At 36.7% G+C, this 72089-nt stretch overlaps 2 protein-coding genes and 2 long non-coding RNA genes across 6 annotated transcripts in view; all 4 read right to left on the reverse strand.

Annotated features, from left to right (window-relative positions):
* Nucleotides 1–718: 718 nt before the first annotated feature.
* Nucleotides 719–40684, reverse strand: LOC133248110 (NKG2-A/NKG2-B type II integral membrane protein-like). 2 transcript variants are annotated; one of them, XM_061417866.1, is made up of 6 exons: nucleotides 40457–40684; nucleotides 39973–40071; nucleotides 39427–39480; nucleotides 38737–38888; nucleotides 36576–36676; nucleotides 33436–36254 (listed from the first exon to the last, which is right to left on the reverse strand). In XM_061417866.1, exons 1-6 carry the CDS (start codon nucleotides 40641–40643, stop codon nucleotides 36137–36139), a joined length of 711 nt encoding a protein of 236 aa, XP_061273850.1. In that variant the 5' UTR covers nucleotides 40644–40684; the 3' UTR covers nucleotides 33436–36136. The 2 variants fall into 2 exon arrangements, with proteins under 2 accessions (XP_061273851.1, XP_061273850.1); XM_061417867.1 differs by lacking the exons at nucleotides 33436–36254; nucleotides 36576–36676; nucleotides 38737–38888 and adding exons at nucleotides 719–1340; nucleotides 3409–3560.
* On the reverse strand, nucleotides 4626–7547 carry LOC133248112 (uncharacterized). Its single transcript, XR_009736616.1, has 3 exons — nucleotides 7270–7547; nucleotides 5305–5415; nucleotides 4626–4743 (listed from the first exon to the last, which is right to left on the reverse strand). It is a non-coding gene; the product is annotated as an uncharacterized LOC133248112 (long non-coding RNA).
* Nucleotides 14205–26068, reverse strand: LOC133248111 (uncharacterized). 2 transcript variants are annotated; one of them, XR_009736614.1, is made up of 6 exons: nucleotides 25205–26068; nucleotides 23269–23379; nucleotides 22059–22708; nucleotides 19257–19399; nucleotides 16619–16725; nucleotides 14205–15244 (listed from the first exon to the last, which is right to left on the reverse strand). It is a non-coding gene; the product is annotated as an uncharacterized LOC133248111 (long non-coding RNA). The 2 variants fall into 2 exon arrangements; XR_009736615.1 differs by lacking the exon at nucleotides 19257–19399.
* Nucleotides 40685–69938: 29254 nt separating the features above from the next.
* LOC133248113 (NKG2-A/NKG2-B type II integral membrane protein-like) overlaps nucleotides 69939–72089 on the reverse strand; it is a 6602-nt gene continuing 4451 nt past the window's right edge. The window contains exon 6 of the mRNA XM_061417868.1: nucleotides 69939–71789. Coding sequence (XP_061273852.1) covers nucleotides 71672–71789 — 118 coding nt within the window. The 3' untranslated portion in view covers nucleotides 69939–71671. The remainder of the gene's footprint in view (nucleotides 71790–72089) is intronic.

The raw sequence follows: 72089 nt of genomic DNA on the forward strand, positions 1-72089 counted from the left end.
CCAATCAAAAAGTGGGCCAAACATTGAAATACGTATAATATCATTTACGGAACGAGTCGCCAGTCCAGGTTCGATGCAGGATACTGGATGCTTGGGGCTGGTGCACTGGGACGACCCAGAGGGATGGTGTGGGAAGGGTGGAGGGAGGAGGGTTCAGGATGGGGAACACATGTATACCTGTGGCGGATTCATTTCGATATTTGGCAAAACCAATACAATATTGTAAAGTGTAAAAATAAAATAAAATTAAAAAAAAAAGTGGGCCAAAGAAGTAAACAGACATTTCTCCAAAGAAGATATACAGAGGGCTAATAAAACACACGAAAATATATGTAGGTTTCTCATATCACAACATCACTCATTACTAGAAAATGCAAATTAAAAACACAATGAGGTATTGTCTCTGCCGGTCAGAATGGCCACCATAAAAAGGTTGACAAATAGCTGGAGAGGGTGTGCAGAAAAAGGAAACCCTCTTACACTGTTGATGGGAATGCAAACTGGTACAGCCACTATGGAGAACAGTGTGGAAATTTCTTAAAAATCTGGGAATAGAACCACTCCAGTATTCTTGAATGGAGAATTCCTTGGACAGAGAAGCCTGACAGCCTATAGTCCATGGGGTCTCAAAGAGTCAGACACAACTGAACGAATGAGCACACACAATTATATTTCAACTGTTTTTGAAAAACATTCATTATCAGAAAAAATAATATAGTTCACTTTAAAATTTATGCAATCAGAATATTATTTCCATTTCATAAAAGGTCAAGTTACCCAACAGCATCCAAACTCATATTTTAATTCTCAAGCTTGTGCTTGCAATGATATGTATTTGGAAACTGACAGTCTTCTGCTTTTATGCCCCATAAATATTGTACAGCACAGTTATGTTCATCAGGTACATTGTCTGTTATCCTGTTATGGAAAAATGCATAATTCTGTTATATTCTATGAAGACAACTCATGAAACAATAGCATTTTCCATGTAACTGTAATACAAGATATTTTGAAAATGGGTAATGAAGTCTTTAATAAAATTTCAGTTAGAGCTTGTTACTAGGAAATCGGGCTACAGAGTAGCCTGGTTTTCAACATTGGTATCAACATTTTATTAACTTTCAATATCTTCCTTCAGCTTTCTATAATTTGACTAAAACAAATGTATTCATGTTATTTTAAAAATATTTCTTTTTTGTATTTTTCCTCCTCTATATAGCATTCTTTTTACAAACTTACTGTAGATTGCAAGTGGAACCATTTAGCCACTTCCAAGGACGACCGCGGCCTTCACGAGAGACTTGAATCCACGATATAATTGATAGGGACATCAGAAATTTCTAGTCAAAATAAAGAATTTTCACTTAAATAGTCATTATGAAATGTTTTTGTTAATTTTTAAAATGCAGGCCAAAGGATGTGTTCTTTCATAGCATCTTTCATTCTTTGAAAAAATTGAGCATGTTGGATTCTAATCTAACACTAAAAAATATAGGAGTTGAAAGTTTGAGTTTTAATAGTGCCATAAATATTAACCAATATCTGTACTTTTGATTCAAAATTAACTCAACATTTATACTTATCAGTTTCACTGTGTTCTAATGTTAATAAGGAAAATTCCTTTTTTTTTGACAGCCATTTAATAAAGGGAATATTTACAAAGACATGAATTAGTTATAGAGATCCCACAAAAGAATACACCTTGCATAACAACTTGGGGAGACTTACAGATGTGAACTGCATCTAACATTAAGCCTAAGGGATAAGAAGGTGGAGTAATTGAATATGTGCAATGAGGAAAATTCTGACTCATATAATTTCATTTTTCCTCCTGTCAAAACTAACACAGCAAGGCTTTAAATAAGTCTTTAGATTCCATGACATTCATTTTTCTGGATATTGTGACAATATCAATGGATTTCTCTACTATTATATGTTTCTCAGAATTTCAGTTTTAGAGGGAAATTAAGGAAATGAAATTGAAAAAATAAGTGACATGAGAGCCGGATTTGGTTTTCTGAGCCTGACACCATTCTTTGACTAGATAAACCCCAAAGCCATCTGTTTCTGTACTGGTGGAATCAGTGGACCAGACAAGGGGTCAGAGACTCATTTCTCTCTGCTCCTCCCTGCTAAGTTCAACTGTAACATGGGAACTAATGAAAGACACGAGAAAGGAGAACTCTGAAAGGTGGAAAGAGAAGGGTGATGTGGCTTGAGACTTCCCAGCAGTCCCACTCCTCTGTAATTGCTAATCACTTCTCCGTGATGAGAGAACAAGGTGGGAGATGAGGGAGTGATAATTAGGTGCGTCTTGTATCTCCCCACCAACCAGGTGAAAGTGACCTAGGCCTCTTACTTCCCAAACACCCCATACCTAACCTAGCTGTTGGGTGTAGCACAGGTAAGCTATTCCTCCTGTGTGTTGAGAGAATCGTGTAGGCAACACCAGGTAAGCCTTACAAGGTGATCCATCAGGACACTTACTAACAAGGAGCAGTCAGAGAAATTGCCTCTGTTTCCTCCACTGAGAGATACTAGGGTCGGGTGATAGGGGTGGGGGTGGGACCAGCAAAGGGGATGTCTTGACTAAAACTACTGAAGCTAAGAAGCCTCTTGATCCCTGAGGGTGTAAGACTCCATCTCCACCCAGCGGCATTGGAAAGAATGGATCTTAACTGTTGAATTCACACAATGAGCTGTGGAAATTCACAAACTTCACACAAATGCAAAAAGTTGGAGGAACTGCAAAATATCATATGGCAGTGATGAGACAGGGACAACCTGTATGATTCCATGTGCTGGAGTAGAAAATGGAAACCCACTTCAGTATTCTTGCCTGGAAAATTCCATGGACACAGGAGCCTGACAGGCTGAAGTTAATAAGGTTGCAAAGAGTCAGACACGAATGACTAAGCACGAACATGGGATTCCATGTACATGATTCAAAAGCAATCAAAGAGATTCTATAATATCAAAAGTCAGGATAGAGAGTAAATAAGGAGGTGAGACGTGATAAGATATTACAGAGGGGTGGGGCTGCTGGGAAGTTGAAACTTCTATTCCGTGATCTGATGTGCAATTACATAATTCTATAGGCAAAATCATATGTTTATTTTCCTTGATTTATGATAAAATTAGATAGCACAGTGTATTTTAGAATTTAATAGATTTATAGAAGCTTGGTTTTCTATGAAAAGCAAGAACCAGAAATTACCACACATGCAAGAATGGTATAAAAATGTAAATAAAGTATCATAAAGTTATATTCCATTGTTTAATGGAATACTAACAGACCTTAAAATAAACAAGCTATAAATATGTACAAAAGCACAAGTAAATCCTAACAAATATAATGTTGACTAAATGAAGCCTTTAGCAAAGTGTTGGAAACATTTAATATCTTACCATTTCTTCTTCATTGTCTATATAAAGCAGAGTAGAATTCTTAGTAGCACAGGATATCAAACTTTCATTCCATGATTTTTTTTCCAAACTAGTATAATAGCAGTTGTTGGAATATGTAAGCCAGTCTTTTGGACAATGACCACAATGACATTCTGAAGAAAGATTATGAATTACTATTCAAAAACAATTTGAATTTGAAAAATAAAAAATTAACTTACACATATGCATAGATATAAACATGTATGCATACATACACATATATAAAATAACATACCTATGCATCCTCAAGGCTGCATATAAAGACATATAAAACAAGTCTCATTCATACATACATAGAGAGGGTCTGCTCTCATATCCCAATTTATGTCCCCATATAAAGCAAACACATAGAAATATCGACTAGTTACATGTCTTAAAAATCAAGAAATGAAACTATTTTAGAATAGCAAAATTATTTGTCTTTTATCATATTATATCATGAGGAAATTACAGCCAATTGCCAACAATGGATATGGTGATCATATTGTTGCATAGGGAGAAAGACTCTCCTATAATCATTATTTAGGAATATTGTTGCCTGTTTTTATAATTTATGTTTTATCCCCAGATCTGTTTCTATCTTCACTAGCCTAAGAGAGAGACAAAATACAAACCATATTTATAATAGAAGTTTGAAATCATTATGTACCTTTAGGGAGCTTTGTTACCAGAGACATCTTATTCTGTTCTGATATTTGTGTACCTAGAAAAAAATGGAAGTAATCTTTTAAAATATTAACATTGATTTAAATAGATAATAATCATTTTAGTTTTTAGTTTAAACCTGGTATTTGTAGGCTGTAGGATGATCTGGGAAATATTGCTTTAAGAATAATTAATGAGGTAATGAAGACTGGGGGGTGTATATTTCAAATATCTTAATGAAAAGACTCCACCACTCTTACAATAGTTGGTTCAAGCAATCTCAAGAATTAATTTGTTTTTCTCAATAAGGTGTTTCAGTTTCTTAAAGTATATCTTTGAGTTACGAAATCAGAAAATAGCTGTGTATATATTTAATTTTCCCGACAATCATTCTGTAATTTACACTTTGCTCAACTCATTTGCCATTCAATACTTAGGCTAAATGCACACATTAAAATAAGAGTTCTATTCCATAATAATATGATATTTTAGAGGCACTGACGATCATTAAAAATGAAAGGTTCAATCATAATCTTTCAAAACTTGACTTACGTGGAATAAAAGTTATCACTCTCACTATAGTATACATCAAGACAAAACAGACGATTCCCAGGATCACAACAATGAGCTTCTCTCGAGCTGATGGTGAATCTGCAGGGAGAGAAAAGGAAACACTGAGAAGAGTGATGGAGACAGTTATTTTAGAAGAACAAAATATCCCACATCCGTGAGAATTCAAAGACATCAACTTGGACCCCAAAACAATATCTACCATTGCAATCCTCCTCTCAGAATATACCATTCCTTTTTCAGCGAATATAAGGCTTCACGAGTTGTAGATCAAAGACTACAAATTACAGCAATGCCTGGGTAAGTAGTCCTAGAGGAGGGCATGGCAACCTTCTCCAGCATTCATGCCTGGAGAATCCCCATAGACAGAGGAGCCTGGCGGGCTACAGTCCATGGGGTGGCAAAGAGTTGGACACAACTGAGCGACTAAGCACAGCACAGCACATATGTCATATTAGAATATTGTATTTCAAACTCCAGCTCTAAGTCTCATTAATAAAAACATGTAAGCGGGTAAATGCTTTACACTTGCAGGGGTAGTTCCTGTCATTCCATTGACACAACGAAAGGCAATTTGAAAGTTTAATCCCATGTAGTTTTTCTCCTGCTCAACTGTTAAAATTGATCTTTTCAGGATCTTACCTCTCATTTGCTGTCTCCTGGTGTCCTTAACCAGACTCGGTTCCGAGTAGTTTTCCTTTTGGTTCTTCATCTCTGTGGCTGTTTAATGTCAAGGATGTTGCTCTATGGAAACTTCACATAAGTAGTTAATAAATGGTGTATAAAAGCACAAGAAGCCTTGAAAGGTTAAACTGGGTGATGTGTGAGATCAGTTAACAGCACTCATTTAGCAGCTGAGCAAATCCAAGTTTGGTTCTCATTTCAGTAGACCTTTAGACAACTGTTTCATGGTAGAGTAAGTAGTTTTAAAGATACTATTTGGTGTTTAATAACCAAGAGTGGTGGGAATGGGTGCGAGGTGAGAGGCAAACTCAAAGGAGGGGACATATGTACACCTATGGTTAATTTATGCTGATGTATGACAGAAATCAAACCAATATTGTAAACCAGTCATCAATCAGTTAAAAACAAGTAAATATTTTAAAAAATATTCTATTTGACATAATGTTACTTGTTTATTGGAACAATGAAAATTAGCAGATTACTGAAAAAGTTCATGAATAGTAATATCCTGATGAATTGAAAGTCAAAATTAACAGAAACCCTTTAAAATTGTTATAATATCTTTGTTCAAATTAAAGTGCATATTGGAAAAACATGCACCTATTATATAGGTAAGTTTAAAATCCATTAAAAGTTAAAGACAGCTTTCTATGATGAGGGAATAACAGTATTGGCATATATGGTACACTCTGCATTAAACTACTTTAATTGGGACATTCATTAATGAAAAGGGAATGAGATGCTATTAAATAATTGTATTTTGAGTGATTGTGGAGCTCAAAGAAATCATTAAAAAATTAATGAAATATTTTACATGTTAAAAATGGTACATGACATATTAAATTCTCCAAAAGTTTTTATCATATAAAGACAAAACAATGTTAAAATGACATTAAATACTTATTTTACATGAGTAATTGACAATTGACAATGGCTAAGATATGAAATCACAAATCGATAAGGAAAAGCATACATCATTTATGGAAGAACAATGTTGGTATAAACTTCCAGGAAGATCCTGAGGCTGTTAAGTCAATGAGGGAAGCTTTAGTTGTATCAGCAATTATAAGAAATCAATAATGTGGCTTAATAATTCAGTCAATGGATTCTGTAGTCAGTGCAATCTACAATTAACTCTGGCCTTGAAATTTACAATGTATGACCATTAAAAATTATTTAGTATTTAGCAAATGAGTTTACTAATCTAAAATGAGAATAAAGATATGTATGATATAAAGCAAGTAAAAAACCTAATATTAAATTTGACTTTTATTTTATTTCCTATTTTAATGCAATTGCCATTGTATTATTCATATCAGGCAATGTAATTTATTAGACAGAAATCTCTGTGTTACTGTGATTTATCTTTCTTCAATATTGCGATCAAGTTTTTTTTTTTTTTTTTATAAAGCAGTGATCATATATAATTGAGGTAATCCAGCATTTTCCTGGAGGTACCATATTCTGATTTTTACTTTAACTAGATCAGTGAAGAATTATATTGGCCATTCACAATTCTATGAATCCATTTTAACATTCTATATTTAAGGGCTGAGTTATATATTTAATACTGTATCTAATTATACGTCTATTGATGACAAAATACAATGTTAACTGTCCCTTGTCCTGATGCTACTGATACTCCGTCTTAAATTGCAATGATTAACAAAATCAGTTACACATGTATGTATTCACTTGAATAACGTCTGCAGGCAAGAATTTGAACGTTTTAAGAAATATTCCCAAATACTTCATATTTTATTCTTACTTTCTCCCAAAATTAAAATACCCAAATATCAAATACAGATACCAATATCTCTTTAATTCGTTTGCTTAGTAATCGTCCCTAAGTCAAACCACATTGGCATTTGTAATCTCCTGCTAAATGAGATGAGGAATTAGAAAGGAGAGGGAAACACATACCTTCTACAGGCCAGAGTCCTGCCTCTTCTCGTGAGTGGCCAGGTTACTGTGAAAATCAAACAATGTCTGTGGTCTTCACAGACTGCCCTGTGAAGGCCCAGAGTGAAACAATAGTGGAAAATGTACATTCTTATCACCGTGTCACTGAAACAGGAAATTCTTACGCTTGGGTATTTTGAAGACAGTTTATCTCGTCACACAACTCCAGAATATAGGAGACTTGGGATATGTAGTGTATCAGTTAGTTTGTTCTTTGGTGAGTTCCTCTGAGAATTGATTTCCCTTTCTAAAAGATATAGGGGGACAAAGGACATGATCACCCTGCTGTTAAGTTGCTTTCACTTCATTCATCAATGCTGAACATTTACGCTTTGTCAAGAGTAACTTCAATGTTTTAGTTTTACTCTTAGATAAGTTTACTAAATCTAGGCATTATTTATTTTTTCCATATAATCTCATTGTGTCATTTCTATTATAATGCAGGAAATCATAATTCCATTGACAGTTTGTATTTAAGGATACTTGTCCCTAATTCAGAAGAGTTACTACATATAAAACTTTTTTCAGTTCAGTTCAGTCACTCAGTCATGTCTGACTCTTTGTGACCCCGTGAATCGCAGCACATCAGGCCTCCCTGTCCATCACCAACTCCCGGAGTTCACTGAGACTCAACGTCCATCGAGTCAGTGATGCCATCCAGCCATCTCATCCTGTGTTGTCCACTTCTCCTCCGGCCCCCAATCCCTCCCAGCATCAGAGTCTTTTCCAACGAGTCAACTCTTCCATGAGGTGGCCAAAGTACTGGAGTTTCAGCTTTAGCATTCCTTCCAAAGAAATCCCAGGGCTGATCTCCTTCAGAAGGGACTGGTTGGATATCCTTGCAGTCCAAGGGACTCTCAAGAGTCTTCTCCAGCACCACAGTTCAAAAGCATCAATTCTTCGGTGCTCAGCTTTCTTCACAGTTCAACTATCACATCCATACATGACCACAGGAAAAGCCATAGCCTTGACTAGATGGACCTTTGTTGGCAAAGTAATATCCATGCTTTTAAATATTCTATTTAGGTTGGTCATAACTATCCTATCAAGGAGTAAGCGTCTTTTAATTTCATGGCTGCAGTCACCATCTGCAGTGATTTTGGAGCCCAGAAAAATAAAGTCTGACACTGTTTCCCTGTTTCCCCATCTATTTCCCATGAAGTGGTAGGACTGGATGCCATGATTTTCATTTTCTGAATGTTGAGTTTTAAGCCAACTTTTTCACTCTCCACTTTGACTTTCATCAAGAAGCCTTTGTGTTCCTCTTCACTTTCTGCCATGAGGGTGATGTCATCTGCGTATCTGAGGTTATTGATATTTCTCCCGGCAATCTTGATTCCAGTTTGTTTTTCTTCCAGTACAGCGTTTCTCATGATGTACTCTGCATATAAATTAAATAAACAGGGTGACAATATACAGCCTTGATGAACTCCTTTTCCTATTTGGAACCAGTCTGTTGTTCCATGTCCAGTTATAACTGTTGCTTCCTCACCTGCATACAAATTTCTCAAGAGGCCGGTCAGGTGGTCTGGTATTCCCATCTCTTTAAGAATTTTCCAGTTTATTGTGACCCACACAGTCAAAGGCTTTGGCATAGTCAATAAAGCAGAAATAGATGCTTTTCTGGAACTCTCTTGCTTTTTCTATGATCCAGCAGATGTTGGCAATTTGATCTCTGGTTCCTCTGCCATTTCTAAAACCAGCTTGAACATCAGGAAGTTCATGGTTCACATATTGCTGAAGCCTGGCTTGGAGAATTTTGAGCATTACTTTACTAGCATGTGAGATGAGTGCAATTGTGCGGTAGTTTGAGCACTCTTTGGCATTGCCTTTCTTTGGGATTGAAATGAAAACTGACCTTTTGCAGTCCTGTGGCCACTGCTGAGTTTTCCAAATTTGCTGGCATATTGAGGGCAGCACTTTCACAGCATCATCTTTCAGGATTTGGAATAGCTCAACTGGAATTCCATCACCTCCACTAGCTTTGTTTGTAGTGATGCTTTCTAAGGCCCACTTGACTTCACATTCCAGGATGTCTGGCTCTAGGTGAGTGATCACACCATCCTGATTATCTTGGTCGTGAAGTTCTTTTTTGTACAGTTCTTCTGTGTATTCTTGCCACCTCTTCTTAATATCTTCTGCTTCTGTTAGGGCCATACCATTTCTGTGTTTTATCGAGCTGATCTTTGCATGAAATGTTCCCTTGGTATCTCTAATTTTTTGAAGATATCCCTAGTCTTTCCCATTTTGTTGTTTTCCTCTATTTCTTTGCATTGATCACTGAGGAAGGCTTTCTTAACTCTGCTTGCTATTATTTGGAACTCTGCATTCAGATGCTTGTATCTTTCCTTTTCTCCTTTGCTTTTCACGTCTCTTCTTTTCACAGCTATTTGTAAGGCCTCCCCAGACAGCCATTTTGCTTTTTTGCATTTCTTTAAGAGGAGAGTGAAAAAGTTGGCTTAAAGCTCAACATTCAGAAAACAAAGATCATGGCATCCAGTCCCGTCACTTCATGAGAAAAAGATGGGGAAACAGTGCAAACAGTGTCAGACTTTATTTTTGGACTCCAAAATCACTGCAGATGGTGATTGCAGCCATGAAATTAAAAGACCATTACTCCTTGAAAGGAAAGTTATGACTAACCTAGATAGCATATTCAAAAGCAGAGACATAACTTTGCCAACAAAGGTCCATCTAGTCAAGGCTATGGTTTTTCCAGTGGTCATGTATGGATGTGAGAGTTGGACTGTGAAGAAAGCTGAGCACCGAAGAATTGATGCTTTTGATCTGTGATGTTGGCGAAGACTCTTGAGAGTCCCATGGATTGCAAGGAGATCCAACCAGTCTATTCTAAAGGAGATCAGTCCTGGTTGTTCTTTGGAAGTAATATGCTAAAGCTGAAATTCCAATACTTTGACCACCTCACACGAAGAGTTGACTCATTGGAAAAGACTCTGATGCTGGGAAGGATTAGGGGCAGGAGGAGAAGGGGATGACAGAGGATGAGATGGCTGGATGGCATCACCGACTCAATGGACATGAGTTTGAGTGAACTCCAGAGTTGGTGATGGACAGTGAGGCCTGGTGTGCTTCGATTCATGGGGTCGCCAAGAGTCAGACATGACTGAGCGACTGAACTGAACTGAACTGATGAGGAAGAAAGTTCTGGCAATGTTTACAGGTCATAAAAATATTTTTCAGAAAAAAGATGTGTTTTTATTTCTTTATTTACTACTACTTTAAATTTTCTCGGTAATTTATTTTGTATTAGTCATCTACAAACTCATCTAAAAGTTATAAAATATTTCTCTGTGAGACTCCAACATCAATTCTGTATTCATTTATTTAAAATATTTTCATAGGTCAGGAATTCATATACAGTCATAATATAACATGTGAAAAATAGAGGAGTATCACTGACTCCAGAGTCTCACTGAATATTGAGTGTGCACTTTGAAGTCTCCTATGTGATGAAAAGGCATTGAGAGGCAAACAGGCCCTTACTTCATGAACATATATGTGGAAAGACGTGTTTTGTTTTGTTTTAGGAGCAAAAGCAAATATTTAAGAAACACACAAATGAATAAGTAAGACACACATTTTTTTTTCTTTAAAAAATTTTTATTGGATTCTAGCTGATTTATAATGTGTGATAGTTTCAGGTGTACAGCAGAGTGATTCAGCTATACACATATCTGTATCTACTCTGCTTTTAGATTCTTTTTCTATATAGGCCATTACAGAGTATTGAGTAGAGTTCCCTGTGCTACACAGCAGGTTCTCTTTTATATACGGCAATATGTAGATGTCAATGCTAATCTCCCAGTGTATCCCTAACCCCATGGACTGAAGCACACCAGGCAACCCTGTCCATCTCCATCTCCCAAAGCTTGCTTAAACTCATGTCCATTGAGTCAGTGATGCCATCCAACCATCTCATCCTCTGTCGTCCTCTTCTCCTGCCTTCAATCTTTCCCAGCATCGGGGTCTTTTCAAATGAGTCCGTTCTTTGCATCAGGTGGCCAAAATATTAGAGCTTCAGCTTCAGCATCAGTCCTTCCAATGAATATTAAGACTTGATTTTCTTTAGGACTGAATGGTTTGATCTCCTTGTAGTCCAAGGGAATCTTGGGAGTCTTACCCAGCACCACTGTTCAAAAGCATAAATTCTTCAATGCTCAGCCTTCTTTATGGTCCAATTCTCACATCCATACATGACTACTGGAAAAGCCATAGCTTTAACTATAGGGACCTTTGTTGGCAATGTAATATCTCTGCTTTTTAATTTGCTGTCTAGGTGGTAACCATAAATTTACTACATCTGTTGACTCTACTTCTCTATGATAAAATGTCATATAGATTGGAAAGAGAAATAAAACTGTTTATTTGTGAAATGACATAATTGTCTGCACAAATTCCAAAGTATCTCCAAAATCCTCCTAAAACTAATCAGTAAGTAGAGTCCCTGGACTGCAAGCATATCCAACCAGTCAATCCTAAAGGACATCAATCCTGAGTATTCATTGGAAGGACTGAGGCTGAACCTGAAAGTCCAATACTTTGGCCACTTGATGCAAAGAACTGACTCATTGGAAAAGACCCTGATGCTGGGAAAGATTGAAGGCAGGTGGAGAAGGGGACGACAGAAGATGAGATGGTTGGATAGCATCACTGACTTGATGGACATGAGTTTGAGTGTTTCGTGAGTTGGTGATGGACAGGGAAGCCTGGTGTGCTGCAGTCCATGGGGTCGCAGAGAGTCGGACACAACTGAGCGACTGAACTGAACCGAACCGAAATATGGTTTCAGATAGAACAGAATATTAAAATCAGTTATGCTGCTGCTGCTGCTGCTTCAAATGTGTCCGACTCTGTGCGACCCCATAGACGGCAGCCCAACAGGCTCCCCCGTCCCTGGGATTCTCCAGGCTAGAATACTGGAGTGGGTTGCCATTTCCTTCTCCAATGCATGAAAGTGAGATGTGAAAGTGAAGTCGCTCAGTCGTGTCCAACTCTTAGCGACCCCATGGACTGCAGCCTACCAGGCTCCTCCATCCATGGGATTTTCCAGGCAAGAGTACTGGAGTGGGGTGCCGTTGCCTTCTCCCAAAATCGGTTATATTTCTATATAAATTGTTAGAAATTGAGAAAAACAAAAAGTATCATTTATAATGGACTTCCTTGGTGGCCTGGATGGTAAAGCGTCTGCCTACAATGTGGGGGACCCAGGTTCAATCCCTGGGTTGGGAAGATCTCCTGGAGAAGGAAATGATAACCCATTCCAGTATTCTTGCCTGGAAAATCTCATGGATGGAAGAACCTGGTAGGCTACAATTCATGGCGTCAAAAGCTTTAAGTTGATAGTATAAATGTACCAAATATTGGCACCGTTTGTATGCTGAATTATAAAATACTAGTGAGAAAGGTTGAAAAAGACAAATTGATAAATAAACTATAGTCTTAAACTGGAAGTCTAAACATTATGATGATTCCTTTTCTCCCTTAATTGCTCTATAAAGTTAAGTCAGTCATAATCAGAAACACACAGCCTGGTTCTCTGTGACAACCTACAGGAGCTGCATGGAGTGGGAGAAAGATTCATGTGAGAGGGGACATATGTATACTTATGACAGACTCACATTGTTGTATAATAGAATTCAGCACAACATTGTAAAGCAATTTGCCTCCAATTAAAAAAAAAAAGGTTAAAAAATAAGAAACATATTAAGCTTTTATTTTGTAGAAAGTTGAATATTAATTTTAATTTTTTTAAATAAATTTTTTTTCTCCCTAGTATTTATTTATTTAATTTAATTTTATTTTATTTTTAAACTTTACATAATTGTACTAGTTTTGCCAAATATCAAAATGAATCCGCCACAGGTATACATGTGTTCCCCATCCTGAACCCTCATCCCTCCTCCCTCCCCATACCATCCCTCTGGGTTGTCCCAGTGCACTAGCCCCAAGCATCCAGTATCGTGCATCGAACCTGGACTGGTATCTCGTTTCATACATGATATTTTACATGTTTCAATGCCATTCTCCCAAATCTTCCCACCCTCTCCCTCTCCCATAGAGTCCATAAGACTGTTCTATACATCAGTGTCTCTTTTGCTGTCTTGTACACAGGGTTATTGTCACCATCTTTATAAATTCCATATATATGCGTTATTATACTGTATTGGTGTTTTTCCTTCTGTGACTTTTGCTGTTTAAATTGTTCCAGCTTTGGCCATTGGTAATTCCTTTACCTAGTTGACATACCTCTACAGTTTTAAGCACTTCTCCATTTTCTAGAACTACAAAAATCTCCAGGCTCTTCTTATGTATTTCCTACCCCTATTTTAGAATCAGCCATTTTTTTCAAGTAGCTAAGATTTTATTTACTAGTAATGGAATTATAATAAAAAATGGCCACTAAGTAAGTCTTTTCTTCTTTGCAAAAAAAAGGTAAAACAATTTTGAAAAAGACAATGCAGGAGAACTCACATCACTTCACAACGTCCTATAAGTTCACAATAATCAAGTTATTGGTGAAAGAAGGCAGATATTCAGATCAATGAAATAGGATAGCGTTTAGAAATAGATACAAGTATAAGTGGTGAATTGATTTTTGACCAAAGTGCAATGATAATTCAACAGAAGAGTACAATTTTCAAAAAATGGTGCTGAAATAACTAGACATCTTTTTGCAAAACATTTTTAAAAAGAATTCAATCCATACTTTGTACTATATACAAAATTAATGCAATGAAATATAGATATCAATGTAAACAGAGCTTCTAGAAGAAGGCATAGGAGAAAATTTTTCAAGTTCAGGTTAATTAAGATTTCTTAATTAAAAACTTCATAAATATAAAAACATATGTTTAAAAATTATTTATTTCACTTCTTAAAGTTAAACTTCTGCTCATCTAAACTTCTAAAAAGAATGTTAAGAGAATACTAGGTATACTGGAAGGCAGTATTTATGAAACACATGTCTGAAAAAATATTAACATCCAAAATATATAAAGAGAGAACTCTCAGAGCTCAATAATAAGAAAATGGACAACCCAATAAAAATAGGCAAAATATTTAATCAATCTTTACCATAGGAGATCATATGAAAGGATGGTGCACATTATTTATTGGTTCAGTTCAGTTCAGTCATTCAGTGGTGTCTGTTTCTTTGCAATCCCATGAATTGCAGCACGCCAGGCCTCCCTGTCCATAACCAACTCCTGCAGTTTACTCAAACTCATGTCCATCAAGTCGGTGATGCCATCCAGCCATCTCATCCTCTGTCATCCCCTTCTCCTCCTGCCCCCAATCCCTCCCAGCATCAGAGTCTTTTCCAATGAGTCAACTCTTCGCATGAGGTGGCCAAGGTATTGGAGTTTCAGCTTTAGCATCAGTCCTTCCAATGAACACCCAGGACTGATCTCCTTTAGAATGGACTGGTTGGATCTCCTTGCAGTCCAAGGGACTAACAAGAGTCTTCTCCAACACAGTTCAAAAGCATCAATTCCTCAGTGCTCAGCTTTCTTCACAGTCCATCTCTCACATCCATACATGACCACTGGAAAAACCATAGCCTTGACTAGATGGACCTTTGTTGGCAAAGTAAGGTCTCTGCTTTTGAAAGTGCTATCTAGGTTGGTCATAACTTTCCTTTCAAGGAGTAAGCGTCTTTTAATTTCATGGCTGCAGTCACCATCTGCAGTGATTTTGGAGCCCAGAAAAATAAAGTCTGACACTGTTTCCACTGTTTCCCCATCTATTTCCAATGAAGTGATGGGACCAGATGCCATGATCTTCGTTTTCTGAATGTTGAGCTTTAAGGCAACTTTTTCACTCTCCTCTTTCACTTTCACAACAGGCTTTTTAGTTCCTCGTCACTTTTTGCCATAAGGTGGTGTCATCTGCATATCTGAGGTTATCGATATTTCTCCTGGCAACATTCATTAGAGATATACAAATATACCTTTATTATACCACACCTTTATTAAAATTTTTTTCATTTATTCAATATTAAAGTTAGTAGGACACTAGCAAATGGAATTCTCATACACTGCTAATAGAATGCAAAATGGTACAGCCACTTTGCAATATGGAATCATACCCAGAAGTCTGGACTTGCCAGAGAGCATTCAAGCTATTAGTTGTGGTATAAGTCACAAACACAGATCTATTTGTTTTCTTTCTGTTATTATACTGTCTTTCTGCTAAAATGTAAGGAATCAAGCAAATGCACATGCAATTGACACAGAATAATGTCTTCACTTATTCTTGGCATTAAATTCCAGGTAAAATGTACATGGCTGTGACAACAGTTTGCCAGATTACTTACTAAATCTGTGTAAGTTGAAGAAATTGGCTACACAGTCCTAAGGTTCATGAGAAGCACTGATACTTTTTCACTCTGCCAACCTGTGCTCATAACTGGTGTGATCTGGGATTTATGTTTGAAAGAGGCAGAAGTGGAGGGTCCACAATGTATCTCTACCAAGCTAAAATATAGGTGCAGCCCATAACAAAGCATTCTGAAATGAGAGATACACAGACTGGACTTCCAAGGGTCTGAGTTTTTATAAAGAAATGTTGTTGCATGTGTCTTTGGTTGTTGTTTCATTAGGTAGCAAGACAAGCTACCTACTTCTCACAAATGAAGCACCTGAATCTGGAACAGTCAGAAGCAGACATCTTTGTTGCTTTAATATATGCACAGTTTCCTTCGTTTGACTCCTTCCAGTCACTTAAAATAAAAGCATATAAACAATGTAAAATGGACATTCACTAATGCAAACATAAGAAATATTGGTTCAAAGTTAAGGTATATATATTTTTTCTTTCCTTACAAGAAACTATCCCTTGGTGCCTTAGCCTTTCCTAACACATACTTTATAAGGATTATAGCAACAAGTTGAAAAGCCTCCCTGTCTATATATACTCATTTTCTGAACTTAAATTCTTTGTATGTGTGTGTCTGTATGTACACGCAATGCTCATGTGTGTGCTAGTCGCTAAGTTAGGTCCTATTCTTTACCACCCCATGGACAGTAGCCTGCCAGCCTCCTCTGTTCATGGGATTTCCCAGGCAAGAATATTGCAGTGCATTGCCATTCTCCAGGGGATCTTCCTGATCCAGGGATCAAACCTGTGTCTCCTGAATTACCAATGGATTCTTTACCACTGAGCCACATGTATATGCCCATATATGTATGTATATTTGTCTATATATTAAAGTGTGCATTTCCCTATATACTTTTCAAAATGTAAACTAGAATATGGAACTTTTTATTTACTATCTATTCTTGAGACTTACGATTTTAGAAAACGCAATGAGTTATCTTCCCATGTCCATTGATTTCTGGTTCCTTTACGAGATAATCCAATCCAATAGAAATAGGATAGTCTGCTTTGAATGAAGTTCTGCAATAAAAAGAGATATAGTCTATGAGAAAAATGTCTTTTCATAATTCTGAAATGAAGTAATAATCTTTTTAATATTTTATTATTTTGAGTAACAGTTTCAAATTCAATTTCATCCTGATTCTGTTCAAATGATAAAATAATAGAGTCTTAATTACATTTATTAAATATAGTGACATAAATGAAACATAAAATAACACTGTCTTAGCTTACCTATCTTTTTTTAAAGATTTTTTTGAATGTAGATCATTTTTAAAGCTTTTATTGAATGTGTTGTAATATTGCTTTTTTTTATAGTTTTGATTTTTAGCCAAGAGGCATGTGGGCTCTTAGGTGTATGACGAGGGATCACATCTGTACCTTGTGTGTTGAAAGGTAAAGTCTTAACCATTGGACCACTAGGGAAGTCCTATAACTATCTTATTTAATCTTCAGACTAAAATATCTTAATTTACTTTCAAAACTGACACTTGTAGCTCAAGAAAAAATTCTGAGCAAAATTGGTTGGTATTTTGTGGTTCAGGTGTGAAAGATGTGAGGTTTTTACCAATGTCATTTAAATTGTTTTCCCAAAGTACTGTGCTTATTTTTTGTGAAGTGAGCATCTTGAAGAAGTGGTCCTTATTCTACCAGATGAGATATTTACCTGGGTATCTGGAAATTACTTGATAAGTACACATGTAACTGATGTGCATCTTGTAACTTAATTTTTACCACATTTATGCACATATATTCAGATTTCGCTGATGGCTCAGTGGTAAAGAACCTGCCTGCTAATGAAGGTGATGAGGGTTTGATCTCTGGTTCTGGAAGATTCCCTGGAGAAGGAAATGGTCACCCACCCAAGTACTCTTGCCTGGGAAATCCCATGGACAGAGGAGCCTGGAAGGCTACAGTCCATGGGGTCACAAAAGAGTTGACATGACTTAGCAACTAAACAACAACAAACAACAGCAATGTTCATATATTATCTCATGTGATCTTCCTAACATATGTTGGAAAGAAAATATAACCAGTTTTTATTACAAGCAAAATAATGTGTGAAAGGGAACTAAAGAGAGAGTTTCTGACTATAAATTCTGTATTTCTCTATTCTGCTTTAGTTTTTACCCTTAGTTTGTTTTTATTTTCCTTTGTTTCTTTCACCATAGAGAATATGGCAAACACTTAGTCTCTCTACCCAGAAAAAAGTTACGTATATACCATCTACTCATAAGATTTGACATTCAATTTCATGGTTTTCATAGATGATCTTATTTCTTGATGAAGATATCCTACATAAAAGATTAGGGCTTCTAGACTCTAAAGCTAATTTTTGAGCCCACCAGGCTCTCCTGTCTATGGAATCCTCCAGGCAAGAATACTGGAGTGGGTTGCCATTCCCTTCTCCAGGGGATCTTGCTGACCCAGGGATCGAATCCAGATCTTCTGCATTGCAGGCAGATTCTTTATTGTCTGAGCCACCAGGGAAGCCCCTTGGAATAAAAAGGAAGTTAATTCAGATCTGCAAATGTCTTCTTTTCGGGTTCAGATTTGCTGTTTTCTTGATGGTTTTCAAGTTCATATTTTTATAGCTATTTATGAGTTGTTAAAATCAAAGATATGGGTGATTGTACTCTTACAGATAATTGAGTTAGTCTCAGTGTCTGTGAAAGAATAATAAAGATTCTCCTTAACTTGGAATGTAAGAATATATTTCTTGAAAGAGTAATAGTAAATTATTTCTCTATTCAAATCAAGGATATTGATAAGGATTATGAAATATTTAGTTCAATTTTCTTGGAAGTTAGTATGAGTTAAAATTTAATATGAGTTTGAATTAACTGATCTTCAATTTTAAATTCATCCTAAGTCTTCCTTTTACCCTAAACTCAGTGGTATTGTACTTCTTGATTTTGTTGGAGGTAAAATGACATTTTTTTTCAGAGAGAAGCTACATTTCCATGAAATTATCAGTATGAAAATATAATTATCTCTGATAAAATGAAATATTTTAAGCATAATTGTTTCATGTTTCCCTTTACATTTGCTCTACTGGAAAAGTTCTAATTGGGGGTGAGTTAGATGAATTAAAGGAAATTCTAATTTCATTTCTACTTGTATTTCTGACCTTAAGATGAGAACTGTCTAGATCTAATCAACTTACAACTGTAAACTATGGACACTCAAATATTATCAAGCATTCAGATTTAGCTAACAGGACTTCCCCAGTGGTCAAGTTGTTAAGAATCTGTCTGCCAAAGCAGGGGACACAGCTTGGATCCCCAGTCCAGTAAGATTCCACGTGCAACAGACAGCTAAACCTGCGCACTACAACTACTGAGCCTGAGCTTTCGAGCCCATTCTCCACAACAAGGGAAGTCACCTCCACAAGAAGCCCTGTCACCGCAGTTAGAGAAAGCCCACGGGTAGCGAGGAAGACCCAGCACAGCTTAAAAAAAAAAAAAAAAAAGATTTAGGCAACAACTAATGGCCAGAGGGGCAGATGAATAAGATGAATACAGGGTGAGATGGAAAAAGAAATACGTCACCAGCTCTTCCTTATCTTCTATCTTAAGAAGTGTGGAGTCCATTTCCTTGCAGCTTTTTTTACTTTCTTCAAAGTTCTTCAATTCATCCGAAATATAGTAAGATCTCTGTCCACAACACGACCATTTACTTTTACATTCCTTTCCTTCAAAACAAAAGATATTCCCCGGAGACCATTCAGTGTGTATCTTGAAAGGAATGCTCTGGAACTTAGCTACTGAAGAATCCTTTCTAGTCCTTGTAAAACCATTGATTTCGTGAGATGGATGGACTTCATTTCTAAGTTCCTGGCCTTAGGGAGATGACTTACATCCCTCCAAATCTATGCATGAGACTATTAAAATTTTCTAGGAAATATATCTTAGAAAATTGATGTTTTTTCTCACAATCTCTACAGATAGGAGTTCACAGGGGAAAACAACTTCTTTGTATTCTCTGAAAGAAAGAAAGTGAAAGTCTCTCAGTCATGTCTGACTCTTTCTGACCTGTGAACTATACAGTCCATGGAATTCTCCAGGCCAGAATACTGGCGTGGGTAGCCTTTCCCTTCTCCAGGGGATTTCCTCAACCCAGGGATCGAACCCAGGTCTCCCGCATTGCAGGCGGATTCTTTACCAGCTGAGCCACAAGGGAAGCAGTCTCTAGACCAAGTAAAATCTACAGGTACAGAGCTGATCTTAACTTAGCATTGATACACTAACCTAGTACCTAACCTACATACCCATATGAGAGCATATAATAATGATTAGAGAATGTGCTAAAGGAGATGTAGAATTTTTTGGTAGAAAAAGTATTATTTTGAGAAATGGTGATTTAAAAGAATATATCATGTATACAGAAGAATCTAACTACTGGGAAAGATGAGTATTTTCTTCTGAAATTAAATAAAATGAAAGTTGGACTTCATAGTTGGCTGAGTCTAAAATAACATCCAAATGAGCAGGTTATCAACTGACTAAGAGAAGCAGAGAAGATACTTGTTGGTCTCAGTCTTTTATCTACATAACTCTATTAAGTGGTTTCTCTTTGAAAGTCATGATTTTAGATGCGGAGTTTTTTGTGTTCCATTGTCCATTGGAGGCTCTGGTAATCCACCCTGGAAAACTTTCACTGTACATTATTGAAGTGAAGTGAAAGTAGCTCAGTTGTGTCCGACCATTTGTGATCCCATGTACTATATAGTCCATGGAATTCTCCAGGCCAGAATACTGGAGTGGGTAGCCTTTCCCTTCTCCAGGGGATCTTCCCAACCCAGGGGTTGAACCCAGATGTCCTGCATTGCAGGTGGATTCTTTACCAGCTGAGCCACAAGGGAAGCCCAATAATACTGGAGTGGGTAGCCTATCCCTTCTCCAGGGGACCTTCCCAACCCAGGAATCAAAACAGGGTCTCCCGCTGTGTGGGCAGATTTTTTACCGACTGAGCTCTCAGGGACATCAGTACATCATTAGCTCTAGGAATACATAACATGGGGCAGACTAAAAGGCATACATTAAATTTTAAGATGTCAATTAATGTTCAGGAGTTTTATTCCTGTGCTTTTTAGGGAGATAAGACTATAAAGGAAGACGCAAATTACATCATGAAAAAGCCTTCAGGGATGCTAAGGTAGTTGGATTTTTAAGGTAAAGCTTGTGATCTCAATGCCAGCAATGAGTAATCTGAAAATAGCATTTTTGCAGAAGTATTCACAACAGCCAAGATATGGAAACATCCTAGGTGTCCATTGACAGATGAATGGATAAAAAAGTTGTGCAGTATACACACACACATATATATGCACATACATACAATACAATACTCAGCCACAAGAAAGAAGGAAATTCTGCCATTTGCAACCACATAGATGAACTTTAAGGACATTATACTAAATGAAATAAGTCAGACAAAGACAAGTATTGTATGCTGTCACTTATTTGTGGAATCTAAAAAACTGATCTCATAGAAGCAGAGAGCAGAATAGTAGGTTCTAGGTGTTGGGGAACAGAGAAGGGGGAGAAATGTTCAAAGGGTACATAATTTCAGTTATAAAATAAATACATGATGAGTATCTAATATACAGGATTGTGACTGTAATTTAAAATATTGTATTCAATACTTGAATGTTGCTGAGAAGATTTTAAATATTCTCACCACAAGAAAGAAGTGGTAATTATGTGGCTGGTGGTAATCACTTTACAATATATGTGTATAAAATCAACGCATTTTATAATTTCAACTTACACAGTGTTATATGTCAATTATAGCTCAATAAAGTTGGAAAAAATAAAAAAAGAAAAATGTTCCATTTAAAATAGACCAAAAATAATTAATATCCAGAAATATATTTAACTAATATGTGCAAAACATATACTTTAAAAACAAAATTGTTAAAAATCAAAGGATAAATAAATGGATGGAAAGACATATCATATTTCCCTTATGTCACATGTGAAAATTAACTGAAAATGGATGAAGCACAAACATTAAGAAGAAAAAAAAATGCTTTAGATAGGATAGGTGAAAGTTGTGATCCTGGATTAGGCAATGGTTTCTTAGCTATGATACTAAAACCTCTGTTTTTGAATAACAATATTTTTTGTATCTTATAGCAGGATAAAATTAGAGTCAATTGCCTATAATGGATTTGGTGATCATATTGCTGCATAGGGAGAAAGCCTCTCTTATAATGATTATTTAGGAATATTTGTTGCCTGATTTTATAATTTATGTTCTACCCCAAAATCTGTTTCTATCTTCACTAGCCTAAGAGAGAGACAAAACACAAACTATATTTATATTAGAAGTTTGAAATCATTATGTACCTTTCTGGAGCTTTGTTATCAGAGAGGACTTATTCTGTTCTGATATTTGGGTACCTAGAAAAAAACTGTAAGTAATCTTTTAAAATATTAACATTGATTTAAATAAATCATAATAATTTTAGTTTTTAGTTTAAACATGGTGTTTTTAGAATTTAGGATGATCTGGAAAAAATTGCTTTAAGAATAATTAATAAGGTAATGAAGACTGGGGGGTGCATATTTCAAAAACCTTAGAGAAGAGACTCTACCACCTCTTACAATACTTGGTTCAAGCAATCTCAAGAATTAATTTGTTTTTCTCAATAAGGTGTTTCAATTTGTTAAAGTATATCTTTGAGTTATGAAATCAGAAAATATCTATGTATATATTTAATTTTCCCTACAATCATTCTGTAATTTATATTTTGCTCAACGCACAATAACCATTCAATACTTAGGCTAAATGCACACATTAAAATAAGAGTTCTATTCCATAATAATATGACATTTTAGAGGCACCGACGATCATTAAAATGAAAGGTTCAATCATAATCTTTCAAAACTTGACTTATGTGGAATAAAAGTTATCACTCTCACTATAGTATACATCAAGACAAAACATACGATTCCCAGGATCACAACAATGAGCTTCTCTCGAGCTGATGGTGAATCTGCAGGGAGAGAAAAGGAAACACTGAGAAAGGAGTGATGGAGACAGTTATTTTAGAAGAACAAAAGATCCCACATCCGTGAGAATTCAAAGACATCAACTTGGACCCCAAAACATTTACCATTGCAATCCTCCTCTCAGAATATACCATTCCTTTTTCAGCGAATATAAGGCTTCATGAGTTGTAGATCAAAGACTACAAATTACAGCGATGCCTGGGTAGGTAGTCCTAGAGGAGGGCATGGCAACCTTCTCCAGCATTCATGCCTGGAGAATCCCCATGGACAGAGGAGCCTGGCGGGCTACAGTCCATGGGGTGGCAAAGAGTTGGACACAACTGAGCGACTAAGCACAGCACAGCACATATGTCATATTAGAATATTGTATTTCAAATTCCAGCTCTAAGTCTCATTAATAAAAACATGTAAGCGGGTAAATGCTTTACACTTGCAGGGGTAGTTCCTGTCATTCCATTGACATAAAGAAAGGCAATTTGAAAGTTTAATCCCACGTAGGTTTTCTCCTGCTCAGCTGCTAAAATTGATCTTTTCAGGATCTTACCTCTCATTTGCTGTCTCCTGGTGTCCTTAACCAGACTCGGTTCTGAGTAGTTTTCCTTTTGGTTCTTCATCTCTGTGGCTGTTTAATGTCAAGGATGTTGCTCTATGGAAACTTCACATAAGTAGTTAATAAATGGTGTATAAAATCACAAGAAACCTCAAAAGGTTAAACTGGGTGATGTGTGAGATCAGTTAACAGCACTCATTTAGCAGCTGAGCAAATCCAAGTTTGGTTCTCATTTCAGTAGACCTTTAGACAACTGTTTCATGGTAGAGTAAGTAGTTTTAAAGATACTATTTGGTGTTTAATAACCAAGAGTGGTGGGAATGGGTGCGAGGTGAGAGGCAAACTCAAAGGAGGGGACATATGTACACCTATGGTTAATTTATGCTGATGTATGACAGAAATCAAACCAATATTGTAAACCAGTCATCAATCAGTTAAAAACAATTCTCTGTTTGACATAATGTTACTTGTTTATTGGAACAATGAAAATTAGCAGATTACTGGAAAAGTTCATGAATAGTAATATCCTGATGAATTGAAAGTCAAAATTCACAGAAACCCTTTAAAATTGTTATAATATCTTTGTTCAAATTAAAGTGCATATTGGAAAAACATGCACCAAATATATAGGTAAATTTAAAATCCATTAAAAGTTAAAGACAGCTTTCTATGACGAGGGAATAACAGTATTGGCATATATGGTACACTCTGCATTAAACTACTTTAATTGGGACATTCATTAATGAAAAGGGAATGAGATGCTATTAAATAATTGTATTTTGAGTGATTGTGGAGCTCAAAGAAATCATTAAAAAATTAAAGAAATATTTTATATGTTAAAAATGGTACATGACATATTAAATTCTCCAAAAGAGTTTATCATATAAAGAAAAAACAATGTTAAAATGACATTAAATACTTATTTTACATGAGTAATTGACAATTGACAATGGCTAAGATATGAAATCACAAAATGATAAGGAAAAGCATACATCATTTAAGGAAGAACAATGTTGGTACAAACTTCCAGGAAGATCCTGAGGCTGTTAAGTCAATGAGGGAAGCTTTAGTTGTATCAGCAATTATAAGAAGTCAATAATGTGGCTTAATAATTCAGTCAATGGATTCTGTAGTCAGTGCAATCTACAATTAATTCTGGCTTTGAAATTTACAATGTATGACCTTTAAAAATTATTTAGTATTTAGCAAATGAGTTTACTAATAAAAATGAGAATTAAAAATATGTATGATATAAAGCATGTAAAACACCTAATATTAAATTTGACTTTTATTTTATTTCTTATTTTAATACAGTTGCCATGGTAGTATTCATATTAGGCAATATAATTTATTAGACAGAAATCTCTGTGTTAGAGTGTTTTATCTTTTTTCAAATTTATGACCAAGTTTTTATAAAGCATTTGATAGTATATAATTGAGGTAATCCAGCATTTTACTGGAGGTACCATATTCTGATTTTTACTTTAATTAGACCAGTGAAGAATTTTATTGGCCATTCACAATTCTATGAATCCATTTTAAGAACCTATTTTTAAGGGCTGAGTTAAATATTTAATACTATATCTAATTATATGTCCATTGATGACAAAATACAATGTTAACTGTCCCTTGTCCTGATGCTTCTGATACTTCATCTTAAATTGGATTGATTAACAAACTCAGTTATACATAAAGTTTTCCCTTGAATAACGTCTGCAGGCAAGAATTTGAACATTTTAAGAAATCTTCCCAAATACTTCATATTTTATTCTTACTTTCTCCCAAAATTAAAATACCCAAATATCAAATACAGATACCAATCTCTCTTTAATTTGTTTGCTTAGCAATTGTCCCTAAGTCGAACCACATTGGCATTTGTAATCTCCTGGTAAATGGGATGAGGAATTAGGAAGGAGAGGGAAACACATACCTTCTACAGGCCAGAGTCCTGCCTCTTCTCGTGAGTGGCCAGGTTACTGTGAAAATCAAACAATGTCTGTGGTCTTCACAGACTGCCCTGTGAAGGCCCAGAGTGAAACAATAGTGGAAAATGTACATTCTTATCACTGAGTCACTGAAACAGGAAATTCTTACGCTTGGGTATTTTGAAGACAGTTTATCTCATCACACAACTCCAGAGTATAGGAGACTTTGGATATGTAGTGTATCAGTTAGTTTGTTCTTTGGTGAGTTCTTCTGAGAATTAATTTCACTTTCTAAAAGATATAGGGGGACAAAGGACATGATCACCCTGCTGTTAAGTTGCTTTCACTTCATTCATCAATGCTGAACATCTACTCCTTGTCAAGAGTAACTTCAATGTTTAAGTTTTACTTTTAGATAAGTTTGCTAAATCTAGGCATTACTTATTTCTTTTCCTTATAATCTCATTGTGTCATTTCTATTATAATGGAGGAAATCATAATTCCATTAACAGTACGTATTTAAGGATACTTATCCCTAATTCAGAAGAGTTACTACATTTTAAACTTTTTAAACTGTCATCTAATTTTTGGCTTTCTAAAATCTATAAAAATGGAATATAAATCTGTAGTTATATACCAATTTATTGTTGTTTTTCAGTCGTGAAGCCATGTCTGACTCTTTGTGACTCTGTGGTCTGCAGCAGGCAAAGCTTCCCTTTTACAATGTCCCTGAGTTTGTCTAATTCACATCCAGTGATGGGCTTCCCTGGTGGCTCAGATGGTAAAGAATCTGCTTGTGATGCAACAGACCTGGGTTCAATCCCTGGCTGAGGAAGATCCCCTGGAGAAAGAAATGGCAACCCACTCCAGGATTCTTGCCTGGAAAATTCCATGGAGAGAGGAGGCTAGCGGGGCTAGCCGCTAGACCGTCCATGGGGTCACAGAATCAGACATGACTGAAGAGACTGAGCACACCCACGACTACATGTCCATTGAGTCAGTGAGGTCATCCAGTCACATATTGCTCTGTGGCCCTCTTCTCCTCTTGCATTGAATCTTTTCCAGCATCAGCATCTTTTCCAATGAGTCAGCTCTTTACATCAGGTGGCCAAAGTTTTGGAGCTTCGGTTTCAGCCTCAGTCCTTCACATGACTACTCAGGGTTTATTTCCTTGAGGGTTGACTGGCTTGATCTCCTTGCTGTCCAAGGGACTCTCTCCAGGACCATAGCTGGAAAACATCAATTCTTTGGCGTTCAGCCTTTATGGTTCAACTCTCAAATCCATACGTGACTACTGAAAAACCATTTCTTTGATTAAATGGACCTTTGTTGGCAAAATGATGTCTCTGCTTTTTAATATGCTATCTAATTCTGTCATAGCTTTACTTCCAAGGAGCAAGCACTTTAAATTTCATGGCACAGTCATTGTAGACAGTGATTTTGGAGCCCAAGAAAATGAAATTTGACACTGTTTCCACTTTTTCTCCATCTATTTGCTATGAAGTGATGGGACTGGATGCCATGATCTCTGTTTTTTGATTGTTAAACTTTAAGCCATCTTTTTCAGTCTCCTGTTTCACCTGCATCAACAGGCTCTTTAGTTCCTCTTCAGTTTCTGTCATTAAAGTGGTATCATCTGCTATCTGAGGTTGTTGATATCTCTTGCTGCAATCTTAATTGCATCTTGTGAGTCATCCAGCCAGCACTTCATATGATGTACTCTGCATATAATTTAAATAAGCAGGGTGACAATATCCAGCCTTGAAGTATTCCCTTCCCAATTTTGAACCAATTGCCATTCCGTTGTTCCACGTCCTGTTCTACTGTTGCTTCTTGACCTGCATGCAGATTTCTCTGAAGGCAGCTAAATTGGTCTGGTATTCCCATCTCTTTAAGAATATTCCACAGGTGGTTGTGATCACCACAGTCAAAGGCTTTAGCAGAGTCGATGGGGCAAAAGTAGATTTTTTTCTGGAGTTCCCTGGCTTTCTCTATGATTCAATGGATGTTGGCAATTTGATCATCTGCCTTCTTTGAATCCAGCCTGAATATCTGGAAGTTCTCTGTTCATGTACTGCTGAAGATTATCTTCGAGGATTTTGAGCATAATCTTTGTATCATGTGAAATGAGTGCCATTTTAGGATAATTTGAACGTTATTCGGCATTGCCTTTCTTTGGGATTGGAATGAAAACTGTCCTTTTCCAATCCTGTGGCCACTGCTGAGTTTTCCAGTTTGCTGGCATATTGAGTGCAGCACTTTAACAGCATTATTCTTTAGAATTTGAATAGCTCAGCTGGCATTACACCACATCCAATACCCTGTTTTTAGTAAGGCTTCCTAAGGACCACTTGGCTATACACTTCAGAATGTCTGGCTCTAGGTGAGTGATCACACCATTGTGGTTATCTGGGTCATTAAGAGCTTTTCTGTACAGCTCAGTTCAGTTCAGTTCAGTCGCTCAGTCCTGTCCGACTCTTTGCGACCCTATGAATCGCAGCATGCCCGGCATCCCTGTCCATCACTAACTCCCAGAGTTCACTGAGACTCACGTCCATTGAGTCAGTGATGCCATCCAGCCATCTCATCTTCTGTCATCCCCTTCTCCTCCTGCCCCCAATCCCTCCCAGCATCAGAGTCTTTTCCAATGAGTCAACTTTTCACATGAGCTGGTCAAAGTACTGGAGTTTCAGCTTTAGCATCATTCCTTCCAAAGAAATCCCAGGCCTGATCTCCTTCAGAATGGACTGGTTGGATCTCATTGCAGTCCAAGGGACTCTCAAGAGTCTTCTCCAATAACACAGTTCTAAAGCATCAATTCTTCAGCACTCAGCCTTCTTCACAGTCCAATTCTCACATCCATACATGACCACAGGAAAAACCATAGCCTTGACTAGATAGACCTTTGTTGGCAAAGTAATGTCCCTACTTTTGAATACGCTATGTAGGTTGGACATAACTCTCTTTCCAAGGAGTAAGCATCTTTTAATTTCATGGCTGCAGTCACAGGTATTCTGGGTATTTTTGCCACCTGGTAGGCTGCAGTCCATGGGATTGCTAAGAGGCAGACTTGACTGAGTGATTTCACTTTCACTTTTCACTCTCATGCATTTGAGAATGAAATGGCAGCCCCTTCCAGTGTTCTTGCCTGGAGAATCCCAGGGAAGGGGAGCCTGGTGGGCTGCCGTCTGTGGGGTGGCACAGAGTCGGACATGACTGAAGCGTCTTAGCAGCAGTAGCAACAACATGGTTAGTCCACCTAGAGCCAAGATAAATACTCAAAATACTAAGAGTATTTTGAATTTAGTGTTTATTATATAATTGTTTGTGACTAAATCTAAAATGACAGTACCTAGTGACCTAAGAGATATAGATAAATTAGATGTCCATAGTAAGTGCAATATTATCCTTCTAACAATATGGCTAGATGGATTCATTTCTAGGAAGTTTTTTAAATGGAGGGAAATTGCCAAAATTATGAAATAACTCTGTGTAAAGGAAACATTTTAAGGTCTTATAATGAAGAAACTTTTATTCTAGTTGAAAATTTGGATATGCAGAAAGGAAAGACGAATTGAAGAAAAGAACTTATGTGGATATATCCAAATAGATATTGACAGGTACAATAGTAATGATAAAGTATCAAATTGTGCGTATATGTTTGTATTAGAATTCAAGGCAGCAAAAATGGCATGAGCAGTGAAAAAGGTAGAGAGAAATTATGTCTTTTCGTTGTTTCAGAAAAGTACAAAAATATGAACTTACTGGAGTATTGAGTAAAGAATGCATGCTGTAAAATGTAGGGCACTTATAGAACTGCTGCTGAGTTGCTTCAGGTGTGTCCGACTCTGCGCGACCCATAGACACTTACCCCACCAGGATCCCCTGTCCCTGGAATTCTCCAGGCAAGAACACTGGAGTGGGTTGCCATTTCCTTCTCCAGTGCATGAAAGTGAAAAGTGAAAGTGAAGTCGCTCAGTTGTGTCCGACAGCAATCCCATGGACTGCAGCCTACCAGGCTTCTCCATCCATTGGATTTTTCCAGGCAAGAGTACTTGAGTGGGTCGCCATTGCCTTGTCCACTTATAGAACTAAGACATATTAAATTTATATATTCTTATAAAAGAAAGTTAAAAATATTTATTGTGAAAGCTAAGAAAACAACATAATGTAGAATTCAAAGTAACAATATATTATACTTAACTAATAACTATATGTACTTACATATAAATAATATATGTAAATAGAGCATATAAATCCTAAATTCATATTAAATATATATGGAATAACTTTCCATTTAAATTTTAAGAATGTTTATATTTTAAAATATTTTGTTTAACACAGCTATGTATGTAAAACAGTTATTTTAATAACTGCTCACTTAATGAGCCATATTATTTTATCAAAAGCCATGAACTGGAAAGTAAAGAACACAAACTGCTTTAGTTAATGTACTCTCACAGTATAAAGCAAGAACCATGTTACAAAAGATGGAGACTGTTTAATAATTATATATTGAGTATCTAAGCTATTAGCAGTTAAAAAATGTATGTACTGAATAACACAAGGTCAACACAGATTTGAAAACCATGCATAAATAATCATAAATGGAGATTTAAACAATTTATGTCCACTACTTACCAAGCAAGCAGATATAGCAGTAGGCAATAGAAATATCTAAGCTAGACAAGTAACCAGTACATATATGAACACACACACATACACTAACATAGAATATTCTTAGTTTTTAAGTTCAAATGAACATTTCCCAAAAATTTGCTATATATGCCCAAGTCCAGTTACATTACCAAAAAAGCTACAGAACTATGGTGTCACAACACTAGCCTCCAGCCAAGTTTGGCAAGTGGCCACTTGAAATGTGAATATTCAAATTTAATTTTTAATTAATTAGAAGAAATAAACATTTCAGATTGATTTCATAGTCACATCAGCCATATGCAGTAGAATTACAGACTATTTCCAGGTTCATGAAAAATTCTCCAACTAGTTTGCCTAAAATAGAAGTCAATAACCAAAATTTTGAAAATCTTTATTGGGTTTTATATTCAGTAATCTATTTCTAAATAACATATGAACCAAGGAAAAATAAAAGTAAAATTTCATAATTTTATATGAATTAAAAGAAAAATGTAACAAGATTGTGTCTTGTGACATATTAATTGCATTAAATGCATACATTATAAACAAAAAAAAAAGAAAGAAGAAATCTGAGCATGCTTGACAAGAAATTTGAAATGAAAAAGCAATTTTCGTGAAATTAAAGTAGTTGACATAGTGATGAAGGAAGAAACTAGCAAATATGAAAAATCATGACGAAAAATTACAGTAGAGGGGAATAAAAGGGTTAAAGCTACTTTCACTTGAAAGACAATAAAATTAATAAATGACGTGTGGAGAATAGAGAAAACACGAATCATTTATATCTATATAAATACAACAATCCAATGCTCCTGCTGCTGTGAAGTCGCATCAGTTGTGTCCGACTCTGTGTGACCCCATAGACGGCAGCCTGCCAGGCTTTTCCGTCCCTGGGATTCTCCAGGCAAGAACACTGGAGTGGGTTGCCATTTCCTTATCCAGTGCGTGAAAGTGAGAAGTCAAAGTGAAGTCGCTCAGTAGTGTCCGACTCTTAGCGACCCCATGAACTGCAGCCCAGGCTCCTCTGTCCATAGGATTTTTCCAGGCAAGAGCACTGGAGTGGGTCACCAGGGCCTTCTCTGTGACAATCCAATAGATGTTGGCAATTTGATTCTCTGTTTTTGATAAAATTGCCAACATCTGTTGGATCATTGGAAAAGCAAGAGACTTCCAGAAAAACACCTTCTGCTTTGACTATGCCAAAGCCTTTGACTGTGTAGATCACAACAAACTGTGGAAAATTATTCAAGAGATAGGATTACCAGACCACCTGACCTACCTCTTGAGAAATCTGTATGTAGGTCAAGAAGCAACAGTTAGAACCGGACATGGAAGAGTGGACTGTTTCCAAATTGGGAAAGGAATATCTCAAGGCTGTATATTGTCATCCTGTTTATTTAATTTCCATGCAGAGTACATCATGCGAAATGCCAGGCTGGATGAAGCACAGCTGAAATCAAGATTGCTGGGAGAAATACCAATAACCTCAGATATGTAGATGACACCACCCTTATGGCAGAAAGTGAAAAACTAAAGAGCCTCTTGATGAAAATGAAATAGGAGAGTAAAAAAGCTGGCTTAAAACTTAACATTCAGAAAGCGAAGATCATGGTATCCAATCCCATCAGTTTATGGCAAAAACATGGGGAAACAATGGAAACAGTGAGAGACTTTATTTTTTTGGACTCCAAATTACAGATTTGACTGTAGCCATGAAATTGAAAGACGCTTGTTCCTTGGAAGGAAAGCTATGACCAAACTAGACAGCATATTAAAATCAGACACACTACATTAAGGTCTGTCTAGACAAAGCTTGGTTTTTCAGTAGTCATGTATCGATGTGAGAATTGGACCATATAGAAGCTGAGCACTGAAGAATTGATGCTTTTGAACTGTGGTGATGGAGAAGACTCTTGAGAGTCCTTTGGGCTGGGAGGAGATCAAACCAGTCCATCCTGGGGAAAATCAGTCCTGAATATTCATTGGAAGGACTGATGCTGCAGCTGAAACTCTAATACTTTGGCCACCTGATGGGAGGAACTGACTCACTGGAAAAGACCCTGACGCTGGGAAAGATTGAAGGCGGGAGGAGAAGGGGACAACAGAGGATGAGATGGTTGGATGGTGTCACCAAGTCGATGGACATGAGTTTGAGCAAGCTCTGGGAGTTTGGTGATGGACAGGGAAGCCTGGCATAGTGCAGTCCATGGGGTTGCAGAGTCAGACATGACTGAGTGACTGAACTGAAATCTGACAAAACAATTATGGTTTTTACGGATGTTAAATGGACAATAAAGCTGTATTATAAGAACTTTTTACAATCCATATGAAATAGAATGTCTAGAAAATGCAAATTAACAAATGTAGTACAACAACCATAAACCTGTATAAGCTTAACATGTGTTAAATATATTAGGTTCACTGTACAAACCTTCCTACAAAATATTCTAGGAGCCCTAATGGTATCGGCAGTGAATAATAACACTTAAAACTATGCCAGGTCTTTCACCGTAAAACAGAGTCTTCCAAAGAGCCTTGATAACAAAACATGTCAAGTTACATAATATCAATGGACTCAGTCCAAACTCTTTGTGATAAATGGATGAAGAAAATCATCTTAATCTAAATATGATATATGCAGTGATTATTCAAAGGAAGAAAATACAGAGTGATTTTTGTGGTTTTATTTCAAGAATGCATAATTGGTCAACAGTTGAAGGAAAGAGATATTTCAAAAACATTAAAATTTTTCTCATTTCACTGAAAGAAAAATAATAAAATGGTAACATGACTGATTGGATACAAAACCTATAAGAATTTTTTGAATACTATGGAATTGCTTTTATGTTAGAAAGGTATATAAAAAAACCTTTAAAAAGACCTCATATTTGAGCGATGAAATATTGAAATATTTTCCCCCAGTATAGGAAGGATACTTATAAGACCTTTACTGTATCATCTGTTTAATGATGGAAATAAAAGCCAATTGGGTAAAAATAAGTCAAAAACAAGAAGAAAAAAAAAATAGAAAAGAAAAACAAGAAAAAGTTATTGCACCTGGAGGGAAGAAATAAAACGTGATTATTCAGAGATGCGATATCTATTTACATAAACAATCCAGAGGAATATATGTTTGAAATAATAAAATTAATACCTACAATCAGAGAAGTCATTGGGCACAATTCTATTTGTAGCAGCAACAATTACTACAAATTTAAAAACAAAATTGATATTTACAAAAGCATGGCTATGAAATGTCCATATTTGTGTGAAATTTCTATGTTGGAAACTATAAAATATTCTAGAGGGATTTCGCTGGTGGTCCAGTGGTTCGGATTACTTGCTTCCCAGTTCAGGGAGTGGGCGTTCGATCCCTGGTCACTGAATCAAGATACCACATGCCGAACAGGGTCACACAAAAAAATAATAAATAAAAATTGATCAATAAAATAGGGAGAATTTAAAGAAAACCTAATTGATTGGAAGGATAAAGCATGAATAGTGACTGGAAGAGTCAATATTGTAAGACGATTATCTTCAGAAATTATTTTAAAGATTAAATGCAGTCCCAAAGCACTTACTTTTTTAAAAATTTTATTAGGTGTTAATTTACAGAACATAAAATATATCCATTTAAAATATATAACTCCATGATTTTAAAATTATTCACAGTTTACAACCATCACTACTTTCAAACTCTAGAAAGCATTCATCACTAATCAATTTGCAGTCTTTTCCTATTTCGTCTCTTGACAACCCTTAGTAAGCACTAATCTACTTTTGGTCTCTCTACTCCTATTTTTGATATTACATGGAAATGGGCTCACACAGTATGCAATCTTTTAGAAGCTTGAATGCCATAAACATAGTGTTGAGCAAAAAAAATGAGACACAAAAGAACAATACCTATATTTGGATGTGTATATGATACTTCAGTGGGGTTTTCCAGGTGGCACTAGTGGTAAAGCGACTGCCTGCCAGTGCAGGAGATGAGGGCTTGATTCCTAGGTCAGGAAGGTCCTCCAGGGAATATGAAATGATAGCCCACTCCAGTAGCCTTTTTTTTTTTTTAATTAATTAATTAATTTAAATTTGAGGATAATGACTTTAAAATATTGTGGTATTTTTCTCACACATAGACATGAATCAGCCATGGGTGCACATGTGTTCCCCTATTCAGAACCCCGCTCTCACCTTCCTCCCTCCCCCATCCCTTGGGTTGTCCCAGAGCACCAGCTCTGAGTATCCTGATTCATGCATTCAACTTGCACTGGTCATCTCTTTTATATATGGGATTATACATGTTTCAATGCTATTCTCTCAAATCATCCCACCCTCGCCTTCTCCCACATACTCCAAAAGTCTGTTCTTTACATCTGTGTCTCTTTTGTTGCCTTGCATATAGGATCATTATTACCTTCTTTCTAAATTCCATATATGTGCATTAATCTAGTGTATTGAGGGTTCTTTTTCTGATTTAGTTCCCTCCATATAATAGGCTCCAGTTTCATCCACCTCATTAGAACTGATTCAAATGCTGGGAAAACCAGTAAACCATATGCAAAAGAATGAAACTAGAACACTTTCTAACACCATAAACAAAAATAAACTCAAAATGGATTAAAGATCTAAATTTAACACTGGTGCTGCTGCTGCTGCTAAGTCGCTTCAGTCGTGTCTGACTCTGTGCGACCCCATACACGGCAGCCCATCAGGCTCTACTGTCCCTGGGATTCTCCAGGCAAGAACATTAGAGTGGGTTCCCACTTCCTTCCCCAATGCATGAAAGTGAAAAGTGAAAGTGAAATCGCTCAGTCGTGTCTGACTCTTAGCAACCCCATGGACTGCAGCCCACCAGGCTCCTCCATCCACGGGATTTTTCAGGCAAGAGTACTGGAGTGGCGTGCCATTGCCTTCTCCGAAATTTAACACTGCTGCTGCTAAATCACTTCAGTTGTGTCCAACTCTGTGCGACCCCATAGACGGCAGCCCACGAGGCCCTGCCGTCCTTGGGATTCTCCAGGCAAGAGCACTGGAATACGTTGCCATTTCCTCCTCCAATGCATGAAAGTGAAAAGTGAAAGTTGGACACATTCAGTCGTGTCCAACTCTTAGCGACCCCATGGACTGCAGCCTACCAGGCTCCTCCATCCATGGGATTTTCCAGGCAAGAGTACTGGAGTGAAACTCTTAAAACTCTTAGAGGAAAACAGAGGCATAACACCCTCTGACATAAATCACAGCAAGATTCTCTATGACCCACCTTGCAGAGTAATGGAAATAAAAACAAAAATACAAATGGGACCTAGGTAAACTTAAAAGCTTTTGCACAACGAAGGAAACTATAAGCCAGATGGAAAGGCAGCCTTCAGAATGGAAGACAATAACAGCAAATGAAACAACTGACAAAGAATTAAGCTCCAAAATATACAAGCAGTTCATGCAGCTCAATACCAGAAAAATGAACAACCAATCAAAAAGTGGGCTAAACATTGAAATACATATAATATCATATATGGAACGAGTCGCCAGTCCAGGTTCGATGCACGATACTGGATGCTTGGGGCTGGTGTACTGGGACGACCCAGAGGGATGGTATGGGGAGGGAGGAGGGAGGAGGGTACAGGATGGGGAACACATGTATACCTGTGGCGGATTCATTTCGATATTTGGCAAAACCAATACAATATTGTAAAGTTTAAAAATAAAATAAAATTAAAAAAAAAAAATGTGGGCCAAAGAAGTAAACAGACATTTCTCCAAAGAAGATATACAGAGGGCTAATAAAACACACGAAAAGATATGTAGCTTTCTTATATCACAAGATCACTCATTACTAGAGAAATGCTAATTAAAAACACAATGAGGTATCCTCTCTGCCGGTCAGAATGGCCACCATAAAAAAGTCGACAAACAACAATTGCTGGAGAGGGTGTGGAGAAAAAGGAAACCCTCTTACACTGTTGATGGGAATGCAAACTGGTACAGCCACTATGGAGAAGAGTGTGGAAATTCCTTAAAATTCTGGCAATAGAATCACTCCAGTATTCTTGAATGGAGAATTCCTTGGACAGAGAAGCCTGACAGTCTATGGTCCATGGGGTCTCAAAGAGTCAGACACAACTGAACAATGAGCACACACAATTATATTTCAACTGTTTTTGAAGAACATTCATTATCAGAAAAAATAATATAATTCATTTTAAAATGTATGCAATCAGAATATGATTTCCATTTCATAAAAGGTCAAGTTACCCAACAGCATCCAAACTCATATTTTAATTCTCAAGCTTATGCTTGCAATGGTATGCATTTGGAAACTGACAGTCTTCTGCTTTTATGCCCCATAAAACTTGTACAGCACAGTTACGTTCACCAAGTACATTGTCTGTTATCCTGTTATGGAAAAATGCATAATTCTGTTACATTCTATGAAGACAACTCAAGAAACAATAGCATTTTCCGTGTAACTGTAATACAAGATATTTTGAAAATGGGTAATGAAGTCTTTAATAAAATTTCAGTACGAGCTTGTTACTAGGAAATCGGGCTACAGAGTCGCCTAGTTTTCAACATTGGTATCAACATTTTATTAACTGTCAGTATCTCCCTTCAGCTTTCTATAATTTGACTAAGACAAATGTATTCATGTTATTTTAAAAATATTTCTTTTTTGTATTTTTCCTCCTCTATATAGCATTCTTTTTAAAAACTTACTGTAGTTTGCAAGTGGAACCATTTAGCCACTTCCAAGGACGACCGCGGCCTTCACGAGAGACTTGAATCCACGATATAATTGATAGGGACATCAGAAATTTCTAGCCCAAAATAAAGAATTTTCACTTAAATAGTCATGAAATGTTTTTGTTAATTTTTAAATGCAAGTCAAAGGATGTGTTCTTTCATAGCATCTTTCATTCTTTGAACAAATTGAGTATGTTAGATTCTAATCTAACACTAAAAAGCATAGGAGTTGAAAGTTCGAAGTTTTAATAATGCCATAAATATTAACCACTATCTGTACTTTTGGTTCAAAATTAACTCAACATTTATACTTATCAGTGTCACTGTGTTCTAATGTTAATAAAGAAAATTCCTTTTTTTTTTTCCACAGCCATTTAATAAAGGGAATATTTACAAAGACATGAATTAGTTGTAGGGATCCCACAAAGAATACACCTTGCATAACAACTTGGGGAGACTTACAGCTGTGAACCGCATCTAACATTAAGCCTAAGGATTAAGAAGGTGGAGTAATTGAATACGTGCAATGAAGAAAATGCTGATTCATATAATTTCATTTTTCCTCATGTCAAAACTAACATAGCAAGGCTTTAAATAAGTCTTTAGATTCCATGACATTCATTTTTCTGGATATTGTGACAGTACCAGTGGATTTCTCTACTATTATATGTTTCTCAGAATTTCAGTTTTAGAGGGAAATTAAGGAAATGAAAACGAGAAAGTAAGTGACATGAGAGCCGGATTTGGTTTTCTGAGCCTGACACCATTCTTTGACTAGATAAACCTCAAAGCCATTTGTTTCTGTATTGGTGGAATCCAGTGGACCAGACAAGGGGTCAGAGACTCATTTCTCTCTGCTCCTCCCTGCTAAGTTCAACTGTAAACATGGGACTAATGAAAGACACGAGAAAAGAGAACTCTGAAAGGTGGAAAGAGAAGGGTGATGTGGCTTGAGACTTCCTAGCAGCCCCACTCCTCTGTAATCACTAATCACTTCTCCGTGATGAGAAAACAAGGTGGGAGGTGAGGGAAAGATAATTAGGTGCATCTTGTATCTCCCCACCAACCAGGTGAAAGTGACCTAGGCCTCTTACTTCCCAAACACCCCATACCTAACCTAGCTGTTGGGGGTGGCACAGGTAATCCGTTCCTCCTGTGTATTGAGAGAATCGTGTAGGCAACACCAGGTAAGCCTTACAAGGTAATCCATCAGGACACTTACTAACAAGCAGCAGTTAGAGAAACTGCCTCTGTTTCCTCCACTGAGAGACACTAGGGTTGGGTGATAGGGGTGGGAGTGGGACCAGCAAAGGGGATGTCTTGACTAAAACTACTGAAGCTAAGAAGCCTCTTTATCCCTGAGGGTGTAAGACTCCATCTCCACCCAGTGGCATTGGAAAGAATGGATCTTACTGTTGAATTCACACAATGAGCTGTGGAAATTTACAAACTTCACACAAATGCAAAGAGTTGGAGGAACTGCAAAATATCATATGGCAGTGATGAGACAGGGACAACCTGTATGATTCCATGTCCTGGAGTAGAAAATGGCAACCCACTTCAGTATTCTTGCCTGGAAAATTCCATGGACACAGGAGCCTGACAGGCTGAAGTTATTGAGGTTGCATAGAGTCGGACATGTCTGAACGACTAAGCACGAACACGGGATTCAAAAACAATCAAAGAGATTCTATAATATCAAAAGTCAAGACAGTGAGTAAATAAGGAGGTGGAGAAGTGATAAGATATTACAGAGCAGTGGGGCTGCTGGGAAGTTGAAACTTCTTTTCCATGATCTGATGTGCAATTACACAATTCTATAGGCAAAATCATATGTTTATTTTCCTTGATGTATGGTAAAATTAGACAGCACAGTGTATTTTAGAATTTAATAGCATTTGTAGAAGCATGGTTTTCTATGAAAAGCAAGAACCAGAAATTACTACACATGCATGAATGGTATAAAAATGTAAATAAAGTATCATAAAGTTATATTCCATTGTTTAATGGAATACTAGCAGACCTTAAAATAAACAAGCTACAAATATGTACAAAAGCACAAGTGAATCCTAACAAATATAATGTTGACTAAATGAAGCCTTTAGCAAAGTGTTGGAAACATTTAATAGCTTACCATTTCCTCTTCATTATCTATATAAAGCAGAGTAGAATTCTTAGTAGCACAGGATATCAAACTCTCATTCCACGATTTTGCTTCCAAACTAGCATAATAGCAGTTGTTGGAATATGTAAGCCAGTCTTTTGGACAATGACCACGATGACATTCTGAAGAAAGATTATGAATTACTATTCAAAAACAATTTGAATTTGGAAAATAAAAATTAACTTACATATATGCATAGATATAAACATATGTATACACACACACAAACACACACATATATATATAAAATAACATATCTATGCATCCTCAAGGCTGGTACATATAAAACAAATCTCATTCATGCATTCATAGAGAGGGTCTGTCTTTAATATATGGCCCCATATAAAGGAAACACATAGAAATGTCTACTCTTTACATGTCCTGGAAATCAAGAAATGAAACTTCTATTTTAGAATAGCAAAATTATTTGTCTCTATTCATATTATAGCAGGACGAAATTACAGCCAATTGCCAACAATGGATATGGTGATCATATAATTGCATAGGGAGAAGCACTCTCCTATAATCATTTATATGAATGTTTATTGCCTGATTTTATAAATTATGTTCTATCCCCAAATGTATTCTTATTTTCACTAGCCTAAGATAGAGACAAAAATGAATTGTATTCATATCAGAACTTTGAAAATCATTATGTACCTTTCTGGAGCCTTGTTATGAGAGAGGAGTAATTCTGTTCCTGTATTACAGGAGCTACAAAATTAATCATTAAAAAGTTAATATTACTTTAAATGAATCATAATGATTTTAGTGTATGAGCTTGAGAATTCAGTTTATTGTTTAGAAATAGAGTAATCTGAAATAAAACTGATTTAGCAAGAAAAATTAACTAGGTAATGAAGACTTGATGGAAAAAAAATATTTCAAAAACCTAACGGAACAAACTTCACCACGTCTTACAGTATTTGCTTTAACTAATCTCAAGAATTAATTTGTATTTCTCAAAAAGATCTTTAAACCTCCTAAAGCATGCTTTTGAGTTATAAAGTCAGAATATACATATACATGCTGTCTGTAATTCTCCTGTGTTGTATATTTCTGACAAATTAGATATAACATATTGCATTTATTCTAAATGCATGTATTTTAATGATAGGCACATTCTATAATATTATGAAATGTTTAGCGGCATTGACCATCAGTAAAGTGATAAGTTCCCTTACAGTTTTTCAAAAACGTACTTACAAGGAGTAACAATGATCACTGTCACCACAGTGGACATCAAGACGAGGCAGATGATTCCCAGGATCCCAGCAATGAACTTCTCTGGAGGTGACGGTGAACCTGCAGGGACAGAAAAGGAAACTGAGAAAGGAGTGATGGGGACAGCTTTTCAGAGTTTACATACACAAGAACCCACACGAACACAGAGTTATGGATATAAACTTGGACCCCCAACCCATTTTGACCACAGTAGTCTTTCTCTCAGAATATACCATTGCGTTTTCAGCAAATATAAGACTACATGAGTTGTTGATCAAAGACTTCAAATTATAGTAATGCCAGAATAAAAGTAGTCCTCTGATTTCACATCAGAATCCCATATCCAGCTTCAAGTTCCGTTCCCCAAAGTGAAAAATACGTGAGCTTATCCCCTACTCTTCCTCCACACCTCTGCACCCCACTGCACATCCTAGAACAGCTCCATGTGTGTCTAGTAAGTGTTTACCTTTGGAGTGGTGATTCTTGTCGTTCCCATGAAGATTCTGAGAAGCATTTTGAAGATTTAATTCTACATATGTTAATTCCTGCTCAGTCATTGAAATGGAACTTTTAGAAACCTTAGGTTTTCTTTTCTGCCTCTTTGAGTTCTTGACTCCCTTCAGTTCTGCATAGGTTGCTCCTTGGTTATTCATCTCTGCAGCTGAGTGAGATCAAGGACTGTGCTTGAAGTGAACTGAGGTTGAGTGGTGTGTGTGAGATAAGAACCCTAGCACAATGACACAGGCGGGGCAAAGCGCTTAGTGCTCACTTTGCAGCTGAACAAACTTAAAGCCTGGTAAATCCTTACAACTTTAAGCAAGTTTTTCACGATAGAATGCTTTTTTGAAAAAGATATTCTATATTTGATTCATATATTATTGATTGAAACAGTGAAAAGCAATAAATTAGGGAGGAATAAAGAAGTTCATGAACAATAATATCCTTATTAAGTCAGATTCCATGGATATATTTTAAAACCATCATAGTGCTTGTGTTCAAATTAAAATGTTCTGTTAACAAGAGAGATTCACCCATATTTTTGATACTTTTGAAATTTAATAATGGTTACAAACAGTTCTTTAAAGATGAGAGAGTAATGTTGACATATACAATAATTTCCTACACTAAATTACATTATTTGGTGACTTACAATTATTGATTAAAAAGGATAACAAATGGTCTTTATTTCAAATGGTTGGGGAGTTCTGAGAAAGCATTAAAAACTGAGGAAATGCTTCATATATTGGAAAGTGTTACATGACACATTAAACATATATAACAAAGTAATATGAAAAATAAAACAATAGGAAAGACTAAAAAATACTTATTTTACAAAAGTAGTTGATAATTGATTTAATGACTAATATCTGAACCCACAACATGATAAACATGTATAGGTCACTTATGGAAGAACACTGTTGGTTCAAACTTCCAGAAAGATCTGATAGATGTCCAAGTTAGTAAAGGTCATTTTAGCTGTATAAGTGATGGTAATTACTTATAAAAAATCCAGATAACATAATTTAATAATTCAGACAATTGATGCAGTAGTCAGAAATATCTGGAAATTAATTATGACTGAAATTTATAAAATGTGACCTTCAAAAAGTTATTTACTATCTGGTAACCTATATTATTAATATAAAATGGAAATAAGTTTATGCAATATATAACGTGTGTAACACTGAGCACTCAACCTGGAATTTATAAGTTCTCAGTAATTATCAGTTTTAATTATTATCTTAGTCATCATTTCTATGGTACTATTTCTGATTTACATCAGCCTTTAATTAGTGTAACATATCATTTATGCAATGTTTGATTTTTAAAAAATACTTTATTTATGACAATTAAGTTTAAATTAGCCTTTAGATATATGGCAACCAATACAATATTGTAAAGTTAAAAAATAAAATAAAATATATTTAAAAAAAAGAAGTTACTTCATCTTTAATTTCATCAAAAAATTAGGGTTTTTTTATTGAATCTAAAACATATAGGAGGAATTATGTTTGGCCTTTTGCTATATAATGAATTCCTTTCCAAGAATCTGTTTATAGATGTAGAGCAAAATATGTATAAACATATTATTATACAAAAAAGCTTACCATCTACTGATTATAAAATCCAAAACTAATTGTTCCCTATCATGAGGTCAATAAATTTCACTTAATATTATATACACACCCAAATATGCATGCGTGTATTCACTTGACTAGCATTCTACAGACAATAATTTGAATACTTGGAGAAATCACCCAATATTTGGTATTTTATGGTTATTGTTTATACCACATTATTTAAAAAAAAAACAACAATGTTCTACTTTGATTTTGTTGTATATTTACTATAGCTCGGTTGCATCCCCTCTAACATTTGTTAGTTCCCACTAAGTGAGATGGTCTAGCAGAGAGACAGGAGAGGAGGGACACATACCTTCTGTTGGCCAGGAAGTTGTGCATTCTTTAGTGTGCAGATCAGGTTAATTTCTAAAAAGAGACCTGCTTAGGCTGGTAACGAAAGAAGAAATTTAAAAACTTACAACCCGGTCAAGAATAAGCAATGTCTGTGACCTTCACAGGCTGCCCTGTGAGGCTCAGAGTGAAGCTAGAATGGAAAATATTGATTTGTCGTCAATGTGTCACTTCAGGTTTGAACAGGAAATCCTCACACTTAGGCGAGTTGAAGAGAGTTTAGCTTATCACACACCTCCAGAAAATAGGAGACTTTGGGCTCCAATTAAAAGGACAACTGGACCTCTAGTTGTGTTATTTACATTTTCCATTTTTAAATGCCTCTGAGAAATTGTTATCATATACTGTAAGATCCATTAGATCTGATAAACAGAGTGCCTGAAGAACTATGGATGGAGCTCTGTGACACTGTATAGGAGGCAGTGGTCAAGATCATCCCCAAGAAAAAGAAATGCAAAAAGTCAAGATGTTTGTTTGAGGAGGGCTTACAAATAGCTGAGAAAAGAAGAGAAGCCAAAGGCAAAGGAGAAAAGGAAAGATATACTTATCTAAATGCAGAGTTCCAAAGAATAGCAAGGAGAAATAAGAAAGCCTTCCTCAGTGACCAGTGCAAAGGATAGAGGAAAACAATAGAATGGCAAAGAGTAGAGATCTCTTCAAGAAGGTAAGAGGTACCAAGGGAACACCTCATGCAAAGATGGTTACAATAAAGGACAGAAACTCTATGGGCCTAACGAAAAACAGAAGATATTAAGAAGAGGTTGCAAGATAACACAGAACTATACAAAAAAGTCCTTCATGACCCAGATAAGCACCCAGATCACTTGCCTGGAGCCAGGCATCTTGGAATGTGAAGTCAAGTGGGCCTTAGAAAGCATCACTATGAACAAAGCTAGTGGAAGTGATGGAATTCCAGTTGACCTATTGCAAATCCTGAAAGATGATGTTGTGAAAGTGCTACACACAATATGCCAGCAATTTTGGAAAACTCAGCAGTGGCCACAGGACTAGAAAAGGTCAGGTTTCATTCCAATCCCAAAGAAAGGCAATGACAAGGACTGTTCAAACTACTGCACTCATCTCATTTGCTAGCAAAGTAATGCTCAAAATTCTCCAAGCCAGGCTTCAACGGTATGTGAACTGAGAACTTCCAGATGTTCAAGCTGGCTTTAGGAAAGGCAGAGGAAGCAGAGATCAAGTTTCCAACATCCATTGGATCATCAAAAAAGCAAGAGACCAAAAGACTGTTCTATACATCTGTGTCTCTTTTGCTGTCTCGCATACAGGGTTATCGTTACCATCTTTCTAAATTCCACATATATGCATTAGTATACTATATTGGTGTTTGTCTTTCTGGCTTACTTCATTCTGTATAATAGGCTCCAGTTTCATACACCCCATTAGAGCTGATTCAAATGTATTCTTTTTAATGGCTGAGTAGTTCTCCACTGTGTATATGTACCACGGCTGTCTTATCCATTCATCTGCTGATGGACATCTAGGTTGCTTCCATGTTCTGGCTATTATAAATGCCATTGAAACATGTATAATACCATATATGAAATGAGTCACCAGTCCAGGTCTGATGCATGATACCGGATGCTTGGGGCTGGTGTGGAGACGACCCAGAGGGATGATATGGGCAGGGAGGAAGGAGGAGGGGTCAGGATGGGGAACACCTGTATACCTATGGTGGACTCATGTTGATGTATTGCAAAACCAATACAATATTATAAAGTAATTAACCTCCAATTTAATAAATTTATATTAAAAAAAAGAGACCTGCGGAAAAGCATTTATTTCTGCTTTATTGACTATGCCAAAGCCTTTGGCTATGTGGATCACAACAAACTGTGGAAAATTTAGAAAGAGATGGGAACACCAGACCACCCAACCTGCCTCCTGAGAAATCTATATGCAGGTCAAGAAGCTGCATTTAGAACTGGACACGGAAAAACAGACTGGTTTCAAATCAGGAGAGGAGTATGTCAGGCTGTATATTGTCACCCTACTTATTTAACTTATATGCAGAGTACATCATGAGAAACGCTGGGCTGGATGAAGCACAAGCTGGAATCAAGATTTCTGGGAGAAATATCAATAACCTCAGATATGCAGATGACACCACCCTTATGGCAGAAAGTGAAGAGGAACTAAAAAGCCTCTTGATGAAAGTGAAAGAGGAGAGTGAAAAAGTTGGCTTAAAGCTCAACATTCAGAAAACTAAGATCATGGCATCTGGTCCCATCGCTTCATGACAAACAGATGGAGAAACAATGGAAACAGTGACAGGCTTTTTTTTTGGGGGGGGCCCAAAATCACTGCAGATGATGACTGCAGCCATGAAATTAAAATTTGCCTGCTCCTTGGAAGGAAAGTTATGACCAACCTAGAGAGCATATTAAAAAGCAGAGACATTACTTTGCCAACAACGGTCCATCTAGTCAAAGGTATGGTTTTTCTAGGAGTCCTGTATGGATGTGAGATTTGGACTATAAAGAAAGCTGAGAGCCAAAGAATTGATGCTTTTGAACTGTGCTATTGGAGAAGACTCTTGAGAGAGTCCCTTGGACAGCAAGTAGATCCAATCAGTCCATCCTAAAGGAAACTAGTCCTGAATATTCATTGGTAAGTCTGATGCTGAAGCTGAAGCTCCAATATTTTGGCCACCTGACGCAAAGAACTGACTCCTTTGAAAAGACCCTGATGCTGGGGAAGATTGAAGGCAGGAGGAGAAGGGGATGACAATGGATAAGACAGTTGGATGTCATCACTGACTCAATGGACATGAGTTTGAGTAAACTGGGAGTTTGTGATGGACAGGGAGGCCTGGCGTGTTGCAGTCCATGAGATCACAAAGAGTCAGACACAAGTGAGCAACTGAACTGACACACTAGAAGATCTAAAAATTGTGCTATGCTTAGTTCCTCAATTTTGTTCCAACTCTTTGCAACCCCAAGGCTTCCTTGGTGGGTAAGAGGTTAAAACATAAAGACTGTAGCCTGCCAGCCTCCTCTGTCCATGAGGATTTCCCATTCTTTAATACTGGAGTGGGTTCCCATGACCTCCTCCAGGGGATCAAACATCAAACCCAGGTCTGCCGTAGTGCAGGCAGATTCTTTACCATCTGAACCACCAGCCTAAGAATACTGCAGTAGATAGACAATCCCTTCTTCATGTTATTTTCCTGACCCAGGAACCCAACTGGGATCTTCTGCATTGCTGGTGGATTCTTTACCTGCTTACCAGCTGAGCTATTAGGAAAGCCCCCCAAAATGCGCTGCTGCTGCTGCTGCTGCTGCTTCTAAGTCGCTTCAGTCGTGTCTGACTCTGTGTGACCCCATAGACGGCAGCCCACCAGGCTCCTCTGTCTTTGGGATTTTCCAGGCAAAAGTACTGGAGTGGGGTGCCATTGCCTACCTTTATTTAAAAGGAGAAAAACACTTTTGCATAGGGATTCAGAGAAGAAGGAATCCCAAGCCATTTAAAAGTGCTTTTGAAAAGATTGCAAATGGTGTAGCTGACATAGAAGTAATTTCAATCGTTCAGTTCAGTTCAGTTCAGTCGCTCAGTCATGTCCCACTCTTTGTGACCCCGTGAATCGCAGCACGCTTGGCCTCTCTGTTCAATTGTTATTCCTATGCATTTTGAAGAAAAATTATAAAGCACTGGAGCACTGTTGGCCCTTTAGGTGCACAGATCTATGTAGTTCTTAAGAGGAAAAAAAAATAAACACACACCAAACAAGAGCCAAAATGCAATCCTTTTTTGTTGTTGTTTCTGCTTAACTAGCACTTACTTCTGGGGTAAAATAGGGCTCAGATATTCTCATTATATTTAAACATGTAATGATTTTTAAAGAATGCTTTTATAATTGTTGCTATGGCTAACGGAATAGATCATTTTGATTTTGATGCATTTAAAGGGCAACTTTCAAACATTTTAAGATTTTCAATACAGCTGTCATAGTTTTTTCAATGCCAGTATCTGCTTCTTCAATAATTTTAAGAGAACACAAGAAAGAAATGGAAATCTGCTGTTATTCAAATCAGTCAACCCAATATTGGATATATTTACTGTACTGTATCAATCAGGTTGGATATCCTTAGGATGTTTCTTAAAAATATAGGCTGATACTTACTCACAGTTTGATATTTTGAATTTTTATCTAGAAATGATGTCAGGTAATTTATTTTTAGGGTTTTTGAATTTAGTTATTTCCCACCTGCATGAGAGTCTGAAAGTTGGCCTTTATTTTTCAAGTTTATGTTGGCTGCTAAAGTTCACAAATGGTTTGATTTATGAAATCTTCATAAAATTTGGCATTTTAGTTCTCTATGATTCTTGTCTGAAGGGTGTGAAGTAAATGAAATACTGAAACCAGTGGAAACTTTCTGTGTGGGAATATTGAATGCTATTGGATCATTGGCTATCTTTTTCTGATATGATGTCTCTGAAACCAGTCATACATATCAACATGGACCTCCTACTCTAAAAGCAGAGGTGAAAGGCCAGTCGAGAGAGCTCGTCCTAGCTGTGTTTCTTACCAAGCTTGTCCTCCAACTGGTGAAATCTCAAGGCACAGACATAGGTGTGATCAGTCAGTGTGGGCATGTAATCCATGCTTCTGCTGTCATACTGTTGAACAAAGATAGATACAGGGGAACTTGCTATGGATGAGCGATGTAGAATTTGGGAGGTTCTGACTGTTGCAGGAAATAATTTACCTTGGGGTACATGTTAAGTACTATCTAATGTTCACAGTACCCACTCCAGTGTTCTTGCATGCAGACTCCCAGGGATGGGGAAGCCTGGTGGGCTGCCGTCTATGGGGTCGCACAGAGTCGGACACGACTGAAGTGACTTAGCAGCAGCAGTAGCAATGTTCATGTTATTCTACAGGTGAAGACAAGAATGAATCAAAATGAAAGTGGGTCAAAAATATTTATTATGCAGAACATAATGTTTTTGTCTCCAGTTTTGGGAAATATTTAATTCATTTTTTTGATGTTAAATTTTGTGGGGTTTTCTCCACCGCTATTGGTGTTACCTGCCTCATTAGCAATAAATTTTCCAATGTTCAAATTCCCTCATCTTCAAATTCGATGCAATCCTAACCTACTCACTTTCTGCCATAAGGGTGGTGTCATCTGCATATCTGAGGTGATTGATATTTCTCTCAGCACTCTTGATTCCAGCTTGTGCTTCTTCCAGCCCAGCGTTTCTCATGATGTACTCTGCATATAAATTAAATAAGCAGGGTGACAATATACAGCCTTGACGTACTCCTTTTCCTATTTGGAACCAGTCTGTTGTTCGTGTCCAGTTCTAACTGTTGCTTCCTGACCTGCATACAGGTTTCTCAAGAGGCAGGTCAGGTGATCTGGTGTTCCCATCTCTTTCAGAATTTTCCACAGTTTATTGTGATCCACATAGTCAAGGCTTTGGCATAGTCAATAAAGCAGAAATAGATGTTTTTCTGGAACTCTTTTGCTTTTTTGATGATCCATCGGATGTTGGCAATTTGATCTCTGGTTCCTCTGCCTTTTCTAAAACCAGCTTGAACATCTGGAAGTTCATGGTTCATGTACTGCTGACCTGGCTTAGAGAATTTTGAGCATTACTTTACTAGCGTGTGAGATGAGTGCAATTGTGTGGTAGTTTGAGCATTCTTTGGCATTTCCTTTCTTTGGGATTGGAATGAAAACTGACCTTTTCCAGTCCTGTGGCCACTGCTGAGTTTTCCAAGTTTGCTGGCATATTGAGTGCAGCACTTTCACAGCATCATCTTCCAGAATTTGGAATAGCTCAACTGAAAATCCATCACCTCCACTAGCTTTGTTCATAGTGATGCTTTCTAAGGCCCACTTGACTTCACATTCCAGGATGTCTGGCTCTAGATGAGTGATCACTCCATCCTGATTATCTTGGTCGTGAAGTTCTTTTCCGTACAGTTCTTCTGTGTATTCCTGCCACCTCTTCTTAATATCTTCTGCTTCTGTTAGGTCCATACCATTTCTGTCCTTTATCGAATCCATCTCTGCATGAAATGTTCCCTTGGTATCTCTAATTTTCTTGACAAGATCTCTAGTCTTTCCCATTCTGTTGTTTTCCTCTATTTATTTGCACTGATCACTGAGGAAGGCTTTCTTATCTCTCCTTGCTATACTTTGGAACTCTGCATTCAGATCTTTATATCTTTCCTTTTCTCCTTTGCTTTTCGCTTCTCTTCTTTTCAGAGCTATTTGTAAGGCCTCCCCAGATAGCCATTTTGCTTTTTTGCATTTCTTTAAGAGGAGAGTGAAAAAGTTGGCTTAAATCTCAACATTCAGAAAACGAAGATCATGGCATCCAGTCCCATCATTTCATGGGAAATAGATAGGGAAACCGTGGAAACAGTGTCAGACTTTATTTTTGGACTCCAAAATTACTGCAGATGGTGACTGCAGCCATGAAATGAAAAGACCCTTACTCTTTGGAGGGAAAGTTATGACCAACCTAGATAGCATATTGAAAAGCAGAGACATTACTTTGCCAACAAAGATCCGTCTAGTTAAGGCTATGGTTTTTCCAGTGGTCATATATGGATGTGAGAGTTGGACTGTGAAGGCTGACTGCCGAAGAAATGATGCTTTTGAACTGTGGTGTTGGAGAAGACTCTTGAGAGTCCCTTGGACTGCAAGCACATCCAACCAGTCCATCCTAAAGGAGATCAGCACAACATTGTAAAGCAATTTTCCTTCAACTAAAAAAAAAGTTAAAAAATAAGAAACATATTAAGCTTTTATTTTGTAGAAAGTTGCATATTAATTTTAATTTTTTAAATGAATTTTGTTTTTTAGCACATTTACAGAAAAATTTGAAGATAGTATAGAATTCAATATATTTTGAAATCAGTTCCCCTTTAATTCATTTTATATTAGTATTGCACTTTTGTTGTAATTAATAAACCAACATCAGTGTATTTTTAGTAACGAAAATCCATAGTTTATTCATGCTTCTTAATTGTTTTTACCTATGTCCTTTTTCTATTCCAGAATCCCATCCAGGTTACCACATGACATTTAGATGCCATGTCTCTTTAGGCTTCCCTTGGCTATTACAGACTTTCCTTGTGTTTGATGATCTTGATAGTTTTGAAAAGTGCTAGGTAGGTATGTTTCAGAATATCCTTCATTGAGATATGTCTTACATTTTTCTCATGAGGAGATCGGAGTTGTAAATTTGGGGAGGATGACAGAGTGCAAATTTTATTACATCATATCAAGGGAACAAACTGTGAACATGACTTCACTGTTGATGTTACCTTTGCTCACTGAGGTGGTGGTTGTCAGGTTTTCCACTCGAAGGTTACTCTTATTTTCCCTCTTCCATATGACTCTGTAATAATTTCTTTGGAAGGAAATCATTAGGTGCAGTAAGTACTTAAGGAGTAAGGAGTCCCATCCCTTTAGGCAAGAGCATCTACATTATTTATTTAGAATTTTTCTGCACAGGAGATTGTTTCATCTCCCTCATTTGCTAATGTATTCAATCATTTTATACTACTGTGGACTCATGGGTATTTTATATTGGGGTTATAATTAACACTATTTATTTTCTGTGATTTTTGCTGCTTAAATTGTTCCAGCTTTGGCCATTGGTAATTCCTTTACCTAGTTGATATACCTCTACAGTTTTAAGCATTTGTCCATTTTCTAGAACTACAAAAATCTCCAGGCTCTTCTTATGTATTTCCTACCCCTATTTTAGAATCAGCCATTTTTTTCAAGTAGCTAAGATTTTATTTACTAGTAATGGAATTATAATAAAAAATGGCCGCTAAGTAAATTTTTTCTTCTTTGCAAAAAAAAGTTAAAACGATTTTGAAAAAGACAATACAGGAGAACTCACATCACTTCACAACGTCCTATAAATTCACAATAATCAAGTAATTGGTGAAAGAAGGCAGATATTCAGATCAATGAAATAGGATAGAGTTTAGAAATAGACACAAGTACAAGTGGTGAATTGATTTTTGACAAATTGCCATGATAATTCAACAGAAGAGTACAATTTTCAAAAAACGGTGCTGAAATAACTAGACATCTTTTTGCAAAACATTTTTAAAAAGAATTTAATCCATACTTTGCTCTATATACAAAATTAATGCAACGAAATATAGATATCAATGCAAACATCCAAAATACATAAAGAGAGAACTCTCAGAGCTCGATAATAAGAAAATGAACAACCCACTAATATAAGCAAGATATTTAATCAATCTTTACCATAGGAGATCATATGAAAGGATGGTGCACATCATTTATTGGTTCAGTTCAGTTCAGTCATTCAGTGGTGTCTGACTCTTTGTGACCCCATAAATTGAAGCATGCCAGGCCTTCCTGTCCATCACCAACTCCTGCAGTTTACTCAAACTCATGTCCATCAAGTCGGTGTGCCATCCAGCCATCTCATTCTCTGTCATCCCCTTCTCCTCCTGCCCCCAATCCCTCCCAGCATCAGAGTCTTTTCCAATGAGTCAACTCTTCGCATGAGGTGGCCAAAGTACTGGAGTTTCAGCTTTACCATCATTCCTTCCAAAGAAATCTCAGGGCTGATCTCCTTCAGAATGGACTGGTTGGATCTCCTTGCAGTCCAAGGGACTCTCAAGAGACTTCTCCAACACCACAGTTCACAAGCATCAGTTCTTCGGTGCTCAGCTTTCTTCACAGTCCAATTCTCACATTCATACCTGACTACTGGAAAAACCATAGCCTTGACTAGACGGACCTTGGTTGGCAAAGTAAGGTCTCTGCTTTTGAATATGCTGTCTAGGTTGGTCATAATTTTCCTTCCAAGGAGTAAGCATCTTTTAATTTCATGGCTGCAATCACCATCTGCAGTGATTTTGGAGCCCAGAAAAATAAAGTCTGCCACTGTTTCCACTGTTTCCCGATCTGTTCCCCATGAAGTGATGGGACCAGATGCCATGATCTTAGTTTTCTGAATGTTGAGCTTTAAGCCAACTTTTTCACTCTCCTCTTTCACTTTCATCAAGAGGCTTTTTAGTTCCTCTTCACTTTCTGCCATAAGGGTGGTATCATCTGCATATCTGAGGTTATCGATATTTCTCCCGCAATATTCATTAGAGATATACAAATATACCTTCATTATACTACACCTTTATTAAAATCAGTTTTTAATTTTTTCAATATTAAAGTTAGTAGCACACCAGCAAATGGAATTCTCATACACTGCTAATAGAATGCAAAATGGTACAGCCACTTTGCAATATGGAATCATACCCAGAAGTCTGGACTTGCCAGAGAGCATTCAAGCTATTAGTTGTGGTAAAGATCACAAACACAGATCTATTTGTTTTCTTTCTGTTACTATACTGTCTTTCTGATAAAACGTAAGAAATCAAACAAATGCATATACAATTGATAAAGAATAATGACTTCATGTACTCTTGGCATTAAATCCCAGGTAAAATGTACATGGCTATGACAACAGTTTGAAAGATTACTTACTAGATCTGTGTGAGTTGCAGAAATTGACTACACAGTCCTAAGGTTCATGAGAAGCACTGATACTTTCTCACTCTGCCAACCTGTGCTCATAATTGGTACGATCTGGGATTTATGTTTGAAAGAGGCAGAAGTGGAGGGTCCACAATGTATCTCCATCAAGCTAAAATATAGGTGCAGCCCATAACAGAGCATTCTGAAATTAGCGATATAGACTGGACTTCCAAGGGTCTGAGTTTTTATAAGGAAACGTTGTTGCATGTGTCTTTGGTTGTTGTTTCATTAGGTAGCAAGACAAGCTATCAACTTCTCACAAATGAAGTGCATGAATCTGGAACAGTCAGAAGCAGACATCTTTGTTGCTTTAATATATGCAGTTTCCTTCATTTGACTCGGTCCAATCACTTAAAATAAAATAAAAGCATATAAATAATGTAAAATAGACATTCACTAATGTAAACATAAAAAATATTGGTTCAAAGTTAAGGTATATATATTTTTTCTTTCCTTACAAGAAACTATCCCTTGGTGCCCTAGCCTTTCCTAAAGCATACTCTATAAGGATTATAGCAACAAGTTGAAAAGCCTCCCTCTCTATATATTTTATAGCCTCCCTCTCTATATATACTCATTTTCTGAACTTAAATTCTTTGTATGTGTGTGTCTGTATGTACACGCAATGCTCATGTGTGTGCTCAGTCGCTAAGTTCTGTCCTATTCTTTACAACCCCATGGACAGTAGCCTGCCAGCCTCCTCTGTTCATGGGACTTCTCAGGCAAGAATATTGCAGTGCGTTGCCATTCTCCAGGGGATCTTCCTGATCCAGGGATCAAACCTGTGTCTCCTGCATTACCAAAGGACTCTTTACCACTGAACCACCTGTATATGCCCATATATGTATGCATATTTGTCTATATATTGAAAGTGTGCATTTCCCTATATACTTTTCAAAATGTAAACCAGAATATGGAACTTATTATTTACTATCTATTCTAGAGACTTACGATTTTAAAGAAGGCATTGACTTTTCTTCCCATGTCCATTGATTTCTGGTTCCTTTACGAGATAATCCAATCCCATAGTAATAGGATAGTCTGCTTTGAATGAAGTTCTGCAATAAAAAGTGATATATTCTATGATAAAAATGTCTTTTCATAATTCTGAAATGAAATAATAATCTTTTTAATATTTTATTATTTTGAGTAACAAATAGTTTCAAGATCAATTTCATCCTGATTCTGTTCAAATGATAAAATAAAAGAATCTTAGTTATATTTATTAAATATAGTGACATAAATGAGACATAAAATAACACTGTCTTAGCTTACCTATCTTTTTTTTTTTTTTTAAGATTTTTTGGATGTAGATCATTTTTTGAGACTTCCTTGGTGGCTCAGACGGTTAAGCGTCTGTCTACAATATGGGAGACCTGGGTTCAATCCCTGGGTCAGGAAGATCCCCTGGAGAAGGAAACGGCAATCCACTCCAGTACTATTGCCTGGAAAATCCCATCGACAGAGGAGCCTGGTAGGCTACAGTCCATGGGGTCACAAAGATTTTAAAGCTTTTATTGAATGTGTTGTAATATGCTTCCTTTTTATGCTTTGGATTTTTAGCCGAGAGCCATGTGGGCTCTTAGCTGCATGAGGAGGGATCACAACTGTACCTTGTGTGCTGAAAGGTAAAGTCTTAACCATTGGACCACTAGGGAAGTCTGTTCCTATCTTATTTAATCTTCAGACTAAAATATCTTAATTTACTTTCAAAACTGATAATTGTAGCTCAAGAAAAAATTCTGAGCAAAATTGGTTGGTATTTTGAGGTCCAGGTGTGACAGATGTGAGGTTTTTACCAATGTCATTTAAATTTTTTTTTTCAAAAGTACTGTGTTTATTTTTTGTGAAGTGAGCATCTTGAAGAAGTGTCCTTATATATCAGATGAGATGTTTACATAGGTATCTGGAAATTACTTGATAAGTACAAATGTAAATGATGTTCATCTTGTAACTTAATTTTTACCACATTTTTGCACATATATTGGAATTTCCCTGATGGCTAGTGGTAAAGAACCTGCCTGCTAATGAAGGTGATGAGGGTTTGATCTCTGGTTCTGGAAGATTCCCTGGAGAAGGAAATGGTCACCCACCCAAGTACTATTGCCTGGGAAATCCCATGGACAGAGGAGACTGGCAGGCTACAGTCCATGGGGTCACAAAAGAGTCGACATGACTTAGCAACTAAACAACAAACAACAGCAATGTACATATATTATCTCATGTGATCTTCCTAAAATATGTTGGAAAGAAAATATAACCAGTTTTATTACAAGCAAAGTAATGTGTGAGAGGGAATTAAAGAGAGAGTTTCTGACTATAAATTCTGTATTTCTCTATTCTGCTTTAGTTTTTACCCTTAGTTTGTTTTTATTTTCCTTTGTTTCTTTGACTATAGAGAATATGGTAAACACTTAGTCTCTCTACCCAGAAAAAAGTTACGTACATACCATCTACTCATAAGATTTGACATTCAATTTTATGGTTTTCATAGATGGTCTTATTTCTTGATGGAGATATCTTACATAAAAGATTAGGGCTTCTAGACTCTAAAGCTAATTTTTGAGCCCACCAGGCTTCCCTGTCTATGGAATCCTCCAGGCAAGAATACTGGAATGGGTTGCCATTCCCTTCTCCAGGGGATCTTGCTGACCCAGGGATCAGACCCAGATCTTCTGCATTGCAGGCAGATTCTTTATTGTCTGAGCCACCAGGGAAGCCCCTTGGAATAAAAAGGAAGTTAATTCAGATCTGCAAATGTGTTCTTTTCAGGTTCAGATTTGCTCTGTTCTCTTGATGGTTTTCAAGTTCATATTTTTATAACTATTTATGAGTTTAAAAGCCAAAAATATGGGTGATTGTACTATTACAGATAATTGAGTTAGTCTTAGTGTCTGTGAAAGAATATTAAAAGATTCTCCTTAACTTGGAATGTAGGAATATATTTCTTGAAAGAATAATAGTAAGTTAATTCTCTATTCAAATCAAGGATATGATAAGGATTATGAAATATTTAGTTCAATTTTCTTGAAAGTTAGTATGAGTTAAAATTTAATATGAGTTTGAATTAATTGATCTTATAATCATATGAATTTTAAATTCATACCAAGTCTTCCTTTTACCCTAAACTCAGTGGTATTGTACTTCTTGATTTTGTTGGAGGTAAAATGACATTTTTTTTTTAGAGAGAAGCTACATTTCCATGAAATTATAAGTATGAAAATATAATTATCTCTGATAAAATGAAATATTTAAGCATAATTTTTTCCTAGTTGTTTCATGTTTCCCTTTACATTTGCTCTACTGGAAAAGTTCTAACTGTGGGTGAGTTAGATGAATTAAAGGAAATTCTAATTTCATTTCTACTTGTATTTCTGACCTTAAGATGAGAACTGTCTAGATCTGAATCAACTTACAACTGTAAACTATGGACACTCAAATATTATCAAGCATTCAGATTTAGCTAACAGGACTTTCCCAGTGGTCAAGTTGTTAAGAATCTGTCAGGCAACGCAGGGGACACAGCTTGGATCCCCAGTCCAGTAAGATTCCACGTGCAACAGACAGCTAAACCTGCGCACTACAACTACTGAGCCTGAGCTTTCGAGCCCATTCTCCACAACAAGGGAAGTCACCTCCACAAGAAGCCCTGTCACCGCAGTTAGAGAAAGCCCATGGGTAGCGAGGAAGACCCAGCACAGCTTAAAAAAAAAAAAAAAAAAAACAACGATTTAGGCAACAACTAATGGCCAGATGGCCAGAAGAATAAGATGAATACAGGGTAAGATGGAAAACAGAAATACGTCACCAGTTCTTCCTTATCTTCTATCTTAAGAAGTGTGGAGTCCATTTCCTTGCAGCTTTTTTTACTTTCTTCAAAGTTCTTCGATTCATCTGAAAAATAGTAACATTTCTGTCCACAACACGACCATTTACTTTTACATTCCTTTCCTTCAAAACAAAAGATATTCCCCGGAGACCATTCAGTGTGTATCTTGAAAGGAATGCTCTGGAACTTAGCTACTGAGGAATCCTTTCTACTCCTTGTAAAACCATTGATTTCGTGAGATGGATGGACTTCGTTTCTACGTTCCTGGACTTAGGGAGATGACTTACATCCCTCCAAATCTATGCATAAGACTATTAAAATTCTCTAGGAAATATATCTTAGAAAATTGATGTTTTTTCTCACAATCTCTACAGATAGGAGTTCACAGGGGAAAACAACTTCTTTGTATTCTCTGAAAGAAAGAAAGTGAAAGTCACTCAGTCACGTCTGACTCTTTGCAACCTGTGAACTATACAGTCCATGGAATTCTCCAGGCCAGCATATTGGAGTGGGTAGCCTTTCCCTTCTCCAGGGGATTTCCTCAACCCAGGGATCGAACCCAGGTCTCCCACATGCAGGCGGATTCTTTCCCAGCTGAGCCACAAGGGAAGCAGTCACTAGACTAAGTAAAATCTATAGGTACAGAACTGATCTTAACTTAGCATTGATACACTAACCTAGTACCTAATCTACATACCCATATGAGAGCATATAATAAGGATTAGAGACTGTGCTAAAGGAGATGTAGAATTTTTTGGTAGAAAAAGTATTATTTTGAGAAGTGGTGATTTAAAAGAATATATCATGTATACAGAAGAATCTAACTACTGGGAAAGACGAGTATTTTTTTCTGAAATTAAATAAAATGAAAGTTGGACTTTATAGTTGGCTGAGTCTAAAATAACATCCAAATTGAGCAGGTTATCAATTGACTGAGAGAAGCAGAGAAGATACTTGTTGGTCTCAGTCTTTTATCTACATACCTCTAAAGTGGGTTCTCTTTGAAAGTCATGATTTTAGATATGGAATTTTCTTGTGTTCCATTGTCCAATAGAGGCTCTGGTAATCCACCCTGGAAAACTTTCACTGTACATTATTGAAGTGAAGTGAAAGTAGCTCAGTTGTATCCGACCATGTGCGATCCCATGGCCTATACGTTCCGTAGAATTCTCCAGGCCAGAATATTGGAGTGGGTAGCCTTTCCCTTCTCCAGGGGATCTTCCCAACCCAGGGGTCGAACCCAGATCTCCTGCATTGCAGGCGGATTCTTTACCAGCTGAGCCACAAGGGAAGCCCAATAATACTGGTGTGGGTAGCCTATCCTTTGTCCAGGGGACCTTCCCAACCCAGGAATCAAAACAGGGTCTCCCGCATTGTGGGCAGATTTTTTACCAACTGAGCTCTCAGGGACATCAGTACATCATTAGCTCCAGGAAAACATAACAGGGGGCAGACTAAAAGGCATACATTAAATTTTAAGATGTCAATTAATGTTCAGGAGTTTTATTCCTGTGCTTTTTAGGGAGATAAGACTATAAAGGAAGGCACAAATTACCTCATGAAAAAGCCTTCAGGGATGCTAAGGTAGTTGGATTTTTACGGTAGAGCTTGTGATATCAATGCCAGCAATGAGTAATCTGAAAATAGCATTTTGCAGAATTATTCACAACAGCCAAGATATGGAAACATCCTAGGTGTCCATTGACAGATGAATGGATAAAAAAGTTGTGGGATACACACACACACACATGTATGCACATACATACAATACAATACTCAGGCACATGAAAGAAGGAAATTCTGCCATTTGCAACAACATAGATGAACTTTAAGGACATTATACTAAGTGAAATAAGTCAGACAAAGACAAGTATTGTATGCTGTCACTTATTTGTGGAATCTGAAAAACTGAACTCATAGAAGCAGAGAGCAGAATAGTAGGTTCTAGGTTCTGGGGAGCAGAGAAGGGGGAGAAATATTCAAAGGGTACATAATTTCAGTTATAAAATAAATACATGAGTATCTAATGTACAGGATTGTGACTGTAATTTAAAATATTGTATTCAATACCTGAATGTTGCTGAGACGATCTTAAATATTCTCACCATAAGAAAGAAGTGGTAATTATGTGGCTGGTGGTAATCACTTTACAATATATGTGTATAAAATCAATGCATTATATACCTTCAACTTACACAGTGTTAAATGTCAATTATAGCTCAATAAAGTTGGAAAAAATAAAAAAAAAGAAAAATGTTTTATTTAAAATAGTTCAAAAATAATAAAACATCCAGAAATATATTTAACTAATATGTGCAAAACATATACTTTTAAAAACAAAATTGTTAAAAATCAAAGGTTTAAATAAATGGATGGAAAGATATATATTTCCCTTATGTCACATGTGAAAATTAACTGAAAATGGATGAAAGCACAAACATGAAGAAGTAAAAACAATGCTTTAAATAGCGTAGGTGAAAGTGTGATCCTGGATTAGGCAATGGTTTTTTAGATATGATACTAAAACGCTCTGTTTTAGAATAACAATATTTTTTATCTCTTATAGCAGGATAAAATTAGAGTCAGTTGCCTATAATGGATATGGTGATCATATTTCTGCATAGGGAGAAAGTCTCTCTTATAATGATTATTTAGGAATATTTGTTGCCTGATTTTAAAATTTATGTTCTACCCCAAAACCTGTTTCTATCTTCACTAGCCTAAGAGAGAGACAAAACACAAACTATATTTATATTAGAAGTTTGAAATCATTATGTACCTTTCTGGAGCTTTGTTACCAGAGAGGACTTATTTTGTCCTGATATTTGGGTACCTAGAAAAAAATGGAAGTAATCTTCGAAAATATTAACATTGATTTAAATAAATCATAATGTTTTTAGTTTAAACATGGTGTTTGTAGGATTTAGGATGATCTGGAAAAAATTGCTTTAAGAATAATTAATGAGGTAATGAAGACTGGGGGGTGTATATTTCAAAAATCTTAGAGAAAAGACTCCACCACCTCTTACAATACTTGGTTCAAGCAATCTCAAGAATTAATTTGTTTTTCTCAATAAGGTGTTTCAATTTGTTAAAGTATATCTTTGAGTTATGAAATCAGAAAATATCTATGTATATATTTAATTTTCCCTACAATCATTCTGTAATTTATACTTTGCTCAACTCAGAATAAGAATTCAATACTTAGGCTAAATGCACACATTAAAATAAGAGTTCTATTCCATAATAATATGACATTTTAGAGGCACCGACGATCATTAAAATGAAAGGTTCAATCATAATCTTTCAAAACTTGACTTACGTGGAATAGAAGTTATCACTCTCACTATAGCATACATCAAGACAAAACATACGATTCCCAGGATCACAACAATGAGCTTCTCTTGAGCTGACGGTGAATCTGCAGGGAGAGAAAACGAAACACTGAGAAAGGAATGATGGAGACAGTTATTTTAGAAGAACAAAAGATCCCACATCTGTGAGAATTCAAAGACATCAACTTGGACCCCAAAACATTTACCATTGCAATCCTCCTCTCAGAATATACCATTCCTTTTTCAGCGAATATAAGGCTTCACGAGTTGTAGATCAAAGACTACAAATTACAGCAATGCCTGGGTAGGTAGTCCTAGAGGAGGGCATGGCAACCTTCTCCAGCATTCATGCCTGGAGAATCCCCATAGACAGAGGAGCCTGGCGGGCTACAGTCCATGGGGTGGCAAAGAGTTGGACACAACTGAGCGACTAAGCACAGCACAGCACATATGTCATATTAGAATATTGTATTTCAAATTCCAGCTCTAAGTCTCATTAATAAAAACATGTAAGCGGGTAAATGCTTTACACTTGCAGGGGTAGTTCCTGTCATTCCATTGACATAACGAAAGGCAATTTGAAAGTTTAATCCCACGTAGGTTTTCTCCTGCTCAGCTGCTAAAATTGATCTTTTCAGGATCTTACCTCTCATTTGCTGTCTCCTGGTGTCCTTAACCAGACTCGGTTCTGAGTAGTTTTCCTTTTGGTTCTTCATCTCTGTGGCTGTTTAATGTCAAGGATGTTGCTCTATGGAAACTTCACATAAGTAGTTAATAAATGGTGTATAAAATCACAAGAAGCCTTGAAAGGTTAAACTGGGTGATGTGTGAGATCAGTTAACAGCACTCATTTAGCAGTTGAGCAAATCCAAGTTTGGTTCTCATTTCAGTAGACCTTTAGACAACTGTTTTTCGTAGAGTAAGTAGTTTTAAAAATAGTATTTGATGTGTAATAACCAAGAATGGTGGGAAATGGCGGGAAGTGAGAAGTAAACTCAAAGGAGGGGACATATGTACACCTATGATTAATTTATGCTGATGTATGACAGAAATCAAACCAATATTGTAAACCATCATCAATCAGTTAAAAACAACTAATTCTCTGTTTGACATAATGTTACATGTTTATTGGAACAATGAAAATTAGTAGATTACTGAAAAAGTTCATGAATAGTAATATCCTGATGAATTGAAAGTCAAAATTCACAGAAACACTTGAAAATTGTTATAATATCTTTGTTCAAATTAAAGTCTATATTTGAAAAACATGCACCAATTATATAGGTAAGTTTAAAATCCGCTAAAAGTTAAAGACAGCTTTCTATGATGAGGGAATAACAGTATTGGCATATATGTTACACTCTGCATTAATCTACTTTAATTGGGACATTCATTAATGAAAAGGGAATGAGATGCTATCAAATAATTCTTCTATTTTGAGTGATTGTGGAGCTCTAAGAAATCATTAAAAATTAAATAAATATTTTATATGTTAAAAATGGTACATGACATATTAAATTCTCCAAAAGAGTTTATCATACAAAGACAAAACAATGTTAAAATGTCATTAAATACTTATTTTACATGAGTAATTGACAATTGACAATGGCTAAGATATGAAATCACAAAATGATAAGGAAAAGCATACATCATTTATGGAAGAACAATGTTGGTACAAACTTCGAGGAAGATCCTGAGGCTGTTAAGTCAATGAGGGAAGCTTTAGTTGTATCAGCAATTATAAGAAGTCAACAATGTGCCTTAAAAATTCAGTCAATGGATTCTGTAGTAGTGCAATCTACAATTAATTCTGGCTTTGAAATTTACAATGTATGACCTTTAAAAATTATTTAGTATTTAGCAAATGAGTTTACTAATCTAAAATGAGAATAAAAATATGTATGATATAAAGCATGTAAAACACCTAATATTAAATTTGACTTTTATTTTATTTCTTATTTAAATGCAATTGCCATGGTAGTATTCATATCAGGCAATATAATTTATTAGACAGAAATCTCTGTGTTAGTGTGATTTATCTTTTCTCAAATTTATGACCAAGTTTTTATAAAGCATTTGATTATATATAATTGAGTTACTCCAGCATTTTACTGGAGGTACCATATTCTGATTTTTACTTTAATTAGAGAAGTGAAGAATTTTATTGGCCACTCACAATTCTATGAATCCATTTTAATAACATATTTTTAAGGGCTGAGTTAAATATTTAATACTATATCTAATTCTATGTCTATTGAAGACAAAATACAATGTTAACTGTCCCTTGTCCTGATGCTACTCATCCTTCATCTTAAATTGCATTGATTAACAAACTCAGTTATACGTGAAAGTTTTCCCTTGAATAATGTCTGCAGGCAAGAATTTGAACATTTTAAGAAATCTTCCCAAATACTTCATATTTTATTCTTATTTTCTCCCAAAACTAAAATACCCAAATATCAAATATAGATACCAATATCCCTTTAATTTGTTTGCTTAGCAATTGTCCCTAAGTCGAACCACATTGGCATTTGTAATCTCCTGCTAAATGAGATGAGGAATTAGGAAGGAGAGGGAAACACATACCTTCTACAGGCCAGAGTCCTGCCTCTTCCGTGAGTGGCCAGGTAACTGTGAAAATCAAACAATGTCTGTGGTCTTCACAGACTGCCCTGAGAAGGCCCAGAGTGAAACAATAGTGGAAAAAGTACATTCTTATCACTGAGTCACTGAAACAGGAAATTCTTACGCTTGGGTATTTTGAAGACAGTTTATCTCATCACACAACTCCAGAATATAGGAGACTTTAGATATGTAGTGTATCAGTTAGTTTGTTCTTTGGTGAGTTCCTCTGAGAATTGATTTCCCTTTCTAAAAGATATAGGGGGACAAAGGACATGATCACCCTGCTGTTAACTTGCTTTCACTTCATTCATCAATGCTGAACATCTACTCCTTGTCGAGTAACTTCAATGTTTAAGTTTTACTTTTAGATAAGTTTGCTAAATCTAGGCATTACTTATTTCTTTTCCTTATAATCTCATTGTGTCATTTCTATTATAATGGAGGAAATCATAATTCCATTAACAGTACGTATTTAAGGATACTTATCCCTAATTCAGAAGAGTTACTACATTTTAAACTTTTTTAACTGTCATCTAATTTTTAGCTTTCTAAAATCTAGACAAATGGAATATAAATCTGTAGTTATATACCAATTTATTTTTGTTGTTCAGTCGTGAAGCCATGTCTGACTCTTTGTGACTCTGTGGTCTGCAGCAGGCAAAATTTCCCTTTTACTATCTCCCTGAGTTTGTTCAAATTCACATCCAATGATGGGCTTCCCTGGTGGCTCACATGGTAAAGAATCTGCTTATGATGCAACAGACCTGGGTTCAATCCCTGGCTGAGGAAGATCCCCTGGAGAAAGAAATGGCAACCCACTCCAGGATTCTTGCCTGGAAAATTCCATGGAGAGAGGAGGCTAGCGGGGCTACCGTCCATGGGGTCACAGAATCAGACATGACTGAAGAGACTGAGCACACCCACGACTACATGTCCATTGAGTCAGTGAGGTCATCCAGTCACATATTGCTCTGTGGCCCTCTTCTCCTCTTGCATTGAATCTTTTCCAGCATCAGGATCTTTTCCAATGAGTCAGCTCTTTACATCAGGTGGCCAAAGTATGGAGCTTCGGTTTCAGCCTCAGTCCTTCACATGAATACTCAGGGTTTACTTCCTTGAGGGTTGACTGGCTTGATCTCCTTGCTGTCCAAGGGACTCTCTCCAGGACCATAGCTGGAAAACATCAATTCTTTGGCATTCACCCTTTATAGTTCAACTCTCAAATCCATACATGACTACTGGAAAAACCATAGCTTTGATTATATGGAAATTTGTCAGCAAAATGATGTATCTGCTTTTTAATATGCTATCTAATTTTGTCATAGCTTTACTTCCAAGGAGCAAGCGCTTTTCAATTTCATGGCTGCAGTCATTGTAGACAGTGATTTTGGAGCCCAAGAAAATGAAATTTGACACTGTTTCCACTTTTTCTCCGTCTATTTGCTATGAAGTGATGGGACTGGATGCCATGATCTCTGTTTTTTGATTGTTGAACTTTAAGCCATCTTTTTCATTCTCCTGTTTCACCTGCATCAAGAGGCTCTTTAGTTCCTCTTCACTTTCTGTCATTAAAGTGGTATCATCTGCTATCTGAGGTTGTTGATATCTCTCACTGCAATCTTAATTGCATCTTGTGAGTCATCCAGCCAGCACTTCATATGATGTACTCTGCATATAATTTAAATAAGCAGGGTAACAATATCCAGCCTTGAAGTATTCCTTTCCCAATTTTGAACCAACCTGCCATTCCGTTGTTCCACGTCCTGTTCTACTGTTGCTTCTTGACCTGCATGCAGATTTCTCAGGAGGCAGCTAAATTGGTCTGGTATTCCCATCTCTTTAAGAATATTCCACAGGTGGCTGTGATCCACACAGTCAAAGGCTTTAGCAGAGTTGATGAGGCAAAAGTAGATTTTTTTCTGGAGTTCCCTGGCTTTCTCTATGATTCAATGGATATTGGCAATGTGATCATCTGCCTTCTCTGAATCCAGCCTGAATATCTGGAAGTTTTCTGTTCATGTCCTGCTGAAGCTTAGCTTCAAGGATTTTGAGCATAATCTTGATAGCATGTGAAATGAGTGCAATTGTAGGATAATTTGAAAATTATTCGGCATTGCATTTCTCTGGGATTGGAATGAAAACTGCCCTTTTCCAGTCCTGTGGCCACTGCTGAGTTTTCCAGTTTGCTGGCATATTGAGTGCAGCACTTTAACAGCATTATTCTTTAGGATTTGGAATAGTTCAGCTGGCATTACACCACATCCACTACCTTGTTTTTAGTAAGGCTTCCTAAGGACCACTTGACTACACACCTCAGAATGTCTGGCTCTAGGTGAGTGACCACACCATTGTGGTTATCTGGGTCATTAAGAGCTTTTCTGTACAGGTCAGGTCAGTTCAGTTCAGTCACTCAGTCGTGTCCGACTCTTTGTGACCCCATGAATTGCAGCACGCCAGGCCTCCCTGTCCATCACCAACTCCTGGAGTTCACTGAGATTCACGTCCATCGAGTCAGTGATGCCATCCAGCCATCTCATCTTCTGTCATCCCCTTCTCCTCCTGCCCTCAATCCCTCCCAGCATCAGAGTCTTTTCCAATGAGTCAAGTTTTTGCATGAGCTGCCCAAAGTACTGGAGTTTCAGCTTTAGCATCATTCCTTCCAAAGAAATCCCAGGGCTGATCTCCTTCAGAATGGACTGGTTGGATCTCCTTGCAGTCCAAGGGACTCTCAAGAGTCTTCTCCAACACCACAGTTCAAAAGCATCAATTCTTCGGCACTCAGCCTTCTTCACAGTCCAACTCTCACATCCATACATGACCACAGGAAAAACCATAGCCTTAACTAAACAGACCTTTGTTGGGAAAGTAATGTCCCTACTTTTGAATACGCTATGTAGGTTGGACATAACTTTCTTTCCAAGGATTAAGCGTCTTTTAATTTCGTGGCTGTAGTCACAGGTATTCTGGGTATTTTTGCCACCTGGTAGGCTGCAGTCCATGGGGTTGCTAAGAGGCGGACCTGACTGAGAGACTTCACTTTCACTTTTCACTTTCATGCATTTGAGAAGGAAATGGCAGCTCCCTCCAGTGTTCTTGCCTGGAGAATCCCAGCGACGGGGGAGCCTGGTGGGCTGCCGTCTATGGGGTGGCACAGATTCGGACACGACTAAAGTGACTTAGCAGCAGTAGCAGCAGAATGGTTAGTCCACCTAGAGCCAAGATAAATACTCAAAATACTAAGAGCGTTTTGAATTTACTGTTTATTATATAAAATGTGGTTGTGACTAAATCTAAAATGGCAGTACCAAGTGACCTAAGAAATATAGATAAATTACATGTCCATAGTAAGTGCAATATTATCCTTCTAGAAGATGGCTAGATGGATTCATTTCTCGGAAGTTTTTTAAATGGAGGGAAATTGCCAAAATTATGAAATAACTCTGTGTAAAGGAAACATTTTAAGGTCTTATAATGAAGAAAATCTTATTGTAGTTGAAAATTTGGATATGCAGAAAGGAAAGAAGAATTGAAGAAAAGAACTTATGTGGATATATCCAAATAGATATTGACAGGTAAAATAGTAATGATAAAGTATCAAATTGTGCATATATGTTTGTATTAGAATTCAAGGCAGCAAAACTGGCATGAGCAGTGAAAATAGTAGAGAGAAATTATGTCTTTTCGTTGTTTCAGAAAAGTACAAAAATATGAACCTACTGGACTATTGAGTAAAGAATGCATACTGTAAAACGTAGGGCACTTATAGAACTGCTGCTGAGTTGCCTCAGGCATGTCCGACTCTGCAGGACCCCATAGACAGCACACCACGAGGCTCCCCTGTTCCTGGATTCTCCAGGCAAGAACACTGGAGTGGGTTGCCATTTCCTTCTCCAGTGCATGAAAGTGAAAAGTAAAAGTGAAATCTCTCAGTCATGTCCGACAGCGATCCAATGGACTGCAGCCTACCAGGCTCCTCTATCCATGGGATTTTTCCAGGCAAGAGTACTGGAGTGGGTCGCCATTGCCTTCTCCACCTATAGAACTAAGACATATTAAATTTATAAATTCTATAAAAGAAAGTTAAAAATATTTATTGTGAAAGCTAAGAAAACAACATAATGTAGAATTCAAAGTAACAATATATTATACTTAAATATTAACTATATGTACTTACATATAAATAATATATGTAAATAGAGCGTATAAATCCTAAATTCATATTAAATATATATGGAATAGCTTTCCATTTAAATTTTAAGAATGTTTATATTTTAAAATATTTTGTTTAACACAGCTATGTATGTAAAACAGTTATTTTAATAACTGCTCACTTAATGAGCCGTATTATTTTATCAAAAGCCATGAACTGGAAAGTAAAGAACACAAACTGCTTTAGTTAATGTACTCTCACAGTATCAACCAAGAACCATGTTACAAAAGATGGAGCCTGTTTAATAATTATATATTGAGTATCTAAGCTATTAGCAATTAAAAAATGTATGTACTGAATAGCACAAGGTCAACACAGATTTGAAAACCATGCATAAATAATCATAAATGGAAATTTAAACAATTTATCTCCACTACTTATCAAGCAAGCAGATATAGCAGTAGGCAATAGAAATATCTAAGCTAGACAAGTAACCAGTACATATATGAACACACACACATACACTAACATAGAATATTCTTCTTTTTTAAGTTCAAACGAACATTTCCCAAAAATTTGCTATATATGCCTAAGCAAGAGACTTCCAGAAAAACACCTTCTGCTTTGACTATGCCAAAGCCTTTGACTGTGTAGATCACAACAAACTGTGGAAAATTATTCAAGAGATAGGATTACCAGACCACCTGACCTGCCTCTGGAGAAATCTGTATGTAGGTCAAGAAGCAACAGTTAGAACCAGACATGGAAGAGCAGACTGGTTCCAAATTGGGAAAGGAATATGTCAAGGCTGTATATTGTAACCCTGTTTATTTAACTTCCATGCAGAGCACATCATGCGAAATGCCAGGCTGGATGAAGCACAGCTGGAATCAAGATTACTGGGAGAAATATCAATAACCTCAGATATGTAGATGACACCACCCTTATGACAGAAAGCAAAAGCTAAAGAGCCTCTTGATGAAAATGAAATAGGAGAGTAAAAAACCTGGCTTAAAACTTAACATTCAGAAAGCGAAGATCATGGTATCCAATCCCATCAGTTTATGCAAAGAAATGGGGAAACAATGGAAACAGTGAGAGACTTTATTTTTTTGGACTCCAAATTACAGATTTGACTGCAGCCATGAAATTGAAAGATGCTTGTTCCTTGGAAGGAAAGCTGTGACCAAACTAGACAGCATGTTAAAATCAGAGACACTGCTTTAAGGTCTGTCTAGACAAAGTTTGGTTTTTCAGTAGTCATGTATGGATGTGAGAATTGGACCATATAGAAGCTGAGCACTGAAGAACTGATGCTTTTGAACTGTGGTGATGGAGAAGACTCTTGAGAGTCCTTTGGGCTGGGAGGAGATCAAACCAGTCCATCCTGGGGAAAATCAGTCCTGAATATTCATTGGAAGGACTGATGCTGCAGCTGAAATTCTAATACTTTGGCCACCTGATGGGAGGAACTGACTCACTGGAAAAGACCCTGACGCTGGGAAAGATTGAAGGCGGGAGGAGAAGGGAACAACAGAGGATGAGATGGTTGGATGGTGTCACCGAGTCGATGGACATGAGTTTGAGCAAGCTCTAGGAGTTGATGATGGACAGGGAGGCCTGGCATAGTGCAGTCCATGGGGTTGCAGAGTCAGACATGACTGAGTGACTGAACTGAAACCTGACAAAACCATTATGGTTTTTACGTACGTTAAACAGACAATAAAGCTGTATTATAAGAACTTTTTAAAATCCATATGAAATAGAATGTCTAGAAAATGCAAATTAACAAATGTAGTACAACAACCATAAACCTGTATAAGCTTAACATGTGTTAAATATATTAGGTTCACTGTACAAACCTTCCTACAAAAAATTCTAGGAGCTCTAATGCTAACAGTAGTGAATAATAACACTTAAAACTATGCCAGGTCTTTCACCGTAAAACAGAGGCTTCCAAAGAGCCTTGATAACAAAACATGTCAAGTTACATAATATCAACGGACTCACTCCAAATTCCTTGTGATAAATGGATGAAGAAAATCATCTTAATCTAAATATGATATATGCAGTGGTTTTTCAAAGGAAGAAAATACAGAATGTTTTTTGTTGTTTTATTTCAAGAATGCATAATTGGTCAACATTTGAAGGAAAGAGATATTTCAAAAACATTAAAAATGTTGTCATTTCATTGAAAGAAAAATATTAAAATGGTAACATGACTGCATACAAAACCTATAAAATTTTTTGAATGCTATTGAATTGCTTTTATGTTAGAAAGGTATATGAAAAAACCTTTAAAAAGACCTCATATTTGAGCGATGAAATATTGAAATATTTTCCCCCAGTATAGGAAGGATACTTATAAGACCTTTACTGTATCATCTGTTCAATGATGGAAATAAAAGCCAATTTGGTAAAAATAAGTCAAAAACAAGAAGAGAAAAAAAAAAGAAAAGAAAAACAAGATAAAGTTATTGCACCTGGAGGGAAGAAATAAAACGTGATTATTCAGAGATGCAATATCTATTTACATAAACAATCCAGAGGAATATATATTTGAAATAATAAAATTAATACCTACAATCAGAGAAGTCATTGGGCACAATTCTATTTGTAGCAGCAACAATTACTACAAATTTAAAAACAAAATTGATATTTACAAAAGCATGGCTATGAAATGTCCATATTTGTGTGAAATTTCTATGTTGGAAACTATAAAATATTCTAGAGGGATTTCGCTGGTGGTCCAGTGGTTCGGTTACTTGCTTCCCGGTGCAGGGAGTGGGCGTTCGATCCCTGGTCACTGAATCAAGATACCACATGCCGAACAGGGTCACACAAAAAAATAATAAATAAAAATTGATCAATAAAATAGGGAGAATTTAAAGAAAACCTAATTGATTGGAAGGATAAAGCATGAATAGTGACTGGAAGAGTCAATATTGTAAGACGATTATCTTCAGAAATTATTTTAAAGATTAAATGCAGTCCCAAAGCACTTACTTTTTTAAAAACTTTATTAGGTGTTAATTTACAGAACATAAAATATATCCATTTAAAATATATAACTCCATGATTTTAAAATTATTCACAGTTTACAACCATCACTACTATCAAACTCTAGAAAGCATTCATCACTAATCAATTTGCAGTCTTTTCCTATTTCGTCTCTTGACAACCCTTAGTAAGCACTAATCTACTTTTGGTCTCTCTACTCCTATTTTTGATATTACATGGAAATGGGCTCACACAGTATGCAATCTTTTAGAAGTTTGAATGCCATAAACATACTGTTGAGCAAAAAAATGAGACACAAAAGAACAATACCTATATTTGGATGTGTATATGATACTTCAGTGGGGTTTTCCAGGTGGCACTAGTGGTAAAGAGACTGCCTGCCAGTGCAGGAGATGAGGGCTTGATTCCTAGGTCAGGAAGGTCCTCCAGGGAATATGAAATGATAGCCCACTCCAGTAGCCTTTTTTTTTTTTTAATTTATTTATTTATTTTAATTGGAGGATAATTACTTTAAAATATTGTGGTATTTTTCTTACACATAGACATGAATCAGCCAAGGGTGCACATGTGTTCCCCTATTCAGAACCCCGCTCTCACCTTCCTCCCTCCCCCATCCCTTGGGTTGTCCCAGAGCACCAGCTCTGAGTATCCTGATTCATGCATTCAACTTGCACTGGTCATCTCTTTTATATATGGGATTATACATGTTTCAATGCTATTCTCTCAAATCATCCCACCCTCGCCTTCTCCCACATACTCCAAAAGTCTGTTCTTTACATCTGTGTCTCTTTTGTTGCCTTGCATATAGGATCATTATTACCTTCTTTCTAAATTCCATATATGTGCATTAATCTAGTGTATTGAGGGTTCTTTTTCTGATTTAGTTCCCTCCATATAATAGGCTCCAGTTTCATCCACCTCATTAGAACTGATTCAAATGCTGGGATAACCAGTAAACCATATGCAAAAGAATGAAACTAGAACACTTTCTAACACCATAAACAAAAATAAACTCAAAATGGATTAAAGATCTAAATTTAACACTGGTGCTGCTGCTGCTGCTAAGTCGCTTCAGTCGTGTCTGACTCTGTGCGACCCCATACACGGCAGCCCATCAGGCTCTACTGTCCCTGGGATTCTCCAGGCAAGAACATTAGAGTGGGTTCCCACTTCCTTCCCCAATGCATGAAAGTGAAAAGTGAAAGTGAAATCGCTCAGTCGTGTCTGACTCTTAGCAACCCCATGGACTGCAGCCCACCAGGCTCCTCCATCCACGGGATTTTTCAGGCAAGAGTACTGGAGTGGCGTGCCATTGCCTTCTCCGAAATTTAACACTGCTGCTGCTAAATCACTTCAGTTGTGTCCAACTCTGTGCGACCCCATAGACGGCAGCCCACGAGGCCCTGCCGTCCTTGGGATTCTCCAGGCAAGAGCACTGGAATACGTTGCCATTTCCTCCTCCAATGCATGAAAGTGAAAAGTGAAAGTTGGACACATTCAGTCGTGTCCAACTCTTAGCGACCCCATGGACTGCAGCCTACCAGGCTCCTCCATCCATGGGATTTTCCAGGCAAGAGTACTGGAGTGAAACTCTTAAAACTCTTAGAGGAAAACAGAGGCATAACACCCTCTGACATAAATCACAGCAAGATTCTCTATGACCCACCTTGCAGAGTAATGGAAATAAAAACAAAAATACAAATGGGACCTAGGTAAACTTAAAAGCTTTTGCACAACGAAGGAAACTATAAGCCAGATGGAAAGGCAGCCTTCAGAATGGAAGACAATAACAGCAAATGAAACAACTGACAAAGAATTAAGCTCCAAAATATACAAGCAGTTCATGCAGCTCAATACCAGAAAAATGAACAACCAATCAAAAAGTGGGCTAAACATTGAAATACATATAATATCATATATGGAACGAGTCGCCAGTCCAGGTTCGATGCACGATACTGGATGCTTGGGGCTGGTGTACTGGGACGACCCAGAGGGATGGTATGGGGAGGGAGGAGGGAAGAGGGTACAGGATGAGGAACACATGTATACCTGTGGCGGATTCATTTCGATATTTGGCAAAACCAATACAATATTGTAAAGTTTAAAAATAAAATAAAATAAAAAAAAAAAAAGTGGGCCAAAGAAGTAAACAGACATTTCTCCAAAGAAGATATACAGAGGGCTAATAAAACACACGAAAAGATATGTAGCTTTCTCATATCACAAGATCACTCATTACTAGAGAAATGCTAATTAAAAACACAATGAGGTATCCTCTCTGCTGGTCAGAATGGCCACCATAAAAAAGTCGACAAACAATAATTGCTGGAGAGGGTGTGGAGAAAAAGGAAACCCTGTTACACTGTTGATGGGAATGCAAACTGGTACAGCCACTATGGAGAAGAGTGTAGAAATTCCTTAAAATTCTGGCAATAGAATCACTCCAGTATTCTTGACTGGAGAATTCCTTGGACAGAGAAGCCTGACAGCCTATAGTCCATGGGGTCTCAAAGGGTCAGACACAACTGAATTAATGAGCACACACAATTATATTTCAACTGTTTTTGAAGAACATTCATTATCAGAAAAAATAATATAATTCATTTTAAAATGTATGCAATCAGAATACGATTTCCATTTCATAAAAGGTCAAGTTACCCAACAGCATCCAAACTCATATTTTAATTCTCAAGCTTATGCTTGCAATGGTATGCATTTGGAAACTGACAGTCTTCTGCTTTTATGCCCCATAAAGCTTGTACAGCACAGTTACGTTCACCAAGTACATTGTCTGTTATCCTGTTATGGAAAAATGCATAATTCTGTTACATTCTATGAAGACAACTCAAGAAACAATAGCATTTTCCGTGTAACTGTAATACAAGATATTTTGAAAATGGGTAATGAAGTCTTTAATAAAATTTCAGTACGAGCTTGTTACTAGGAAATCGGGCTACAGAGTAGCCTAGTTTTCAACATTGGTATCAACATTTTATTAACTGTCAGTATCTCCCTTCAGCTTTCTATAATTTGACTAAGACAAATGTATTCATGTTATTTTAAAAATATTTCTTTTTTGTATTTTTCCTCCTCTATATA

This window comes from Bos javanicus, chromosome 5, assembly GCF_032452875.1.
Source record: "Bos javanicus breed banteng chromosome 5, ARS-OSU_banteng_1.0, whole genome shotgun sequence".
NCBI lineage: Eukaryota > Metazoa > Chordata > Mammalia > Artiodactyla > Bovidae > Bos > Bos javanicus.

What these genes read in the sequence shown, in the direction of transcription:
- LOC133248110 (XM_061417866.1), bottom strand. Translation starts at nt 40,643, where the DNA reads ATGAATAACCAAGGAGCAACCTATGCAGAACTGAAGGGAGTCAAGAAC. An exon ending in CAAGAATCACCACTCCAAAG is followed by an intron (nt 40,072 to 40,456) that starts GTAAACACTTAC and finishes CTGTCCCTGCAG; the next exon opens with GTTCACCGTCACCTCCAGAG. An exon ending in GGTTCCACTTGCAAACTACA is followed by an intron (nt 36,255 to 36,575) that starts GTAAGTTTTTAA and finishes TTTCCATAACAG; the next exon opens with GATAACAGACAATGTACTTG.